This window comes from Alligator mississippiensis, chromosome 4 (genome assembly GCF_030867095.1).
Source record: "Alligator mississippiensis isolate rAllMis1 chromosome 4, rAllMis1, whole genome shotgun sequence".
Classification (NCBI taxonomy): domain Eukaryota; kingdom Metazoa; phylum Chordata; order Crocodylia; family Alligatoridae; genus Alligator; species Alligator mississippiensis.
Window position 1 is genome coordinate 151,362,382 of NC_081827.1, and position 71,776 is coordinate 151,434,157.

General features: G+C 48.3%; 2 protein-coding genes across 2 annotated transcripts; both read right to left on the reverse strand.

Moving 5' to 3' along the window:
- Window positions 1–5,262: 5,262 nt before the first annotated feature.
- On the reverse strand, window positions 5,263–20,124 carry LOC132250076 (deleted in malignant brain tumors 1 protein-like). The gene is made up of 8 exons (XM_059726237.1): window positions 20,097–20,124; window positions 15,208–15,522; window positions 12,748–12,837; window positions 11,805–12,119; window positions 10,226–10,544; window positions 9,602–9,625; window positions 6,820–7,118; window positions 5,263–5,375 (listed from the first exon to the last, which is right to left on the reverse strand). Exons 1-8 carry the CDS (start codon window positions 20,122–20,124, stop codon window positions 5,263–5,265), a joined length of 1,503 nt encoding a protein of 500 aa, XP_059582220.1.
- Window positions 20,125–42,616: 22,492 nt separating this feature from the next.
- Window positions 42,617–56,562, reverse strand: LOC102562639 (antigen WC1.1). The gene is made up of 13 exons (XM_059726245.1): window positions 56,502–56,562; window positions 56,082–56,396; window positions 54,116–54,205; window positions 53,231–53,545; window positions 50,806–51,126; window positions 49,458–49,499; window positions 49,057–49,371; window positions 48,176–48,211; window positions 47,702–47,830; window positions 46,614–46,709; window positions 44,039–44,164; window positions 43,276–43,473; window positions 42,617–42,729 (listed from the first exon to the last, which is right to left on the reverse strand). The coding sequence occupies exons 1-13, from the start codon at window positions 56,560–56,562 to the stop codon at window positions 42,617–42,619; spliced, it is 2,157 nt and encodes a 718-aa protein (XP_059582228.1).
- Between the last annotated feature and the right edge of the window lie 15,214 nt (window positions 56,563–71,776).

Genomic DNA, 71,776 nt, shown 5'->3' on the forward strand with positions numbered 1-71,776 from the left:
AGCAGGGGCTCCATGGGCTGACACATGAGCACATCTGGGCCCTCCAAGGTTACTCCCCTCGCCATCCGTTCCTGTGGCCAAGGAATGGGGGACTGCTATGTGGTTAGGGAGGGGTATCCAACACCCCCCCACAGAAAGCTCCAAGCTTTCTAACTATCCTGTCACTCACTGTTACTGCTGCCAAGGTGCTGCCAGCTCTTACTGCATAATGGATTGAACAGAGATCCACAGTGCAAATAACTAGATTAGCTTTATTGACTATGCCCAGGTGATAAGGCTACCTGACAGTGGGATGGGTGCAAGGACAACAGATTCAAAGTTTTCCACCATTATGCATCTTATATACAAATACATATACACTATTAGGCTAATCATTAGCTAACACAGTTAGTTACATAGGTGAATTTCCTGAACAGGTAATATCTGCCACCTAAATTATTTTTGCTCCAAAAATCTCCATGAACTATAACTTAGTTTGTTATAATTCTGCTATCCCAGCTAATGGCTAGTCCACTCCTACCTGATCCTTCCCAGCCATATTTGGAGCCTCCTTAGGTAGTTCTAACAGTTGCCCATCCTCTGCAGGTTAGACCACCATCAAGCAAGCAGTCAGCCTGGAAATTGCTGTCACCTTTCTACCACTATCCAAATTTCCATATCAGCACAAAGTGCAAGCAAACAGTTGTCCATATTCTCTGTCACACCACAAATGCTGAAGTTTGTGGCATAACAGAAAGTAGTAATAGATCAGGTGGGTTTATAACAGCCCCGGTATGTTTGCTTATGGCAGAAGTGCTCAGGCAGCATAAACCTGCCCAGGCACTCCTGGCTCCCTGAGGCAGGTGCTCTTCAGGATGGAGGGGGCTGATCCTTCACACCCCAGGAATTCCCAGGCAGGATTGGCCCCTCAAGCCTTAGAAACACCAGCCTTGCTTTCCCAGCTTAACCAGATGCATCCCTCCAGGGACATCACTTGCAAACATGCACCCTGTGCAGGGTTCAGGAAAATCCCTCTGCAGGGGATTTCCCCAAATGCCCTGCAAGCATGGAGTCCTGGGGGAGGAGATTCCTGAGTGGGTGCACCTTCTACATTGTTAGCACCCCATTCCTGACAGCAGTGTGATACACAGGATGCAACATGGAGTAGGGACCTGTTTTGGGAGCTCCCCCTCACCATTGCACTTGCAGACACAGGTGAACAAGTGCCCTGCTAAAGGGTTTCCCCATGAAGGCCTGCAGGAGCAGAGGGGGAACCAGGCATATCGGTAGATGTCAATCAGTTGTGCCACAACCTATCACAGCACAGCCAATCACACTCCACTGACAATATCTTTTTCTAGCCTCACATACCATCTCTGCAGGAAACTTTCCTAACTGAATCTTTCCAACCTGTCGAGTGAGGCTTGTACTCACCAGAGCAATTCACAGCAGCATCTTCTTTATGGTGGCAGTTACCGTCCTCCCAGTGCTTCGCATGACAGTGCCACAGAGATGACTCTGTCCCTCAACAGTCCAACTTCTCCAGCCAGATGGGGCCAGACCCCTCCCTGAATGCCGCTTTGCCCAGGGCAGACACAGCAGGTCCACAGCCCAGTTGTTTACACACGACATCTGCATCTGCCATGTCCCAGGAGTCATCACACACCGTTCCCCAGGAGCCGTGGTGCCAAACCTCCACTCTCCCTAAGCATCCATCCTCTCCTCCCACAACACGGAGCTTTTCCTTGTCTGGGAAAGGCAGAAACCTCACATGTTACTGGGACAGCTGGGAAGGTCGTTAGAATTTGAGAAGAGATACAGAGAAGCATTGATACCTGTGCAGTTTGTAGAGGATGGGCATGCAGCAAATGAGTTTTGTGTACTGTTTTCTTTTCCTCCTACAGAAATAAATATTGTCGTGAGTGGACTAATTACTGGGTTTTACGAAAAATGATGTAGAATCTATAACCCCTCCACTGCAACACTGTGGACAAGCTTACATGTGTCGGTAAGTCGCCTTAGTGACGTGCTATACTGACGAAGAGATCATGTCCATCTACACATGACCAACAGCTATTTTGCTGCAGCAGTGCACTCCCTCACTGTAGCATGCAATATTTCTCTACCTCAGTGAACGTGAGCACATGTGTGCAGGTGCAGTTGTACATCTGAGGGTGTTGGTGTATCATCTGGGCATGTATGTGTGTTTAAAGATTCTTTTAGAGTTACCACTGCAAGCAATGTGGGTCTCTTCTATCCGGTCATCGCACGACTGAAGATCCCACGGCTCTGATGGGCACTGCCAAAGGGAACCGTGATGCTCACAGCACTCAGTGTGGTCCAGCCATGTGGGACCAGAACCTTCTCCATAGGCAAATGCTTTTGCAAGTGCCCCTCCAACTCCACAGCTGAGCTGCTTGCATATAATTTCAATGGTGATTTCAGTCATTTGACTGGAGCAAACTCTCCCCCATGTCCCATTGTAGAAAACCTCCAACCGTCCAGCACAGTCACCACCATCCACCAGCCTCAGATCCATGAACTCTAGAAGGAAATGCAAAAAAACAACTTGTACTGACCTGATCCTGATCAAACCTGCAGTATGCACACTGAAATCCCAGCGATCATGGCCAGCTCTATGCAGGGCAATTATGAGAAAAAGCAGCATTTTAATAATGACTTTCATAAATGGGAAGACAAGAAAAAGAAATAAGCATCAAGGGAAGACCTCTATCATTCTTATTTCTCCCCTCAAAAATTTGACTCCTCTTCAGCAGCACTCTAATAATGACTTTCATGTGATGGTAAGTGAGAAAGAAAGATAGACAATCAAAGAGGATCTCTATCATTCTCATCTCTCCACTCCAGTATACCCCTGGTAACCAGGCTCATGTGAGCAGTTACAGAACAGATCTGAACAGAGCACTCCTGCATCCTCTTTGTGTCGGCAGTTGTGCTGGCCCCAGCTCCTGGAAGGACATGCCCAGAGCTCCGACTCATTCCCAGCGCATTTCACATCATCCAGCCAGATCTGCCCTGAGCTTTCCCCATAGCGAGCAGAGGCAGATGCCACAATGGTGTGTCCACATCCCAGCTGTTGGCAAACTACACTGGCATCAGTCAAATCCCAGGAATCGTCACAGACAGTCCCCCAGGTGCCCTGGTAATAAATCTCCACTCTCCCAGCACAGTGACCTGCCCCATTCACCAGTCTGATCCTCCTGTTTCCTGTAAGGAGAAATCCCAGCAATTAATGGGCAAATTAGTGATACCTGAATAGTTTTCATGTAAATCATTCTGCTTTAAAAAGGTTCATACATTGAAATGACTTAAAAACCTGTACTTACAAGTAAAAATAAAGGAAACACCTGCAAAGTTACAACACAAGAAGATACTGGACAGGAAATAATTCAGGCTCATAAATAGTGTGTGCCTCCCTCTACCCCCATCAGAGGTATAAGAAGCAGAATAATTGCATCCATGCTTTGGAACTTGCCATATTGTTATCCTGCCAACCAAAAAAATTACTGATTTGACCCTTGTGTTAACATCTCTATGCATCCGAGTGAGATCACTTCAAAGTAGGCTGGTGGCAAGTTCTACAATGGTCATATTTCTGCTCAACTGTGGATTTCAGGAGTTAGGACAGCAAGCAGGCCAAACAGCCCCCAGCTCAACAGGGGTAAGTGTCTGACTGCCTACTGATTAGCACCACGTCTTTCAGAGCACACAAGACTGGTCAATATGACAGTTGCCTCCCTGTTAGTCCTGGGCCTCTGACTGCTTGGGTAGCAGCGGCCTTTGTCTGCTCGGCCCTCTGGCAGGATGGCAGGTAGGAGCTGACCCTGAACCAATGGTAATAATGGCTATGGCAACATCGCAGGAGACAGTGACTGTGGCTGTGACACTGATGACAACAATGGAGGCACTTCCTGCCCTTCCTGGTGGGAGAGGGGAAGGGGAAGAAAACATGGAGGGACCTGCAGGAATCAACAATGCTCACTTGTGAGGATAAGTGTCACAGCAGAGCTTCTCTCTGGTACTGGGAAATTGGAGATGAAAAGTCTGGAAATCAGTCAAACTGTGCTTCAGAAGATACTGAAAGTCTGCCCATCAGACCTAAACAGCTTCATTTCTATATCTCTGGGACTAGACTAGGATCTGAGTTTTAGGAGCCAAAAAGGCTATCAGAAATTTCTAGGCAGCTTTCAAAAAGCCAAGGGCAACCCAGTACTGATGTACACTGTTTTTAGTGTGGCGCAAATAATCGAGAGAGAATGGTAGAAATTAAAATACATTCACTGAAACAGACTTATCAATATAGGTAAAGATGCACTCTGAGGAAATAAGAAAGATCAGTAAAATAGGGGCTAAAAACAGGATATGAACAGGCACTTGGATGGCCCAAGCCCTTCTAAAGCAGACCCCACATCCCCTCAAGTCCAGGAGGAGTATACAGTCTCCTCACATTGGTAGAAGCAGGTGCTAACTGCAGTGTTACATATTACTATGGAAAGCCAACATTTTGTCCTAAATGTGGCAAACAGGGACTCCTAGCAGCAGCCCACACTTGGCTAATTTCTTCAATGTGCAGGTAAGTGGGGCACATGGCAAAGCAAAGGGAAGGTTTATGGCAATATAATCTGTGTGCAGAGAAAGGGTACCTCTTTAAGATACTTTTGAACCTCAAAATAAAAAGGAAAGGAAAAAACAATCAGGAACATCAAGTCAAGATCCCTTGGGAGATCTCCTACAGGAAAGGGCCCACAGAGTAGGCTTAACATAAGAGGAGGAGGAGGAAGGAAAGAAAATGGAAAGAAAACAATCTGATCTCCCAGCCTGTCTTGCTGACACCCTGACCCACCATGATCCTGGTTCCAAGCCAGACCCCTGTCCTCTGACAGCCAGCTCCCACCTTGTAGTAATCCCCAATATCCCAATCCCATAAACTAGAACTGCTGCTCCAGGCCTCCTGGCTGGTCACTCTGGATAGATCCCTGCTTACTGATCCTGACCCCTGGTCTCATGTTTCAACACTGCCAACATCGGGCACATTAGACCCCTCTCTTTCTGTTCCTGACCCATGACAACTGCAGTCCTTTGCTCCCTGACCTGTCTGTTCCTGATCCCCTGGGTTGTGACCCTGACCGCTTACATCCTGGCTGTACCCATGACAGAAGAAGGTGTTTGTAGGATTTTCACTGGAGTCACCTGAGCAAACAACACTGACGTCTTCTGCTATGCCAGCCTGCATTGCCTCAGACAGGGAGTTGTTACAGAGCATCAGATTAAACTCATGTCCAGCACACTGGACACTTCTGAACCCCACAGGACCTGTCCCACGCTCAGACTTTGCAGGTTGATAGGCTTTCTCAGCAGCTCCACATTGGAGCTGACTGCACACCACAATGGCATCATTCGTGTCCCACTGATCATCCAGGACTCTGCTCCATGTTCCACCGAGGGAAATCTCAACTTGCCCATCACACCGACTCTCTCCATTCAACAGTATAAGTGATTCAGAGCGACCTGGCCTCAGGAGAGAGAGAAAATGAATTCAACATCACTTCCTACATTCCATTACATAACATGCAGAACGTATGCATGAAATTACATTGGTTATCAAATACTCAGAGAACTACAGTGATAAGAAGAACAACTGCTGTTACGAGGATTACAGGAAAATCCTTCATCAGAATTTTTATACTCAAGGCTAGAGCCCTGGCAGGGAGTTGTTAGCCAGGACCTCCGATTAAGTGCATTCCTTGAGGCCAAGGAACAACACTGGACTTTTGCTTGTCAGCCATCAGAGCTCTCTTGGCAGGGAGTGTGGAAAGATCAGACCCTATACCTGAAGTAGCTCTACTGGCAAAACCCCTGGAATGGATGCAGCTTCTGCTTTCTCCTTGCAGAGCTTCTGTTGTCAGGGGTGAAGGTGTAGCCTGAGGAAGGTAGAGAGAAGATACCATAGCTTTGACTTCTGCTGGGAGACATCCCAACTGGTGATTGAAGGTGTCTCGGTGTCTAAAAATATGCTTCACTCCTCTGCATCTGCTGCCAGAAATTCTAGCAGCAAACAGTAGCTATGGCCACCAAGATGCTAAAGGATATGTTCACCTGCATGCTTCTAGTAGCTCTGAGCAGTCCAGTCAGCTGCCATGTGCCACATTACGAAGTATAATTTAAGATACCACCTGCTGAATGAACCATGGCAAGTGCCTGAAGGAGTGAGGGTGTCTTGACTCTCATTGGGGTAGTGGGTGGTAGCAGGAGTTTTCAGTGAAGATAAAGTAATTCTTGTGGCAGAGGGGAAGGTTCTTCTACTAAAGGGCTATGCATCAGCTTTCCCCATTCAGTACATTCCTTGCCCTCTCTGCAGAGAATGGAGAAGTGGTCTCACAGAGGAGGGTGATGCTAGTGGCCAAGACAACAGAGCTATGACATAGCAGTAGTGATCATAAGGTCCAATATACACAGTGAATGACAAGAACTACACAACACGTTATATTCTGGAACAACAAGCAATCCCTGTAGACTATGTCTCTCTCTGAGTAACTGAACTGGCTAGCTATTTCACTAAGAAACCTTGCCCCAATTACCAAATCATCTAAATTAGGGAGCATCTCTAAGTAATAACTATCACTGTAATAGGCTCTTGCTCCATTGCACTAAGAAAGCATAACAGAAGTGACTATATAAAAGCAGTGACTATATAAATAAAAGCAGTGTCCTCTTAGATATTCCTCCCCTACGAAGCAGAGGAGGGAAGTGGAAACCGGCTTTGTGGAACATTCTTGTACCAGTGTTATTTGGGGCCAGAGCCATTGTTTCTCTGCTCACCTGAGCAAATCACACTGACATCACGGTCATGGAAACACTGAGAGACTCCCAGGGCAGTAACCGGGCAGTGCCATAAATGGGGTTCAGTCCCATTACAGTGGAATGTGTCTCTCCAGAACGGCCCCGTTCCTCTCCCAAAATGCCCTCCTCCTGGAGCTGACACTGCAAATCCACAATCAAGCTGACGACAGAGAACGTGGGCATCTGATAAATCCCAGCGCGAGTCACACATGGTGCCCCAGGCACCGAGCACCTGGACCTCCACTCTCCCCAAGCACTGTGTGCTGCCGTTCACCAGCCTGAACCCTGTGAACCCTGAGGAGAAGAGAAGATGGACAGTGATTAGAGAGGAGCACAACAGTCCATGTCCCCATTTTATACCAAATAGTCAAAGAATGGGAAAACGGAAAGTGACAACCCCTTTCTGATTATCTTGGCTTTTCAGGGATTTTACCACACATGGATTCCAATTCTGCTGTCCTTCCTTCCAACAAAGGAATATTTCTTTGTTGGTCTACCCAAGCTCAAGATTCATATCAATGCTGTCTTGGTGTTGTGTATGTAGGCTTGAAAGGGTGAGCCTTTGTTGGGAAGGTCAGCTTATTAATAAACAAACAAACAAACAAAAAAATCAATTCTAATAAAATAAAAGCTGTATCTGTGTCTCTTTCTGTCCATAACGCTCTGGGCCAACTGCACATGTGCCACCCAGAGGGCGGGTGCTGATTGGCTGGCCCAGGGGGCCCGGGCACAACTGTGCAGCGGGGCTCAGGGGAGCGATCAGATGTGGTCAAAGGCCAGGGAGCCTGCACAGAGCTAGTGTTTGCAGCATTTCATCCCTCTGGGGGTTGAAAACTACAGGAAATTAGGACTAGTTCATGATCTCAGGATGACAAGTGAATTAGACAGTGACTCTGTGTTAGGAATGCAATGCACACACCTGAATGAGCAAATGATTGCCCCTTCTCCTTCATTGAGCTGTAGTCAATCTCTTCATACACAGCCTCAGAGAAGGGCTGCATGAATTTTCTGGATGCTGAAAGCAAAGAGTATGTGGTTAGTAGAACACAAGGTGGGAAATACTATTAAACCTTTCTGCCACAGGTCAGTGAGGGACTGTCAGCAGTTCTTCTTTTTTAGCCCAGAAAATATCCCAGTCCAGACAATAAATGTGACCCTTTCAAAATTTCTTTGGAGATGCTTCTTTTATCTTTTGCACCAGCACAACATCTCTCCTCTTAAAATGTCTGTTTTCTTTTCATTTCATTACTGCATATTATTGCCCATGCAGCAGCTTCAATAATTCCTCTCCCAACATGAAGTTTACATTCCAGGAATAACAACACTTATTCCTCTGCTTTCCAAAGTTCTCATACCTACAGATGTATTTGTCTGTAGGACTGAATCCTACAGATGCAACTAGTGAGGATAATCACTATCCAATATTGCTCAGAGCTGTTGTTCACTCACCTATATTCTCACATATTTCCACAGGATTTCCAATTGTTCTAGGTCATTGGTGCTCGCATTTTTTTGCCCCATTGGCCATAAGAATGGTGCAAGACCAGTTTGCAGGCTGAATAAAGCCCCGTGCCAGCCCTGTATACCAATTTCTGGCCCTGGCCTCCATGCTCTCTCCACCCAGCAAAACCCTCATCCTAGCCAGGCAGGGGCAGTGGGAGAAGCACTGGAGCTCAAACCTGGCAGGATGGAGATGGTGCAGAGCTCTGTGCCATGCTGTCCATCTAAAATCAGGATGCGGAGCTCCCTGCTCCCCGCACCTAGGCCCCACGAACTGGAATCGGACCCCGTGCTGCTCTGCATGTTCAATCTAGCACTTGGGGCCACATTCGGCAAGTCTTCCCACAGGATCCATTGGGATACCATGGGTTTGAATTGCATGGTGCTGAGGGAAGGATCTGGCCCACAGGCTGGGGGTTGAGCACCCCAGTCTAGGTTCTTTTCCACTATCTCCCTCTTCCTTATGATACCCTAAAACTCTCCTTGCAACTTCAAAGAGGTATTTCTAATATCATTTAGACACACTGGGACACACCTTTCTGCTGCACTCTGCCTTTTTGCACCAGCCCAGCCAGAATGATAAGGACCAAGCAGAGAAGGACCCCCAGAATAATGCAGATGACAATGGGCACCATGTCTCCCCCACTGTCTGTTGGAGGTGGATCTGAAAAGAAACAAACATAGAAGCAGTAGAGACAATTCTTTGAAAGACAAATGAATCTCAAGGGAATGTCGCCAGTTACTAATTGGACTATAAATAGTCAAAGGTCAAATACTGAGAGACAGGAGAGTAACCCACATGCTAAAGTAAGAGTCAGGAGCCCAGGCACATCAGTGGAAAGCCACTGAGTAGCAATGCCTATCAATCAGCATGCCCTGCAGGACACAGCCCAGGTGCCATTGCCTCATAGGTATCAGACTTTCGGTCAAGAAGCTCCTTCTCTGAGAGCAGATTTACAACTCATTTCTCAGGAAAATGCAGCACTTATTGGAAGGGGGTTCTTTACCTGTTCCCTTCGGGGAAGTTGTCATTCCTGTTGCATCTGCAAAGGGAAATAGAAGAAGGGTTGGAGTCTGAAAGAAGGGAAACGTAAAGCGTTATCTACCGAAGGGATGGTCCCCCTGTGCGGCTGCAGGTGGAACTGGCACATCACATATATGTTCTCCCTTCAAGTGGGGCAGGGACAGCTCTGGGCTAACTGAGAAAGAAGTCCCCATGTGCTTTAGGAGCAGTGGGGACAATACTAATAAACTAGAACACCGGAGCCTCAGATGAGAGCAGGGGCTCCATGAGCTGACACACGAGCCCTCCTGGGCCCTCCAAAGTTACACCCCTCACCATCCATTCCTGTGGCCAAGGAACAGGGGTCTGATACATGGCTGGGCAGGGGGATTCAGAACCGCGCCACAGAAAGTTGCATACTTTATCAAAAACCTGTCAGTCACTGTTACTGCTATTAAGGGGTGGCCTGCTCTTACTGCATAATGGTTTGAACACAGATCCACAGTGCAAATAACTAGATTAGCTTTATTCATTATGCCCAGGTGATAAGGCTGCCTGGCAGAGGGATGGGTGCAAGGACAAGAGATTCAAAGTTTTCCACCATTCTGCATCTTATATGCTAATACATATACACTATTCGGACAATCGTTAGCTAACACAGTTAGGAAAGCTGGTTTTCCCTCACTCAGACACACTCCAAGTTAGGGCTCAGCAACCAGGTGTATCTGTAGATGCCCATGGTGCACAATCAGTTGTGCCACAACCAATCACAGCACAGCCACTCATGCTCCACTGACATCATCTCTTTCTAGCCTCACATACCATCTCTGCAGGAAGTTTTCCTTATTGAATCCTGCCAAGCCTGTCCACGGAAGCTTGTACTCACCAGAGCAATTCACAGCAGCATCTTCTTTATGGTGGCAGTTACCGTCCTCCCAGTGCTTCGCAGGACAGTGCCACAGAGATGACTCTGTCCCTCGACAGTCCAACTTCTCCAACCAGATGGGGCCATCCCCTTCCCCGAATGCTGCTCCACTCAAGGCAGACACAGCAGGTCCACAGCCCAGTTGTTTACACACAACATCCACATCCGCCATGTCCCAGGAGTCATCACATACTGTTCCCCAGGAGCCACGGTGCCAAACTTCCACTCTCCCTGAACAGCCGTCCTCTCCTCCCACAACACGGATCTTTTCTGTGTCTGGGAAAGGCAGAAACTTTACACATTACTGAGAGAGCTGGTAATGTCCTTAGGGACTGAGAAGATATAAAGAGAAGCATTCATACCTGTGCAGTTTGTAGAGCCTGGGAATGCAGCGAATGGGTTTTGTGGTCTTTTCCCTTTTCCTCCTACGGAAACAAATACTACCGTGAGTGGACTAATTACTGTGTTTCATGCAAAATAAAGTAGAATTAATACATGAAAACTTAAGTAGAATCTATAACCTCTCCACTGCTACACTGTGGGCATGGTTACATGTGATGCTACGTCACTGTAGTGATGCACTCAGCTGACATGGAAATCATGTGCATCTATACATGACCAGCAGCTACTTCGCTGCAGTACTGCACTCCTTCACTATAGCGTGCTGCAATGGCCATATAGCAGCTAAAAATAACCAGGCACCCAACGTACAACACAGTACAAGCTGCTCTTGCGCTGTGCTTTAGTACTTCCAAAAGGAAGTACTACAGCACCTGCCCTCCCCAGATGAGCCACCCACGGCCCCATGCTGCTCCCAGCTCGGACCCTGCAGCTGTGCATTGCAGCCCTGGGCCCCAAGCCCCACCCAGATGGACAGCAGCCTCAGCCTGCACCTGCCCTGGGTACACATCTGGGGGCACGGGTCCCCCCTGTCCCCTGGGAGTGCATGTAGTGGCAGGGAACAGCCCCGTCCAAGCCCACAACAGGGAGGCAGCAGGGGCAACGGGCTACAGACCTGGGTCCATACCCCTGGCAGCTGGGGGCCCCTTCCAGCAGGGCTGGGGGAGCAGGGGGAACCAGCGAGGCTGTGGGGGCTGTGGCTGGGGAGTGAGTGCCATCAGCAGGGCTGGGGATGGGGGCGGGGAGGATGTGGGGTGGCCTTTAATTTTAATCACAGATTTTAGTTTTTTTAGCAGAGTTGTGATTTTGTATGACAGAAAACTGGGATCCCTGGTCATTAGGCATAAAATGGAAACCTGTGCAAAGTCATCGGTTACCAAGAGTTACAAAATACCTAAGATACTGCAGTGTCTCTCCCAGTCCATATTGTGTAATAGGTTTGATATCTTTCATAACCCAGGTGGACAGTTATGGAAAACTGCAGCATTTTAATAATGACTGACATAAATGGGAAGGCAAGAAAGAGAAATAAACAGCCAGGGTGGATCTCTATCATTCTTATCTCTCCCCTCAAAGATTTGCCCCCTCTAGTATATCACTTCTTACCAGGTTCATGAGAGCAGCTATACAACAGACCTGAACAGAGCACTCCTGCATCCTCTTTGTGTCGGCAGTTGTGCTGGCCCCAGCCCCCGGAAGGACATGTCCAGAGCTCGGACTCATCCCCTGAGCATTTCACATCGTCCAGCCGGATCTGCCCTGAGCCTTGCCCGTATCGAGCAGAAGGACATGCCTCAATGGCGTATCCACATCTCAGCTGTCTGCAAATCACATTGGCATCAGACAAGTCCCAGGAATCATCACAGATGGTCCCCCAGGTGCCCTGGTAATACACCTCCTCTCTCCCAGCGCAGAGACCTGCCCCATTCAATAGTCTGATCCTCCTGCTTCCTGTAAGGAGCATATTATTTGCTCCTGTAAGGAGAAATCCCAGCAATTAAAGGGCAAATTAATGATAACTAAATAGTTGCCATGGAAATCATTCTGATATTTAAGGGAAGTGGGGGGAACAGAACAGGGCATACCCAGGCCCACCAGCATGTGCAGGTGGAAGCACACCATGGGCTGCTCTGACACAAGTGGGCTTGGCTGGGCCCCATGTGGGGTGCACCACCCAGGTGAGCTCTCCTCCACATGCCCCCCACTCCCCTACCCCTCACCCCTGGCAGGTTCCCAGGACCTAGCATCTAGGCAGCCACCCCCACCCCCAACACACACACACATGCACACCCTGCACCAACACACCACTCCCCACCCCAGAGGAGCTCTCACTGCCCCATGACCCAGTCCCATGTTCCTAGCCTCGCCCACCCCTCCTGCTGCCTAACACTGCTCACTGCGTGCCCACAGCCCCATAGAGGGTTTGGTGAGTTGCTGGCGGGGGGTTCTGAATCGGCCAGTAACAGCTCATCAAAACTCCATGTTCGCTGCAGACCTAAATAATTGCCCCCTCCTAGCGTACATCCTGGCTGTACCCCTAACAGAAGAGGGTGTTTGTAGGATTTTCAGGGGAAGTCACCTGAGCAAACAACACTGACGTCTTCAGCTATACCAGGCTGCATTGTCTCAGACAGGGAGGTGTTACACAGGGTCAGATTAGACTCGTGTCCTGCACACTGAACACTTCTAAACCCCACAGGACCTGTCCCACGCTCAGACTTCGCAGGGTGATAGGCTTTCTCAGCAGCTCCACACTGGAGCTGCCTGCACACCACGCTGGCATCATTCATGTCCCACTGATCATCCAGGACTCTGCTCCATGTGCCACCAAAGGAAACCTCAACTCGCCCATCGCACCGGCTCTCTCCATTCAACAGTATGACTGATTCAGAGTGACCTGCCCTCAGGGAAGACGGAAAATGCATTGAACACCACTCTTTGTTCTGAATTACATAAAATGAAGAATGCATGCATGAAATTACCATAAATTGTCAAACATTCAGAGAACTGCAGTGATAAGATGAACAACTGCCATTACAAGGATTTTAGGAAAATCCTTCATTAGAATTTTAATACTCAAGGCTAGAGCCCTGGCAGAGAGAGTTGCTGGCTAGGATGTCTGATTAAGTGTATTCCTTGAAGCCAAGGAATAACACTGACCTTTTGATCCTGTCAGCCAGCAGAGCTCTCTTGGCAAAGGGTATGACAAAATAAGACCCTATGGCTAATGTAGCTCTGCTGCAAAACCCCTGATATGGATGCAGCTTCTGCTTTCTCCTTGCAGAGCTTGTGTTGTCAGGGATGAGGGTGTAGCTCCAGCAAAAGGAAAACCCCTGCCATCAAATGGCCCCAGCAGCTTTGTAATGATGCCATCATTAAAATATTAGCAGGCTCCTCTCCCCACACCACTGTAGCAATGTAGCCTGAGGAAGGCAGACAGAAGAGCCTACAGCTTTGCCTTCTGCTGTGAGGCATTCAGATAGCACTAAGCTGATCGAAGGTGTCTCGGTATCTAAAAACATGATTCACACAGCTGCATCTAATGCCAGAAATTCTAGAAGCAAACAGTAGACATGACCACCGCGATGCTAGAGGGCATGTTCACTTCCATTCAGCTACTATGACCAAGAATAGAGAGGTATGGCACAAATCTAGTAATCATCAGATTCAGTACACATGAACAAGTGTAAATGAGAATTACACAAGTTTTATTCTTCAACAATAAGCAGTCCCTATAGACTCTATATCTATCTCTGACTGACTGACTAGCTATTTAACTGAGAGACCATCTCCCAGTTACCAAATCAACTAAATTAGGGAGCATCTCCAAATAATAACTATTACTTTAATAGGTTTTTGCTGCATTGCACTAAGAAAGCATACCAGAAATGGCAACATATGAAAGCCGTGTCTTCTGAAATAGGTCTCCACTATGAAGTGGGGGAGGAAAGTGAAAAGGGTTGAGTTGAAAATGTCTGTACCAGTGGCATTTGCAGCCTGAATCATAGTTCCTAATGGGCAAGGAAAAGAAAGGAAATGCAAGGAGAAGAACTCAGAATATGCACATTGATATGATAAAGTATTCTGGGCACTGGCACAAAGCTACCAAATACATCCCTTGCTGGTCTTGTGGGTCAACATCCTTAATGCTATGTCACTAGCAGGAAGTACATCTAGAGAACTGAATATTAATGCATAGGCCTCTACAGCTGAGCTAAAAAACCCGCTACTTGAGCCAAAGCTGTAGGAAGCTCACCCTTTCTGTGGGTGTGTCTACATGTGTGCTTTACTGTGCATTGGATTAATATAATGCTCAGTAAAGCATCACCATCTACACGTACATGGCAATTACTATGCAGTAGGTTAATGTAAAGCACCGTTTGCTAGTACTGACAGATACAGGTATCAGCCAACAGTTCTTTACATTAACATGTCTGAATGCATGTATAGATACTGACCCAGGAGAATATTGCTCCTGGTGAGCTCAGGCAGCAGGGGGCCACAACTGCTGCTCAGCTCTGGAGGCAGTTCCAAGTGGCACAGAGATGCCCCTGGAGCCAGGTAAAGCTCCTGCCCTGCCCTCTAGATCTAGAGGCTAGCCCTGAGCTCCATGCTGCTCAGAGCTGCCACCAGAGCTGGGGCCAGATCACCCCACAACCCCCTGGAGCCTAGGTCTGAACCCCCATTGCCCCTGCCAACCCAAGGCTGCCCCTGAAGTCCCCTCCCAGCTTACGGTTGACTCCCTGTACCTCCTGCCAGCCCACAGCTGATCCCCAGTACACTTTACAAGGCCAGGGCTACCCCGATTCCTCCTGCCAGCCTGGTACATGGAGCTCCCCCTGGATGCAGGAGTCGTGCAGAGCAGGGGTGGACCAGTCCTGGACTAAGCTGCTCCTCTCGGTCTCAGTCTGCTCCCAACTCAGGCGCATGAGAGGACATGAGCCTGGTCACAGTTTAATGCACCTGAATTTTCTATGCAGAAAATTCAGGCTTGTCCTGTATTGCCTATCTACTAATCCTTTGTTGTTTCTACACTCACCTGAGCAAATCACACTAACATCATGGTCATGTGAGCATTGAGAGGCCCCCAAGGCAATAACTGGGCAGTGCCACAAATGGAGTTCAGTCCCATTACAATAGAATGCGTCTTTCCAGACAGGCCCGGTTCCTTTCCCAAAACGCCCTCCTCGTGGAGTGGACACAGCAAATCCACAATCAAGCTGACGACAGAGAATGTGGGCATCAGATAAATCCCAGCATGAGTCACACATGGTGCCCCAGACACCGAGCACTTGGACCTCCACTCTCCCCGAGCACTGTGTGCTGCTGTTCACCAGCCTGAACCCTGTGAACCCTGGGGGGAAGAAAAGGGAGAAACTGATTAGATAGGAACACACCAGCCTGTGTCCCATTTTATACCAAATAGTCAAAAATAAGGAAGTCCGGAAGAGGCAATCGCTTTCTGACTATCTTGGATTTGAAGGATTTTGCCAGATATGGATTCTACTTTTACTGTCATTGCTTCCAACAAAGTGATATCACTTTGTTACTAAACCCAAGCCCTGGTCTTTTAGGTGACGGTTTGAAGGGTTGATTTGAGGAATTCCTAAGCCTTTGTTGGAAAGGGTAGGATATATATAACTACATAAATACATGCATACATACATAAATGGCTTCCTGCAAATGCAGGGGATTGGATTCAGTGTCTCAGATGGCCCCTGTTGGTCCTATATTTCTATTTTTAACATATCACTCTGAATACTTACATGAACATATGAGGCCAATATCATTTGCATGTGAACCTGTCTGATTCATGGGTGGTGCTCGGGGGCAGTATGCGAGATAAGACTCAGTTCCCACACACTGAAACTCTTCAGTCCAGATTGGCCCTTGTCCTTCTCCAAAGTGAGCTCCTTCTGTGATGGATACAACTGCTCCACACTGTAGCTCATTACAAATCACACTGGCAGCTTTAGGATCAAGGTAGGAATCACTGACAGTAGCCCAAGTGTGTCCATGTCTTATCTCCAGACATCCTGAGCAGGCATTGTCACCTCCAATCAGCCGGGGCTGTTTGTCACCTAGAGTCAATCAATCCATCAATGAATGTAACATTGAAACTCCTTGCCCTCCATTACATCTTTTAGTAGATACAGATGGGTTTTTTAAACATTTTGCATACAAAAATAGTTTTTAAAACAGGGAATTAACTCTCCATACAAGCATTAATTAGCTACCTACCAAATTATTGAATTTTTAACTAATCATGAAGGATAAGGCATATGCATATTTTATGCCATTTCCCTCTATTTTCTGACTTTTTTCTGATATTCTGTTCTACATTGTTACTAAATATTAACACAAATCTGTGGTTTCAATTTCTAGAAGAACAGGCAACAGCTTTAGATAATCCTTCCACTTATACTCAAGAGAAAATACAGGTAAGTAAGGCAGGAGAAGGAATAAGCAAAGCAAAGAGAGCAAGGAAGACAAGAAGTACTAGCCACAAACTGCAAGCTAAGGATCTGTTCCTTGACTCTCTTGCAACGTGCATGATTTGTAGTTGTGAAAATTTATCTGCACCCTCTTTCAAACTCTAATAGCTGTGTGAGCAAAAGAGTTATGGTTTGGTGACACTTCTCATTCATTCTGCACAGCTGAAAAAAACTACATAAGTCTCCAAGTGAAGAAAAGTCTGAGTCTCAAAACTCAGTCTCTGTATTGGAAGGCACATTCTAACAGCCAGACTGATTGTGGAGATGACCACTCACATTGGGAGGTGGCAGTAGCACCATTAGATTTCATCAATTTTCAGGGTGGGAAAGGAACTCAGTAGATCATCGAGTCCAACCACCTGCCCTGGGCAGGAAAGAGTGCTGGGGTCAGATGACCCAGCCAAGTGTTTGTTCAGTCTCTTCATAAAGACCTCCAAGGTAGGGAAGAGCACCACCTCACTTGGAAGCCCGTTCCAGATTCCAGTAACCCTTACCATAAGGAAGTTCTTCCTAAGGTCTAGTCTAAATCTGCTCTCTGTCAGTCTGTGGCTGTTGTTTCTAGTTGCTCCAAAGGGTGCCTTGGTAAAAAGAATATCTGCTATTCCTTGCTGCCCATCCCTGACAAATTTGTAGACAACCACCAAACCTCCTCTCAGCCTTCTCTTACGGAGGCTGAAGAGAACCAGGTCCCTCAGCCTTTCCTCATAGGACCTATCTTGCAGGACCCTAATCATATGAGTGGCCCTCCTCTGGACCCTCTCAAGGCTATCTACAGCCCTTTTCAATTGTGGCGCCCAAGACTGAACACAGTACTCAGGATGCAGTGTCCCCCATAGAGGGAAAGTGTTACCTCCCAAGACCTGTTCATGGTGCACCTATGAATGCATGACAGAGTGCGGTTAGCTCTATCGATCACTTTGTCTCATTGTTGACTCATATTCATCTTTGATTCAACTATGACTCCAAGATCCCTTTCTGCTGCTGTGTGGCTTAGAAAGCCATCCCCCTATCTGTATGTGTGTTGGTGATTCCCTCTCCAAAGGTGCAGTACTCTGCACTTATCCTTTATGAACTATATCCTATTTTGTTCTGCCCACTTTTCCAGCTTGTCCAAATCTACTGAATCCACTCCTTGTCCTCCAGTGTGTCTGCTTTGCACCATAATTTGGTGTCATCCGCAAATTTGGACAGCGTGCTTGCTAAGGCCTTGTCCAAATCACTGATGAAGATGTTGAACAGCACTGGCCCAAGGACCAAGCCCTGGGGAACACCTCTGCTCATGTCCTCCAAGGTTGATACCAATTCATCCACCACCACTCTGGGCGCATCCCATTAGCCAATTTGCCACCCAACTGACTGTATAATCATCTAAGTCACAGCCACTCAGTTTTTTTTATGTAAATGGGATGTGATACTGTATCAAAAACTTTTTAAAAATCCAAGTATCTGACATCCACCTGGACTCCTGCATCTAAGCAGTTTGTGACCTGGTTGTAAATAGAAACACAGTTTGTCAGGCATGATCGACCTGCTATAAATCAATGCTGGTTTCCCTTCTGCATTGCTTTTCCTGCTGGGCTCACACAAGTGTGTTCCATAGTAATTTTTTCACAGGTTTTTTCAAGGATAGAGGTGAGATTAACTGGTCTATAGTTATCCAGATCCTCCTTCTTCCACCTTTTGGAAAATAGGGACCACACTTGCCCTTTTCCAGTCCCCTTGGACATTCTGAGCACCATGAGTGCTCAAACAGTGTTGTCAGTGGTTCTGCTATGACATCAGCCAATTCCTTCAGCACCCTTGGATGAAGATCATGTGGGCCTGCTGACTTGAACATGTCAAGCCCTTCCAAGTACCCCTTCAGTAGGTCAACAGTAACTGTACCTGGGCGGGTATCCCTTTTGTGCCTGTCTATAGTCCAGTTAGGTCATATGTCTTTCTCTGTGTTCAGGAATACTGATGCAAAAAAGTCATTGAAGAGCTCAGCTTTGTCCCTTCTATCTGTCACTAGTTGCCCTAGTCTGTCTTGTAGGGGTCCTATGTTACCCTGAACCCTCTTTTTGCTCCCTATATTCCTGAAAAAGGACTTCTTGTTGTCCTTAATTTGTGTTGCCAGCCTGAGTTCCATTACTGCTTTGGACTTCCTTACTAACTTCCTGCAAGTGCGAGCCAAATAGGTATATTCCTCCTTTCTATCCCCTGCTTCCACAGTTTGTATGCCTCCTTTTTCATACCTAGATGAAAGACTTCAGATTATATAAGGCTCTTGCGTAAAAATGACCTTCAGGATGTTGTAGCTGAAATAACTCTCTATGCTGCTACCAAAGACATCTCTATGCTACTATTACTATGCTCAATTATCTGCTTCCTTGAGTTTCCCCAGACAGCAATGTGGAAAACCTACATCAGATTCACACATTATCCATATAACAGGTTTATACAGCATTCCAGTACAGGTTCTTGGATACTATATATCAGGGGTTGTCAAACTTTTTTATTCCAAGTATCCCCAGTCGTCGGATGTGTGGGGAAGCGGGGTGGCGCGTAGCCAGACACAGAGCAGGGAGGCAGAGACAGACCACCACAATCTCCCAGGAGCAGGGGCAGGGTGGGGCAGAGAAGCTCACCAAGCTGGTGGGTAGTGGCAGCGGCCACCGTGTGCAAGCTTCCCCGCCCCGCAGAGGGGCACTGCTGCCCTCACCATGCCCCAGCCCTACTCCTGGGAGGCAGCAGTGCTCCATCCCTTCCTGCCCACACATACCCCCTAGGACCGTGTCAAGTAACCCTGGCAGGTACTTGGAACTCCCTACTATATATAGGTTAATATAATTTAAGTACACAAATACAACAGCTTATTAAATGCAAAAAACTTTTGAAATTTGAAAATAAAGTAAATCCTACAAACAGTAAATAGGGAAAATGATATTGGGAGAAGTGGATTTAGGTTAATCAAGGGATTCTAAAGATACCGGAATTGGGAATTACACTTGGATTTGTTCGCTCTCAGTGAGCACAACAGTTATAGGAGTTGAAGATATTTCCTCATTTTCATGTTGTTTCACAAGGATGTGAGACATTCTTTTTGAGTCTCTTTTCTTCCGGGACAATTTCCTGACAGGTGGAGGCATGGCTAGTTTGTTACCTGAGCACGTCACTCCAGCATAGAAAGAAGGAGGGCATGTTGACTCCAGAGTGTAGGGAGTTTTCTCGCAAGCCCAAACTGATGCTTCATTACCATGACAAAGAACTCCTGTAACCATGTAGATTCTGGAATCCTCCACAAAATGGCTGGCATCATGGATACTCATTGCAGAGCCACACCCAAGTTGTTTGCAAAGTATCGTAAACTGTTTCATATACGCAGCAGCAGAACATATTTTCATCCAGTGATCTCCAAATTTTACCTCTGTTCTGCCAACACATGGACTGCTACCATTCATCAGCTTCACGTCATTGATCATGCCTTGAAATAGAGAAGCAAGACAGAATTACTGAAGAGCACACTGAGTCATGTACCCCGGCTATTACTACCCAAGCTCAATAAACAGCAGTTGCCCAATATTATGTGAGATAAATACCGGTGGTGTATGGCTTGGTCGTTCACCTCGAAATGTTACCTGTTTTTTTAGCATAGTCACTATCTCTAATTTTGACTACTGGCTAGAAAGCATAGAAACTGGAAGCCAAGAAGTCATGTTATTCAGACTAGGTGCATTTACACATGCATTTATGTTGCATTAAACTGAGCACTCAGTAATTTACTGTGCAGTAAACTGGAATAGGGTCAGCATCTACATGTGCAGGTGACCTGGGACTAGATTAAGTTCCAGGTAAGAGTAGCCTGCCATGTGCCTCTGTGATCACTAGGGGAAGCTCTGGCCTCTGATCACATGTCTGCTAGCACATGGCAGCCATTCTGAGGCCAGAGGCAGCTGCCAGAACTTGGCAGTTATCTTAAAAGCACAATCTCACCCTCTGATCCCTGCTCAGCCTCCAGGTGGGGAGGGAAGGGGGCTGAGCAGGGATCAGAGGGTGAGACTGTGCTTTTAAGATGTGCTGCCAGAGGGATGCTGTATGGCGGCAGGCAGGATCCAAGGTTCCTCTGGGGCTGGAGCTGGAGTTGGGGGCCAGATGCGGGGAGGCATGGTCACAGACTCCCCTGCATGGCCCTGGGCATCCAGTTACTGCTCCAGCCTCTCCATGTACCACCACTCCAGGATCACCAGCACTCCTACAGCTGCGCCTCCTCCTGGGGAGCCTCCCGGGTGAGGTCCTCCTCCCACCAAACCCTATAGTCAGCCACCCAGCCCCCCACTGCAACTATCAGCCACCAGAGCAGGCAAATGGCTCCAACAGCAAATAGCAAAACTGCTGAAGTGGTGCTGCAGGCCCCTGTGCCCTCTCCCTTGTGTCCTGATGTTGGCCTGCTGAGGCAAGAGACAGAAGGCTTTTGTGAGGGTTTGCAACATTTCAAAGATAAGATGCCCTGGTCCAGGGGCCCTGCACTGCCTGGCCTCATATTGGAGGTTGGCTGCGTGTGGGTGCCCAGGGACCATGCTAAGCTACACGGGCAGGCCTGGGCCCAGGCAGCTGCTGCCTGAGCCCCCTATCCTTGCTTACTCACAGGGGGTTGGCTTCACGCCACCTGTCTCCCCTGCCTCCACCCAGCACAGGCCAGATCAGGATGCTGACAGCACCAGCTGCTGCACCACCAGCCCCAACTGACCCCTGACCCACACCTGCAGACCCACTGCTATGCCATACTGATGCCCAGGACCTGGAAAAAGCCTAACTGCACACAGAACTTTGGAGAACTGTGGTGAGGGGCTGGCCACACCCCTGCCCTCCGCATTTCAGACCTCTCCAGGGAGGCTCCCAGGGTTCAGCCCTCAGCCAAAATGCTGCTGTGCCATGAGCATGCCCCTACTATGTGTGCTGTGGTTGGTGGTTCACAATGGGCTTTTTGTGCAGGCAGAGGGCAGTCCAGGCCACTACACCCTGCTGCTGATGATCCTGCTAGTGCCCCAGGCACACCTGCACTCCTGGATCAGGACCCTGAGCTACAAAGGTATAGAGGGCAAGCCCAGACTGCTCTGCAACCTCTGCCACTGCCTACAGGGCTATCTATCACAGCACGTTCCTGATCCCAGCTGCCAAGGAGGAAATTGCCACTGGGACTGACACCTTTTTCAGTATGTGAGAGGCCTGTTCTCACCCAGCTACAGAGACACAGCCCACTCAATAAAGTTCTGAGCTGTGTCTCACCTCTCTGTGTGCTGTGGGGAGGAACCTGCGACCAAGGTAGGTGGATTGGGGAAGTATGGGGGGACGGGGCTGGGCCTAGGGCCAGGGCAAGGTGTAGGGGCAGGGACAGGGATGGGAACTGGAACTGGGAGGGCCCTTCCCCCAGTGTGAGACTTACCACAGATCCGGGGCAGGCAAGGCTGGCAGCTTGGTGTAGGGCTCCCCATGTCAGGCAGCATTTGGCTCCACCTGGTGTCTATGGCCTCTGCTGGGCTGAGGGCCAAAGCCAAGCCAAAGTCCCACTTCTCCCCCCAGGAGAAGTTGGTGCTGCTGCCAACCAGCAGTGGTGTGGCTGGCCACTTTTCATCAGCAGTTTCAGGGTAGGGCAAAAGCCAAGCCAGCTGCTGGCCAGGGCTCCCTCAGGGAAGCCAAGGCAGGAGTTCAGGATGGAGAACTGATGGCCTGAGGTCCCCTCTTCCAGAGATATTAAGGTGGGGCATAGGCACAAGTGCCCAGGGCACCAGAATATGGGTCATCTCCCACATGAGAGGCATGGTCCTGAGGGCCTGTAACAGGGAACCCTATCCCTGTTACCAAGAGACAGGGTGGCAGTGTTCCCTATAAGGCGGGCGCGTGCATGGCCGCACACAATGAAAAATCTTGCCATGCATGAAGTTTTACAGGCCGCGCACCCGCCCAGAGAAGAGCTTGATGTTGAGTGCGGCAGAGACACCAGAGCCAGCATGGGACACTTAAGTAAGCTCCTCACTGCAGGGCAGGCAGCAGCTCCTGCCCAAGACAGGGACGGGGACAGGGACAGGGACAGGGACGGGGGCTGGTGCAGGCTCCTCTGACTCCAGGGAACAGCTCCTCCCTCCAAGGGCAAAATCGGCCCCAAGAAGGCCTCCCTGTTACAGTGTAGCAAAACCCGGAGTTTTTCTTTTTTAATACAAATATATATTATAGATATGCAGTCCCTTCCCTTCGCCAATTATTTCTGGCTTTTCTTTCTCTCCCTCTCTATTCCCTATAGACAAGCATAAGCAAGCTCAGACTTAGGATAAGCTTTAACATTTTTATTTTGGTAGCAAGTTTTTGATTTTGGATATCCACTGTTTTATATTGTATTATTATTAGGTTTGTATTGATTCTTACTGTTGTATATTGTATTATTATCATTTTCGTATTGATTTTTATTGTTTCATATGGATATTGTACGGTTTAGGCCTGTGAATGTAAGTGAACCAAAGTAATATCAAGTTTCCATTTTGTATGTCAAGTCTCCATCTTCTGTCGTCTGCCCGGGCATCCCCTGTGTTGCAACTGTATAAGTCACATACCCCTCCCATGTAAATTGGTTCCCGGATGAATGAGAGTGTTTGGGAATGATTGAAATAAAATGGTAGCAGGCCTCTACTGAATGGCCTGTAATGACTAGGCCATCACCTCGCATTGATTCATCCAGGAACCACAGACCTCACCCAGGAACAGAGACAAGAACCCAGCATTTGAAAGACAAAAGACCCTGCAGAACCAGCAACTCTACCATTGTACCCCACCATTACAGACACCCGAAACTGCATATCCCTGCATGGACCACACATGCTCAGTACACCAGGGGCTGATCCTTGCCTGGGCATGCCTCCTGTCACTAGGGTCACACAAGGTCTGCCACTATAAAAAGGGGCAGTGAAGACAGACCCAGTGGGATGCCCTCTCCATCTGAACCAGCACCATGCCACACCACCTATCCACCAAGAGGCCTTGCCAGTAACCCCCCTTCTGGACAACACCTACTGGACAAGGACCCCTTTCCAGCATGGATAGGTAGTTATCACCCCTCCCCCCCCACTCCCCAACCCCCTCTTCAACCAAGGACTTGGACTCTGCTTCTCTTCCCTACCTGGACTCCAGCCCTTCCACTGAGTCTCTTTCTCCTGCTGCCATTGTGAATACGTGTGTGTGTGTGTGTGTGTGTGTGTGTGTGTGTGTGTGTGTGTGTGTGTGTGAACCAATAACTTCCTGGGGCTGTGTAGTGTGTTGTCTGTGTAATAAAACTGTTATTTGGACCCCTAAGTTGGGTTTTGCTTTACTATGGTTTGGCCCTGCTCCAATCTCTGCTCCTCACCCCTCTAACATCTATCTCATTTCTTCTTCTCCTGCTTCTGGCTCACTGCCACCTCCAACACCTGTCCTGAGCTCCTCTCTGCCTCTAAACCCCCTGTTTCTTCCCCACTGTCTTTTCCTTTTCCCTTGTGCAAGCAGGTTTCTGCCTCAGTTTCTTTCCTGGCTGTCTCCTCCTTGCCACCACTTATCTGCCCCCCCTCCCAATATCTCACCTGTCTGCCTCAGTTTCCTACCCCAGTCTACCTTAAGTAAACTCAGGCCTCAGGTCTTCAGCCTGCTCCTCTGTAGTCCACCAGTTCTAATCCTGGTTCTGGCAACTTTAACTCTCTATCTTACCTGAACCTTCCTGCAAGTCTCCCAGGTAACCCAAGCACACACATACACACTGTACCATCCAAGTTAGGAACTTACCTGTGTGTATGTGTTGGTGGGTTGTATGTGTGTGTGTGTGTGTGTGTATATATATATATATATATATATGGCATTGTGTGCATGATATATGAATTAGTGATCTGTGTCTAACTTGTAGGGTGTATAGTGTATGTGCTTAGGTATGGTGATAGGTATGCATGTGCCTAGGCAGGTTTGGATGTGTAAGTGCCTGAGCTGGTAGTGTGCATGTGTATGCACCTAATTGATTTGTGTGTTTGTATATGTACATTTGTGTCACACCCTCCTGTCTAACAGCACAATATTGACATCCTGGGAGTTGGCCTGACCCCACAGGGCTACAACAGGGCCCCAACAAACTGATGATTATAGCCAGTCACAGCCACCCACTGGGCCTGCAGGTCCTTGGCCTTCAAACAGCACTGGCTCCATGCATGCATCCCAGCATCCAGGGCTTCATAAACGTGGACATTCTGGTAATCACCCTGGACAAGCTGCCTCCTTGCCCCACAGCACCAGAAGGGTGTACACCTCCTTCCAGATCCATTTGGTACCCCTGGGGCTCCAGAGAGAAAGGTACACATGGATGGGGCCAGAGCTGAACATAGGGAAAGACAAGGATATCATGCTCCATGCTGGCTGACTCAGGCCCCACATGGCTGGCCCTGTGATGCCAGCCCTGGAGGCCTGGAAGCAGCACCCCAAACAGGAGTACAGCCAGGGAGTCGCAAAGCTGGAAGTGCCACCTTTGTCACAGCACAATGTTTTAATGCCAGACAAAAGTGTATAGATGTCCTCATCACTTGTCATGAGATAAAGCCCCAAAATATTTGTGCAACAAGACCTACTAATAGTTTGTTCCACAGTATCATTGGATTCTCTGGTGATATCTCATAGAACTAATGGACCCATTGCTCCATGCACTTCTTCGCCCCAATCCTGGCCCCTCTCTAACTGTGTCTGGCCAATCTCATCCTGATCACAGAATTTGACTACCCAAAGGTAGCTGATCTCATTGCCATCTGGGTCAAGCTGAAGAATCAGTCAAGCCAACAAAACAAGATGGTATATCACTGGATCCCCAAGGAAATGGCATTCCAGGATCATGACCATGACTGAACCAAGCTGTGCTCCAAGTGCAAGGTACTGAGATAACAGTTCATGAAGACATGAGAAAGCAACTGCATGTCAGGTACATGCAAGGTCATGTGCACCTGCTACAAGATACTCTCCCACATCGTTGTAGTAAATGACATTGTCAGGTCTTAAAACATGTTGGGTCCAGCAGCCCCTAGCACCACTGAAGAGCATAGTAAGAGCTCCAATCCAGCTGTGACTGAACACACGCAGCCCTCCTAGGCCAGCACAACAACCTGGACAATGAGAGAGATAAGAGATTCGCCACAAGAGCTGCACAGACACTGAAGTGGACCTGTCCCCAATTTCCAGAAGATCAATAACTTTAGATTCTTGCCTTGTTCCTCCCAACCCCCACCCCACCTGAGAAGGCAGCGGATTGACATAGGCAGTCCTGCAAACAACAAATTTGGGCTAGATAAAGCCGCTTATTACAGGCAGAGTGATGGAGTGAGTGAGAGAGCAAGGGAATGAGAAACAAAGCAGCTGTTAAAGAATCACATCTCCCATTTGGATCTGTTAAGGCATCAGATCTCCCACAATCAGAGCAGACTACCATGGCAGTTCAGGTTCCCCTGTAAGTAGCCACAGATCAGGGCTGTATTGTTTCAGACTTCTTAAATGATTATTAATCACACTGTCCCAGGCTCTAAATGCTGAAATTATACCCAAAGGGCAATTTTGTACTCCCTCTGGTCCCTAGTACTGATAATCTCAGTTCATGCAATCAAGGGTTGGTTAACTATGGGGAACAGATGTGTTACAGGGTGGGTTGATGGTCCTGAGTCAATGCAGGATGTCGGGGGAGGATTGCAGGTGGCAGCATTTGTTATAGTGGAGGTCTCTTCACAGCAGCAGTCTGCCAATCTCATTATGCAGCAGGAGGGGGTACTTGCTCCCTCTAAGCCATGTAATGTCAGCCATTCTTAAGCAGTGAAGCAGCTACTTGTCTAAAGCCTTTTTGAGTTATTCGCTAAAAGCTAAGCTGGGGTCAGATCGATAGCACCTCTTATCTTGTCCCAGTCTCAACACACAGATACTACTTCAGATCCTTCCAAATGTTCTTCCTTCAGAAATATTCCAGTAATTTCCCAGGTACTGAGGTTAGGCTACCCAGTCTGTAGTTCCTTGGGTCCTCCTTTTGGCCTTTTTATAAAAAAGGGGCACTTCCTTGAGCCTTTTCTGTCCTCTGGTATCTTGCCCATCTCCCAATCATGATGATCATTGCCAAGGGCTCCAAGATCTCTTTTGCCAGTTCCTTCAGTCCCCTGGGGTGAAGTGCATCTAGCCCTATTGACCTGAATTTATTCAGAACCATCCAAAGTTCTATGATTGTCTGTCTTGTCATCTCCTCCCTCAGCTTGTCCTCCTCCTTATCCAAATTATCCTCACTGGGTGTCTGGCTGAAGCTTAATTTTATTGTCAAGCCTGAGGCAAAGTAGCTGTCAGGTAGTTTTGCCTTCCTTGCATCTTCCATTAAGAGTTCCCCCTTGCCTAGTTACTAATGGACCTACCGTTTCCTTGATCCTTCTTTTCTGGCCAACACGCTTACAGAATCTCTTCTTTTTGTCTTTATCTCCTTTGCCAGGTGTAGCTCATTCCTTATCTTTGCATTCCTGATTTTGTACCAGCAGGTTTAGCTATTTCCTGGTATGCTTCCTTTGTCACCTGCTTATTTTTCCATTGCCTATATGCTTTCAACCTGCATTTGAGGCATCCTACAAGCATGAGCAATACACGCCCCCTGTGGCTGGTGGGGCATGGCAGCACTGGCAGTGGCAGGAGCATGGCAGCGGTGGCGGGAGCGCAGCAGAGGTAAGTGGGGAGTTCCCACAGCCACTGCCGGCGCTGTCAGTGGCAAGGGGGGAAAACAATGAATTGCAGTTGGCAACAACCCGCAGATGCTGCCAGTAGCATTGGTAGCAGCCAGCGGCCAGCAGCAATCTCTGACCACCAGCAGCGTCTGATGGTGGTAAGGGAGAGGGTGACAACCGGCAACTGCCCACAGACACCACCGACACAGTTGGTGGTGCCTCTTCATAGGGGGTGCACCTCCTACCTTTGCCATTTCCTACAAGATCCTTCTGCAGCCACATTGGGCTCCTGCTATTCTTTTTTGTGCTTCCAATCAGTTCCTAATTCTTTTCAAATGCTGAAGCTTCCAGGTCATCTTATTTATTCCCACACTTTTCCTATTTGTATAAATAAATTGGATGCATCTTGGACTCTGACCTACTTGCTTCTCTTTTGCACATCTTATTGTGACTGTGTGGCTCTCTAGCCCTTTCCCAGAGTTGACTTGCTTCTTCCAGTCTTTTCTTCTCTGGACTGTTTATGGCATGCACCAAAATACAGATGCCACCTCCATAGTGGGCTCAGGTGAATCAAGATGACACAGTCCAGGGCCCTGGCATCCTGTGCTTATAGACCAGGGGCACCAGGGTTCCAGTACAACAGACTACACACTGCAGACCTCCCCTACCATCTTCAATTGGCCTTCTGCCTTTCGTAGGACCCCACAGAGCATAGGGGTCCTGTCCATACTCCCTGGTTATACAATATGGCTGTTTCCCTAATGGCTGAACAAGCAAGATTCCCACTTCTCCAGGTCCCTAGGGAGCACAAGAGAGAGTGAATTTACCATACTTGATAGTCTGAAAAGTGAATGAGCCTGCTGGACGGCCTTGCAAGCTGCAACTTTCTAAGGGAGTTCTTCATACTATCAAGGCAACAGCAAGGAAGATAATGAACTTCTCTACATCCGCCTGTATTTTCTGGGAAAATACTTGAAAACAGTGGCAGTGGCATCCTAAGACTAAATGACAGGCGAAGGATATAGTCAGAGACTAATCTTTCAAGCAAAGGAAGATCCATGCCTGCACAAAGATGGATATTCTGGCTTCTATGGTGTAATGCAGCTTCTCCTGGATCACGGAGGCCAGATGATGGAGGGAGGAAGAGAGTATACCACTACCAGTTCTTGGACATGGGCAGGCATGCTCCATGGGCTTGGGAAAAGAAAACCAGAGGAGGAGAGATGCTCTGGCTGGCAGCCAGAGCATCTCCCTGGAGGATTAAGCCTCTATGTCTGCCAGTTCACACTTCTGGGCTGTTCATCACAACACATTGTTGTGCTACACTTTTTTTTTTACTACTGGGATTTTCTGGTAGCAAAATTTGCACCCAGCCTACAAATCTGAAGAACAGGTTATGTTTTAGTGTGCCAGGCATGCCACAGACAGGGCACCACACGCTACATGTACCTCCATGTCTGAAGCCAGCCCTATGTTTTAGAAAGGGACAGAAATTCCAACACACGCCTGTGTTCAGTGCTTCCTACTGGCTAGCTCTCGGTGCCCAGTGAGGAGGCTCTCCCCATCAGTCTCCAAAGAAAGTTAATTTCCTCTATTGACTCTAGAGGGAAGTTCGGTGTCCAGCCCTGCTTCCTTGAATCCCATCCCTGGGGCCAGAAGCGTTCTGCAGCTATAAGCTGAAGGAACCTTAGGGTGCATATAAATATAACATTTGAAACATGCCAAAGAAGAATAGTGCTCTTAACATTTGAAATGCAGGGTTTCAGCTGCAGATGGGCACGCATTCCCCTACCACAGCTTCCAGAGGGCATGATTTACAACTGTCACAGCTGCATGAGTAGCAATCAGAAGATCTCCCAAAGGAACTGCCAGTATGCTTCTATAGCCACCATCTCCCAGTGTGCGTCTACATGTGATATTAATTTGATGTCAGCTTACTGCACAATAAAATTCTGTGCAGTAAGCCCTCCTGGGAGGACATCTACACATGCTCTCTCTTGAGACCAGGTTTGCTCAGCCCTGCTCTGACCCCGTGCAGCAGCCAGGGGGAGTTCCAGGCTCCCCTCAGTACTAGCCTGGGGGCTGGCAAGAGGCATGGACCAATGCCAATGGCCATAGGGCCAAGAAAGCTTTGCTGTCTGGAATGGTTTAGACAGGGATGTTTAGGAGGGATGGCTTAGGCAAGGGTCTGGACTGGGTGACTTCCTAAGGTCCCTCCAGTCCTACTTTGCTATGATTCTATGATTGTACCTGCCTAGTGCTTTACCAGTCCCACAGTGCCACAAGCTATACCAAGTGACCAGGATGCAAAGAGCCCAATGCCTGCAGCACTGGGAGTGCCAAAAACCAGCAGTAGTGCTGGGAGGGGAGCAACAGCAGCCTGGGTGCAGGGAAACCATCAGAAACAAGGGAAAAGTGGGTAGTGTTTCATTGTGGGATGCCTGGAAGATAAACCTACTGTCTAGATGTAAGGCAGAATGAAATATCAGGGTACACAGTAGTATCTGCTCCCTCCAGAACATTTTTGTCCCATTTGTATCTTTGTACACTAGACTTTTGAAACATTTCAACTGTACTTTGAGGCAACTTGAATTTTTATTAATATTATGCCTGAAAGAAAGAAAATGCTTCTGAAAATATATTTCTTTCTTTCTTTTCTGACAATTCGCTGCGGACCGGCAAATATATTTCTTTCTTTCCTGGCAACTTGCTGCGGACCAGCAACCAGTGGCTCGCAACCGGCACCTGTCCGCGGCCCACCACTTTGAGAAGCACTGGGTTACAGGATTAACATGGGACGGAGTAGTGGGGCCAGGGGCGTCCCCCGGGGACACCTGAGCCCGTTGGGGTGCAAGACCCCGAAGGGGAGCAGTGGAGGCCAGGCTAGCCGTGGCAAGTGCCCGAGCCTTCCAGCACTCGGGCTGACGCTGGGTGCACAACCCCGAGCACCGAAACCACACCCAGGCGCTCAGAGTCTTTGGAGCAATGGCGGCCAATCCATCAATCAAATACGCTCAAGACAGGCCTGCGGTGCCTACGGCCCAAAAGCACAACTCGGGAAACCTGGAGCGGGAGGTATCGGCTCCTCGTCCCGCTCCCGTGCAGGGACGCACCTCGCGGGTCCCCCCGCAGGCCCCGGGCCCTGCAGCATCACGCACCCGCCCCGCTAGAGCAGCGCACAGGCGCTACACCTGGGCTGCGGGCCCCGTCGGTTCCAGCCCGCCGGAAGGGCCGGCCCGGGCCTCCCACCTCTTCAGCTCCAGCCCCTCACGCCCGGGACCTGCCACCCAGCAGAGGCTTCCAGAGCCCAGACAGAACACACCACCTCCGAGAAAAAAAAAATCCTTCTTATTGCTGCATGTGAACAGAAAAGCCTTGACCCTTGGGATTACCAGATACTTCTCACATTCAGATACTCAATATGAAGGTTAAAGTGACACCCAGTGAATTATGAGTTGCATATTCTAATTTAATATTCTACCCCTAAGAAAACAAGCCACCTATTCTCCAGTTGTGACTTCAATATCAAAACCTATTTTGGATGGATCTTAAACTTCCTTCTAACTTTTGCTTTACTCCTTTAAAATCAGTGGTTATTTCATTTTTTTCCTCCATGCAAGCAATTACTATAGATATATAAACCAAACAACCCTCTCTGTTTGAACAGCTCATCATGCAGAGTCCATAACTGGGAAGACAGACAAGTGAGAGAATAACTTCTTGTATTATTATGTCTCTCCTTTCTCAGTGCCTTGATTCCTAGCTAAAAAGAATTCAAAAAATATAAGAGTGAAATGTATACAATACTCACTGTTGGTTAGCTGAAGAACAAGTAGGACAAGAAGCCAAAGCAGCTGAGTGGAGAGGTGCCCCTTCACTGGCATCATGCCCCTCATCCCTGCTGGCACTGCCCTGCATGCACCTCACACTCTGCCAGGGCTTCTCTGTGTCTGACAAAGAATACAAAGCAGGGGGAGGAAATATAGAGATTCACAGGCTTGCATCTCTGCAGGGAGGAGCCAATAGAAACAACCTTCACCTTTTTAGACATTATCAGGGGGTTTATCTCCAATGTTTCATGGCTAAAACCTCCAATAAAATAGTAAAACACTGCCTGTGACCATATATGAGAGACAGCTCCGCTTCTGATGTCACATTCGCTACAGTTCCAGATCATCATGCAGCCGCTCTTTCTGGTTTGGTGCAGGAACATTGCATTTACAGTCATGCTTTTTCTAAACATCTCTAGAATATATCAAATATTTAAGCAGAGAAAGGTGGAAACCATACACCCAAATTAGTTTTATCTATGTCAAAAAAGAAACCCTCCATAATACTGAGTTAAAGACTGAGTTTAGAAAACTCCAACTTCTGAAAATCAGGAAATGAAATTTTAAAGTGTTTCACATTTTAAAACTTTGAAAATCAGGAAATACAGGAAGGTGTCAGGACATACCTAATGGATGATCAAGAGCGGTTTCCACCAACTCTGAATTAGCGTATTAAAATGCAGGAGCAATTCTCTAAATCTGTGTGGGGTATCTGCACTTAGCTGGAAGAGCAGTGAAGGATGAGACTTTAATGCTGCATAAGGGAAAGCACAGTCTTATATGTGCTTCAGGATGAAAAGTTTATAAAAGGGAGTAAATAGCATTATAAAATTTAGTAGCTGTGGTGTTCCTTCTGTGGAGCAAGTTAAGTGTTGGATCTTAGTATGGTTGGAAGCAGGTCCTATCCAGTGCAGGTCAAAGGCAGAGGGAGAATATACATACTTTGGACTTACTTGGCTACCAGTCAAAAAAGAGAAACTTAATGCTGTATTGGCATATATCTAGACATTTTATATCCTAATTTTCACAAGTTTGGTTTGCTTTTTTTCTGAACACAGCATTCGGTATGCACATCAAATACCACCGGACACATTTAATTCTGTGGACAACAACATTTTCTGTTTCCTATGTGTTTTCCTTTTCATTTCTTTGTTTTCTTCTCTTACAGGAGCACTCTTATCTACACAAGTTAGGGGCCATGTAGGCAGATGCATATATCACACAGATCTGCAGTTCTGTTGTATAGCAGATCCTTAATAGCATCAGGATACAATGTTATTCCTAGGGGCTTCTTCCCTCTCCTAGATATTTAATAATAGTGGATTAAGATGGTGCAATGACATGTTTGCGATGAGGACAGGTGACAGGGCTGGTAAGAAAAGCCACCTCATTTTTCCATGTCTCACACTCCTGACTGGTCTATAACTTAGAAAGCACAATAGTATTAAGTGGGTTGATGAACACCTTCTGGGACCATGTTTTCCTATCCCCCCAATCTTTTTCTCCCACAGTCCTCCAAACAATATATCCCTCGGGACACTGTTTGCAGGTCACCTTCTCCTTGCTTTCTCACTAAACAATTATCACTGTAGGAGACACTGAATTCTAAACGTTTCTCTATGTTCTCAGAAATGCTGTATACCGACTTGACAGGAAATGGCTTTCTTGCGTGTTACACACTTCCTTGGCCATGTAGCTCAAGCTTATATCAAACCAGGTTCTCTATTACAAAAGAGCCCCTACCTTTGTCTCCTTCACCTCAGCCTTCCCCAGCCATGCATCTGCCTGGTCAAGTCAAGTCTCTCTATATTATCAACCTTCACCCCTACCCCTGACTAATTCCTCTTTCTGCCAAACACTTACAATGATGATGTCTACCATAATCTTGTAATTCTTGGTTTTCAGAGATTTAACTTGGCTTACTAGCTGCGGCCAAATTTAAATTATGGCCCATATGAGCAGGTGTAGGGAGCAGAAAGAGGCCTTAAAACACATTAAGCAAGCATGGGCTCCTCACCTCCAGGAACATGCACAGGGGTCATGGAGGGATGAGGTTGCATCTCTCTATTTCCCTGACCAGCCAGTGTAGGACACAAGGAGAGGCATGGTGCCAGGTAGAAGGTGCTGGAGGGTGGAGCCTGCACACTGCCACTGCTGTCCACTGCCACTGCCATCCCCTGAGCATGGGGCAGGGGACTGCTGTCCTCTTAGCAACAGGCACAGCTCACTGCTAGAGCAGGGCCGGAACAGCCTTGGGGCTCCTCCTGCACCTGGATCAACCCGGAATGGTAGTGGAAGTCATGGAAGTGGGGAGTGTCCAAACCACTGCATCCCCTCTGGATCTACTCCTGTCTCTGATTTTACCTGGCTTTGTGGCTCAAAGACTTTCTGCTGCAGTACTGTGGGGTACTAAATGTTTTTATTTAAGGGTAAGGTTACACTGTAACAGGGTGATAGTCACCCTGTTCCTTGGTTCATTGTCACAGCTGAAATTATGTCTGTGTGATAAAGGTGCTTGCTGAAGTGAAGACTCTATGAAGATTAGACAAAGTGGTTTTTTTCTGTATTTGTTTAGATATTAAGCTATATGTTGTTGCTAAAAGCCTAATTAAAGTCTAAGATGTAGTGAGGCCTTGTATAAAGTAAGGCCTAGTAAATTTAGCAAAGCTTTGAAGTAGTAAGGCCCTGTGGTGTAGTTAAAATTACCTTATCAAAGGAATGCAAGGCTTGTACTGCTAATTGGTCAGTCTAAGGACAGCTGAAGTCAAAGGAATCTGAGTGGTTGTACATTATCAGAACCATTCAGAAGCTTTAAATTGGCCGGAATATCTAGAAACCATTCAGAAGGAAGTTACAGCTCTGTGAAAAGGATTAGTTAGCTGTTGCCTGCATCAGTGGGCCCGTGGACCTCGAGAAGCCCAAGGACTGCATTCTAGGGTCCTTCCCGGTACCCCTTTGGACAGTGTCGTTCAGGGATGCCTGACTTCACTGAACTTTGTGGAAAGAGAAGCTCGCTGTGTATCAGGCATCAGAGGGGACTGCTGATAAGTTGCTGATGCAAATTGCTTTTGTCTGTCATTGTTTGTTTTGTTACTACATGTAGTTGTGTTTTTGTTAAGTCAATAAACCTTTCTTACCTTTCTACCCCCATCATACTCACAATCCTGAACCCTCTGCAGGTGGCTGGGACAGTTCCTCTCACAAGAAGTGGGGGAGCCAGTTCATGGAAAAGGCAGTGACTGGGACATGAGGTGCAGCTGTGCCTCTTTCCATACCGGGTGAAAGAAATGGAGATGAGGGTTCGGGGTCTACAAAAGAGGGGACACGATGGGCAGAAGTTTGCCCCTTGGGGAACACAAAGAGATGTGAGAGAGCATGGCCAGCATGGTCAGAGATGGATCTGAATTGAGAGCCAATGCTGAGGAGTCTAACTCACCGGGTGAAGAAAACCATGGTGAGAGATTGGTGACAGAAAGGATGCTAAAACCATGAGCACTTATGTGGTTGTTCCAATGAGGGAAACTCCTTGTAGGGCTGAGGTAGGGAGTGGGGACCAGCAAAGAGAGGAAGAGAAAAGGGAGAGGTTATAACATAACTTCCCTGTTTTTCAACCAAGTGAGAGAGAGGGAGTTAAAGCCATGGACCCAGAGAAAAATGGCCACAAACTGCCATTATAATGAGAAATCTTAATAAAACTATTTTTTTGTTTTCTTTAATAGCAGGGTGATTGATTGTGTGATATCCCAGGGATTAACATCTCTTTTTTTTCTTCCAACAACAAAGGCGTGGCAGAAGAGTCCCTGAGGGGAAGAAGTAGTTGATCTCCTCTACCCCGGCTTCTCACACATTACACTTTGACCATACGAAATCTGTGGAATGGTAAGCAGTGTCAAAATTAGAACATGCTGTGAGCAGTCACACACATTAAGGGTTAATAAGAAGATAAAGATCTTTGAGCAAAAAAGCTGAAGCAGCATATATAAAGCAGTAGATCTAGAAACCTATCAAAGATGACTTCCTAATTGGCATAACTTCAGAAGCGGAGAGCAACCCATGGTAGCACAAAGCTGTAAGAACAACAGAAAAAGCAGCCAGAAAATGTGAAAAGGAACTGAGGAATCAGTTTAGTGTCTACATAAATGAAGAGGGAAGCTTGACACATTACAGAATGGCAGGACTGCCACTGGTAGAGGTATGGCAGAAGGAAGAAGGAAGAATCAAGCAAGACTGAAGATACTGTTAGAAGATGGAAGAAACTAAAAGAGAAAGATTAAACTGATCCAAATACCATACTGATCCAAATACCTCCCACAGTCTGTATCAATCTCACACAAAAACCCCAAATTAATTTATTCAGTTTATTTTAAATGTTAGGATGGACAATAATAGGTCTACAATAATAGTTTTGGACTCCAGAAGGGCTAACTTTGAAAAAACATGGCGGGAAAAAAGCAGGTCAGGGCACAGTCCCAGACCATGCCCTGAGGCAACCGGAGGCTCGCCGGCGAGCATTTCCCCAACTCCCCCTTTCTTCCCTCTGCCCTCCGTTCATTCCCCCAACTCCCCATTGTTTCTTCCACCCATGTTCATTCCCCACACCGCCCACTCATTCCCCCCGATCCCTGCTCACTCTATCACCCAGCTGTAGCCCTCTGTACTCACCAGCAGTAGCAGCAGTGGTCGGGGCCACTCAGAGCCTCATTGCACAGCTCCACTGCACAGGTGGCTGCAGGGCTCAGCCCCAGCCACCTGGAAACCATGCTGCAGTATCCTGAGGGTGCAACCTGGCTCAGCAGGGCACTGTGCACTGTCTCACAACTCTGGGCCACATGGGCTGAGTGGTGCTGAGCCACAGGTGACAGCTGCAGCACCCATGAGCTGCCAGACAGTGGAGAGCGACCTGCAAAGCCATGCTGCAACTAGTCCATGTGGGGGTTAAAGGTTCAAAATGTGAAAAGAAGTTCTCCAAAGGGGGACACCAAGCAAAGTCCCCTGGGCTGCACCCCCTGGTCCTCAAAGGCATCTAAGGAGACAGTGGATGCCGCCCACTTGTGCTATGCCAGGAAATGTGCCCAGACAAGTGAGAGTAAAGCAGCCCCACAGTCTCCAGGGACCTTCTTGGCTACAGCCTCCTTCCTGTTCAAGTACAGAGCCCACTTGGCCAGGGCCAGGAAAAGGTTAACCAGGAGGTCCCGGGACTTGGTGGGGCCATGGATGGGGTGACCAAAAATAAAAAGGTGGGAGTTGAAATTAATCCAGAACCATAGGAGAAGGCTTTGTAAGTGGAGGTGGAGGGGCTGCAGCCTGACACACTCGAGGGCTGTGTGTATCAGGGTCTTTCTCTGCCCACAAAAAGGACAAGAGACCAGGGTGTCTGTGAAGCTTGCCACATACACACCTGTGGCAATGGCTCCATGGAGGAGTCACAAGCTGAGGTCCCCAGTGGCTTGTGGGATGAGGGTGGAGTACAGACTCAGCCACTGGGTTGCCCCAGCCATGCCCTCACTGAGCAGGTCCCGCCACTTGATGTCTGGGTGGAACGTGAGGGCAGCATGATGGATCGTGCAACACACAAGCATGTAGAGGTGAAGGCGATAGACAGTGGAAAAGTGGACCAGTCTGGTGGCCTCCAGCAAGCTCACGTGGTGCACCAGGGAGCTGCAGAGCTCTCCCACTCCTAACTAGAGTCTGGGGTCTGAGCCCCAGGATCAGGAGGAAGATGCCTGAGAACAGGCAGGGGTGAACTACTTGTAATTCTTGACTGCAAGTACACCCAGTGGCACACCAGCAAGGTACAGCTCAACTTGGACTGCTTGGGAGATTTTGACTGCATCCTTGCCACTGCAAGGGCACTGGCAAGGGAAGGCAAGGTGACCAAAAGCTACAATTCCCAGATCTATAGGCGAACCCGCAATTTCCTAGATGTCCTCTATACTTATGGGAGGGCACTGTTAGAGCTGGCAAACCCCACACTGGGCATTGAGATGCACGAGGCCCATGCTAAACCATCCACTCCACCCCCTACCTGAGCCATGAGCTCATTTAAAATCATAACCCTCAATGTCCATGGCTGCAAAAAGGGTCTCCAGAGATGCTGGGTGCTCTCCTTCCTTCAGGAGGCGGAGTACCCTGTGGTATTCTTGAAGGAGACCCTAATGACTCTGGCCCACAAGCCTAACTGGTGACTGGAGTGGGGAGGCAGAGCCTTTATTAGTCACCTCTCGGCCACCTCTTGCAGAGTGGTCACCCTGTTCTCCCCAGGCCTGCAGCAGGAGGTTCTCCAGGACGTTGAGGTGGTGCCAGGCTGCCTGCTGCAGAGAGGCAGTAAGAGCTTCGTACACTGGACAACCACCTTGCCCACCGTGCGTTTGTCTGCTCACGTGTCCAGCTCCTTCGGGAGATGGACCATGGCTTCTGCTTCTTCTATGCCCTGGAGAGGAGGCAGGGAGCCAAGAAGCACATCACCTGCCTTCTGGTGGTTGATGGCATCCCCTCACAGGGCCAGGTGAGATGCAGTGGTGCGTTCAAGCCTTCTATGAAGAACTCTTCTCCCTGGATCTGACCAATGCCAAAACCTGTCAGACCCTGTGGGATGTACTTCTGCAGGTCAGCACAGGCAAATGGGACCAGCTGGAGGCTCCTCTCACCTTGGCCAAGTTTTCAGCTGTCTTCTGCCTGATGGCTGGAAACAAGGCGCCAGGCATCAACGGGCTGACCGTAGAGTTCTACTGGGCCTTCTGGGATGTCCTTGGCCCGCACTTTGCTGAGGTCTGGGCCAAACCCAAAGGAAGTGGGCAGCTCCTATAACACTAGAGGGCCATGCTGACCCTCCTGGAAATAAAGGAAGATCCCCATGACCTGAGGAACTGGCACCCGGTGTCCCTCGTTTGCATGGACTACAAGGTGGTAGCTAAGGCCATCACGCTGTGCCTGAAGTCCAAGCTAACAGACATAATTTATCCTAACCAGACGTACACGGTGCCCAGATGTTCCATCTTCAACAACCTGTACCTGGTTCAAGACCTCCTAGATCAGCGCACTGGAAGGACATGTCTTTCGCCCTCCTATCCATGGACCAGGAGAAGGCATTTGATAGAGTGGATCACGGGTACCTCAGAGGCACCCTGCAGGCCTTTGGCTTTGGGCCCCACTTCATGTGGGCTCCCCAGGTGCTGTATTCCTCTGCAGAGTGTTTGGTCAAGCTCAACTGGACCATGATGGAGCCCATCCCATTCAGGAGAGGAGTGCATTAAGGCTGCCCACTGTCAGGACAGCTGTACAGCTTGGCCCTAGAGCCCTTCCTCATCCACCTGCAGGGGCAGGTGGCAGGGTTAATGCCCCAGGAGCTGGCGGCGAATCTGGTCCTGTCAATGTATGATGATGACATACTCCCCACGGTGCAGGACTCATGTGACCTGGTGCACGTGGAGGCCTGCAGGGCATTGTACTCAGCAGCTTCCTCTGCCTGGGTCAACTGGGTCAAGAGCTTTGTCCTGGCAGTGTGTGACAGGTGGCAGATGGGCTCACTCCTACCCACACTGCACAGAATCTGCTGAAGAATGGTCTCACTGACCTACTTGGGGGTCTACCTGTCCCCCACAGACCCTTTCCTACTGGAGAACTGACACCAACTGGAGGAAAGGGTGGTGAAGTGGCTCCAGGAATAGTCAGAGCTCCTGAGGTGTCTCTCCCTGCGTGGGAGAGTGCTGGTGCTGAACCACCTGGTCTTGTCCATGCTCTGGCACGACTTACACACCCTGCCTGTGTCCCTTGATATCACAGCAGGGCTCCAGAGATAGGCACTCGAGTTTTTTTCTGGCCAGGACAGCACTGGTTCATTGCCAGGGTCTTGATTCTCCCTTTCTAGGATGGTGGCCAGGGACTGGTTTGCCTGCACAGCCAAGTCCTGATGTTCCATTTTCAGGCCCTGCAGCAACTGCTATACAGGCAGTCTCTGACTTACAATACTTCGAGTTACAACGTTTTGCACTTACAACATTTATAAATTAACAGCCTGTTTCAACTTTATGATGTCAGTTTCAACTTACAATGCTTGATCCGACATACGGCATGCCAGCAAACAAGTTCGCTGTGTCGCTCATCTCCCTGGAGAACGTCTGTCCCAACTTGCTTGGACACTTTCTTTAAGAAAGCAGACAAGACTCCAGAAAAACTTGCAGGCAAGACTCCTGAGAAGACTCCAGCCAAGAACCCTTCAAAAAGTCTAACCAACAGCCTTTCCAAAAGTCCAGCAAAGTCACCTCAAAGAAGTCCTTCCAAATCAATATGATTGCTATTTACAATTTAAATCCATTAATGTAGCTATATTACTCATCTCTAATTGATCGAGCACAAAATTCTGGGGTATTTTTGGTGAAAATAGGGTATCAGGCCTTGGTTCAGGAACAAATCCCCCATTTATAACATTGTTTCTTATGAGAAAATTCATTCCAAGTTTCAACTTTTTGACTTAAGTTGCAGTTTTCAGGAACCAATTGTGTCGTAAGTCTGAGGACAGCCTGTACAATGACAGTAGACAGGTGGCATAGGGCCACCTGGGCCGCACCTGCCTCTGCCACTTTCAGGGGCTCCAATATTACTGGCAACTCCTCGGCCTGTGGAGCTTTTCCTGCAGGACCTGCAGGGTTGCCAGAGTTCCACCACAACCTCCTCCAGGCCTGGTGCCATCCCACTCATCAAGCCCCTCCTCTGGAACCCCCAGCTTGAGATGCCAACACCAGAGGCACCCCAGTTGTGACAGAGGCTCATAGTGGCTGGTGTCACATGTATCAGAGACCTCCTAGACTACGATAGGTAGGAGTGTGTGGACCCCACTGCACTGGCCTGGCACATGGGTCTACACACAATACGTGTGACCTGCCATCTGGTCCAGGAGGTGAAATCTGCCCTACCTCCTGATGCCCTTGCCCTTGTTGACCAGTTTCTGCATGGTGGTGGTCCACCCCCCCCACCCCCACCATGTTCTTCAGCCCACCACAGTTTGTCATGGGGCTGGCGCCTCACCCAGCCTTCTGGCACTCCCTGATCCAACACCTATGCTGGGTGGAGGACACCAGACTGGTCCACTTTTCCACCATCCATCACCACCACCACTTCTACACTCTCAGGCACCACACTATCCATCATGCCACCCTCATGTCCTGCCCAGACACCAAGTGTTGGAACCTGCTCGACTAGGGTGTGGCTAGGGCACCCCAGTGCCTGACCCTGGACTCCACCTTCATTCCACAAGCCACTGGGGACTTCATCTGGCAGCATCTCCATGGAGCCATTGCCACAGGCATGTATGTGATGACCTTCACAGACACCCTGGTCTCTTGCGCTTTCTGTGGGCAGAGGGAGAACCTGGCGCACATGACACTCAAGTGCACCAGTCTGCAGGCCCTCCAGCTCCACCTCCAGAACCTCTTCCTGAGGTTCTCAATGCAATTCACCCCCACCTTTTTATTTTTGGTCATCCCATCTGTGGCCCCATCAAGTCCCAGGACCTCCTAGTCAACCTTCTCCTGGCCCTGGCCAAGTGGGCCCTCTACTTGACCAAGAAGGAGGCTCCAGCTAGGAAGATATCCAGGGACTGTGAGACTGCATTCCTTTCCCTCCTCTGTGCATGTCTCCGGGCAGAGCAAGAATGGGCGACGTCCACCAGCTCCTTAGATGCCTTTGAGGACCAGTGGGTGTGGCCCAGGGGGCTCTTCTAACTGTCCCCTTCTGGAGCACTTATTTTCACATTTTGATCCCCATGTCACTCCTAACCTGGTTTTTATTTCCCTTAGTTCCCCACCACCACCACCAGCACCACTAAAAAAAAAAATTATTAGTTTCATCATTCAACCTTTGGCCCCACACAGTGGGGGTGATTAGTTAACTGGGTGGGCCTTGAGGCCCATGTACACTGGAAGATACAAATAGACAGGAGCTTCATGGGAGAAGATGGCCAGGCCCCTTCCTGCCTCAGTCTACTGCTGCTGCTGCTGTTAGCTGCTTCTGCTGTTGCTTGCTCTCAGGAGCTTTTGGGGGGAAGTTAGCTGTGCCCCTTCCTGCCTTGGGCTGCTTCTGCTGCTGCTGCCACCCTCCTGTGCTGCCCATGGGCTCCTCCCCCACCATCACTGCCAGCAACTAAGGGTGCCTTCCCTGCCCAAGCTGCCTCTGTAGGCCACCCCCTGCCTTCACCTTCACTTTCACCTTTACCTGAATCATGCATTGAGTGGCTGACCTGGACGGCTGCTAGCACTGCTGCTTTTGGTGACTGCCTGTACTGCTGCTGCCCACTTTCAGGAGAGGGGTGGATTTCCTGCTGCACCACATTGCACTGCCCTACACTGCACCTGCACTGGATTACTTCCTTAATTGACTGCTCCTGCACTCCCTCACACCTGCATCACCACATCTGATCCTGCGCTTTGTTTCCCTGCCTGCTGCCCTGCTGCTAAATGAATGGCTGGAGGCCTGAGGGGCTCCTGGACTGAGCTTCCACACACATCGCCCCTCCACCATTCCAGCCATTTCTTCACACCTGCCTGAGCAACCTCCATTGTGTATTTTGCCCTTGTGGGATGAGTCCTGTGGTCCACTCCCCCTGCCCTGGTGTTGTGTGGCTGAGTAAGCCAGCTCAAGTCTGCCCAGCCCTTGTGGGTGTCCCCCCTACCACCTTTCCCAGGCATAGCTTGCTTGGTTTCCCATGGGGCTGTAGCTCAGTGATCTTCAGCCCCCTTTACCCTGACCTCCACTTCCCCCACAGCCCCAACCTGCCCCTATTGGATTCACTAGCCCCAAGGTATTTTTTGGATTTTGTTTATTGGTTTCTCTCTCCCCTATGTGGGGCAATGGCAGGGCAGGAGCCTTCTGGGTAAGGGCAGATGCCCCCACAGCATTTCTTGCTGCCCCCACTATGGATCAGATTCCAACCAGGCTCCCAAGGGGCTGCATGTCTCTACAATGCTGACCTTGGAGGCAGGGTCTAATTTACCCCCTCTGGAGGTAGACATGCCTATATTTGTTACCTTGTCTTGTGATGCATTTTCATTCTCACTCCATTACCATCCCCTTGGACTGACCCAATACATCAGGTTGAGAGAAATATAATTTCTGGAACAAGCTTACAAAAAGGGTTTAATAAGAAAATGCATTAAATTTGGATGAAGATTTTTTTTTTTTTTTGGAATACAAAAGCGCTAACTATTCATACAGCCTGATCAATGATAACTTAAAAATTGTCACTTAAACTAATACACTTGCAACTATATCACCCTCTATAAGAAGCTGGTCAGGCTACCAGCTATGCACGGACCGTCTCTAGTGACTCTTTGGCCCAGTCAGCATTTCTGAGAGGAGTAATCTAATTATATAGCATTTATGTCCTCACAAGGCATTTGTGCTAAACACAGACATTCTTACATCAATGTCTCAGCAAAACCATCTTCAACATCATCATATTCTGTGTCCCCAGGAGGCAGGGATGGGTCTTTTCTGTCAGCTCTACTTCTTCGGGAGTGCAGACTCCAACCTGAAAATATCAAGGGAAGCACATGATACTGACTTAGTTCTGAACCTGCCTTGCCTTTCAGGTGAGCCACCGCAACCATCTACTCCTTGGTGAACGAGGGCACCATGAAATACAAGTATATCTATTATTTCCAAGCATATAACTTCAGGATTCTTGAGGGAGGCCTCAAACTACTGTGGGAGTAACTTATATTTTTGAACTTTATAATAAAAAAAATATTTTGAACTCTCTGTTATTTCTGAACCTTTAGATTAAGCATGCTTTATTTTTTTGAAGCCTTTTAAATTTATAGCTGGAAAACTTGCTACACATTTTTTAAGGAAAACAAAGCCTTTTATGTAATGATGAGACTCCACTTTCTTCAGGGATTCCAATGACTTTCTCTTTATTCTGCCTAGGTGCAAGAACTTCTTCAGGGTGATAAACATCTTTGACATCATCATAGCCACGTCTTATGGAAATTCCAGACATGACAGGGGCTTTTTGAAAAATACTAAATACTATAAGACTAGAGATTGAATAGCAAGATATGGCATCTTCACTCACCTGTCTGTGAATACCTTGTCCCATCACTTTCCTCTGTGGCTTCACTGACTTCCTCATCATTCTGGTGAAAAGCAGAACTGTGTTCTGGATCAGAAATTTCTCCAGCATCATCATAACCATCTTTGTTGGCATCTCTGGGCAGTACAGAGGCCTCTGAAATACAGATGAGAATTAATAGTGATGAGGACAGGCCTGACACTGAAAAGAGAAAATAAGTAAAGGTCAGGGACAAAAGGCTGAGATGCCCATAAAGATCCTTGATATGCTCTCTCCGTCAAATACATTAATTCAGTCTGGGAAGCCTGTTAGAAAATTCTCTCCTTAGACCTAGATAAACTAAGTTCACAACATTAGCCTTATTCTAGAAACGCATTCCCTTTTCATAGAAAGATATCAGTATTATTGAACTGTATTTTGATTTAAAAAACGTTTTGTATCCTGTCCCAGTTTCTGTTTTCTTCCACATCTTTAATTCCTGTTTCTATCCATAAATTAATGTAATAATTTTGAGGCTTTTTAATTTAAATGTTTTCAGTGTATTCATTTATTTTTTAGTTTCTGCTTCCTTCCATATTCATATCACAGATTTATCCTGTGAGATGGTAAGCTGAAAGAGATCACAACAGGATGGAAGATACTTACAAGCTCACACAAGCTAGGGATCGTAAAATTATAACAGGTACCATGAGATTAGCAATAAAATTGTGAAACACGGTAAACTGTATTTGCTTCCCACTTTTCTTGAAATCCTGGTTTCTCTCACTTTTATCAGAGATCCCAGAGGCTTCCTCTTTATTCTGTCTAGATCCATGAACTTCTTCAGGGTCACGAACTTCTTTGGCATCATCATAGTCATTTCCTGTGGAATCTCCACACATGACAGGAACATCTGAAATAGATATGGTAATTAATAAGAATGAAGACCTTACACTTAAGACAGATATAAGTATGCACCTGGGACAAAAGATTTAGGTGCACACATTTTCAGGCAGGTAAGAAGTGAAAATCCCTTCCTATCAATCTCAGTATCAGTACAATCTCATATAGTTATGAAACACATTTGAAGAGATCAAATCTGTCTGCTAGATGCTGCAAAGAGCTGAAAACAGAAACCCATCTCAGTGAGCTGGGAGGCAAGGGAGGACTAGGATTGATAGGCAGAGGGAGCATCTACACGTCAACCTATGGCAACGTAGTTACCATATGGCCCGGTACAATGATGTAGTGATCATGTGGGTCTACATGTGATCATTGGCTATGTCGCCATAGCAGCATGCTCTCCACTTACAGCACACCGCTACAACAACATAGTGAGAAAAACAAAGTGCGCGCCACTCACATGGCGCAGTATGGACAATTACTGCGCCATGCTTTAGACCTTCCAAAAAGAATGGCAATGTGTAGACACACCCAGAATCTACAAATTCTAGCACTGGATAAATTGTTGTAATCTATTTCAGGCTTTTTACGTTAATTGTTTTCAGTGCTTTTATTCTTTATTTTTAAAATCATGAAAACTACTTGTTTTTTCGTTCTGTACTAACCAGAGTAGCACCTGTATGTAACAACTTCTTTGAAACTTTGACTAAGAAAATAGCTGTTACATTTTAACTAGTTCATAGTTAGCCACTGCAGTAATACTGCTCCTATCCTGAAGTTGACATCCCAGGACAAATAAGTGTAAAATTCTGTTTTCTTTTCAATAGTAGGTTTAATTACAACAGTAAACAGGAAAAAGTTTGAATGAGGAAATAAACCCTTTTATCAGGTATTAATGGCACTAGCACATGTTTTAAGTCAGTTGACTCTAGGCAATAAAATAACAAATACAATGTAATGCAAAAATAAAATATGGAAAGGTAGGGGAGTTTGTCACACACAAAGATAGATTTTTCTGCCTTTCTGCAAGGCAGGCAGCCTGGGGAGCTAGGCAACTAGCTTCCCATTTTCCTAGGATCCCTGAGATCCAAGACATGTTATTTCCCAAGTGTCCCAACTCTCTGCAGAGCTGACCCCTGCGGGAGTTTGGCAGCCTGGGCAGTCAGCCACCTCAAGAGTCCCAATGGCTCTGCAAGCCAGGAGCCTGAAATCCCTAGAAGCTCTTTCTCCAAAACAACCTAGAAAGAGCCAGAGAGCTGTAGTTTCATTTCAGGGTTCCCAGCAGAAAATCAAACTACTCCGGTAACATCCAGATTTCTGGAAACTGCAAAGCATCCAAACTGCCAAATACTTACTGCTTGGACAACATGCCTCTCTTCTGACATAGAGCACGGCATGAGTTTTCTGTTTCTTACGGTAGAAAATTCTGATGGAGGCACAAAAGCCAGGCAAACAGGAATTCATACTCCTTGTCACACCACAAATGCCCAAACCTTGTGGCTGCAATGAAGATGTTAATAGTTTCTGCCATTTTATTGCAGCAGACGTCTGATTGTTTTATGCACAAGACCACAGACAAGCCAGACCTACCCATGCTCTTCAGCTGCCCCAGGCTAGCACTCTTGGGACTTGAGAGGACTGATCCTGCAAGGCCTGGAAATTACTTTGCAGATTCAGGCCCCTCAAGCCCCCAGGAGTATACGCCCAGCTTTACCCTCTTACAGGAACTCATCCTGGGCAATCTCTGATGCACTTCTTTGTAAGTAGGGAACCTCAGCTTCCCCCTTTACATGGATGTGCCATGGGGAATCTCTAGGACACATCTTTGTAAGTGGGGAACACATCACCTGTTGTCCCAAAAGATTAGGCCATGATCAATTCATGACAACGGGCAACATGTGTTTTACCCAATGAAGCAGATCAGTTGTAGGGAGACATACTGCCACAGCCGGTCCACTTCAGTTGGTGATTTCTGTTTACACCCTTTTGTCGCTGCCCTCTGCCATACAACTAAATTAGTGCCACACTCTGTGGGAGAAAGGAGGAGGATGGAAGAAACAACAAAGGAAAGTGAACCTGCACAGCAGATCACTGACCACTGCAGCAAAGGGAAGGAGCTGGAGAATAGTTCTTATTCAAATGTTCCAAAGCCATTTTCAAATTATTTGACCCTAAAAATAGATGCTTTCCTGGGCCATACTTAGATATAATCCAAAAATGCAATATGGACAATGTTGCAGAAAGTGTCCCTACAGGTGGGACTAGCAAAGTCTGATTCGTAAGCAGGGTAGGGCGCTCATTGACGGAAGTCCAGTTACTGGCTGGTCTCATCACAGAGCTAGTGCTTGCAGCATTTCAGCCCTCTGGGGTTGAAAACTACAGGAAATTAGGACTAGTTCATGATCTCAGGATGACAAGTGAATTAGACAGTGACTCTGTTAGGAATGCAATGCACACACCTGAATGAGCAAATGATTGCCCCTTCTCCTTCATTGAGCTGTAGTCAATCTCTTCATACACAGCCTCAGAGAAGGGCTGTATGAATTTTCTGGATGCTGAAAGCAAAGAGTATGTGGTTAGTAGAACACGAGGTGGGAAATACTATTAAACCCTTCTGCCACAGGTCAGTGAGGCACTGTCAGCAGTTCTTCTATTTTAGCCCAGAAAATATCCCAGTCCAGACAACAAATGTGTCCCTTTTCAAAACTTCTCTTTGGAGATGTTTCCTTTAGCAGTTGCACCATCACAAGATCTCTCCTCTTAACATATCTGTTTATTTTCATTTCATTACTGCACATTATTGCCTATGCAGCAGCTTCAATAATCCCTGTCCCAACACTTATTTCTCTGCTTTCCAAATTTCTTGTACCTACAGATGTATTTGACTGTAGGACTGAATCCTACAGGTGCAACTAGTGAGGATAATCACTATCCAATATTGCTCAGAGCTGTAGTTCACTCACCTATATTCTCACACATTTCCACAGGATTTCCAATTCTTCTAGGTCATTGGTGCTCACATTTTTTTTCCATTAGCCAGATGACTGGTACGAGGCCAGTTTGCAGGCTGGATCAGGCCCTGTGCCAGCCCTGTATACCAATTTCTGGCCGTGGAGCTCTGTACTCCCTCCACCCAGCTAAAGCCTCATCCTAGCCAGGCAGGGGCAGTGGGAAAAGCACTGGAGCTCAAACCTGGCAGAATAGAGATGGTGCAGAGCTCTGTGCCATGATGTCCATCTGAAATCAGGATGCGGAGCTCCCCGCTCCCCGCACCTAGGCCCCGTGAACTGGAATTGGACCCCGTGCTGCTCTGCATGTTCAGTCTAGGGCTGGGGGCCACAGTTGGCAAGTCTTCCCACAGAATCCATTGGGACCCCATGTGTTGAATTGCATGGCGCTGTGGGAGGGATCTGGCCCACAGGCTGGGGGTTGAGCACCCCAGTCTAGGTTCTTTCCCCCTATCTCCCTCTTCCTTCTGATACCCTAAAACTCTCCTTGCAACTTCAAAGAGGTATTTCTAATATCATTTAGACACACTGGGACACACCTTTCTGCTGCACTCTGCCTTTTTGCACCAGCCCAGCCAGAATGATAAGGACCAAGCAGAGAAGGACCCCCAGAATAATGCAGATGACAATGGGCACCATGTCTCCCCCACTGTCTGTTGGAGGTGGATCTGAAAGGAAACAAACATAGGAGCAGTAGAGACTCTTCTCTGAAAGACAAATGAATCTCAAGGGAACATCCCCAGTTACTAATTCTACTGTATGTGGCCAAAAGGTCAAATACTGAGAGACAGGAAGGGAACTCTCATACTAGAGCGAAAGCCAGGAGCCCAGGCACATCAGCGGAAAGCCACTGAGCAGGAAAGCCTACTGGTCGGCGTGCCCTGCAGGACCCACCCCAGGTGCCATTGCCTCATCGATATCAGACTTTTTGTCAAGAAGCTCCTTCTCCCAGAGCACAGGTTACAGGTCATCTCTCAGGAAAATGCAGCACTTAATGAAAGGGGGTTCTTTACCTGTTCCCTTACGGGACGTTGTCATTCCTGTAGCATCTGAAAAAGGAAAAACGAGAAGGGTTGGAGTCTGAAAGATGGGAGAGGTAAAGCATTATCTACCAAAGGGATGGTCCCTCTGTGTGGCTGCAGGTGGAACTGGCACATCACATATATGTTCTCCCTTCAAGTGGGGCAGGGACAGTGCTGGGCCACCTGAGAAAGAAGTCCCCCAGTGCTTTAGGAGCAGTGAGGACAATACTAATAAACTAGAACACCGGAGCCTCAGATGAGAGCAGGGGCTCCATGGGCTGACACATGAGCACATCTGGGCCCTCCAAGGTTACACCCCTCACCATCCATTCCTGTGGCCAAGGAACAGGTGTCTGATACATGGCTGGGCAGGGGGATCCAGACCGCTCCACAGAAAGTTGCACACTTTATCAAAAACCTGTCAGTCACTGTTACTGCTACCAAGGGGTGGCCTGCTCTTACTGCATAATGGTTTGAACACAGATCCACAGTGCAAATAACTAGATTAGCTTTATTCATTATGCCCAGGTGATAAGGCTGCCTGGCAGAGGGATGGGTGCAAGGACAAGAGATTCAAAGTTTTCCACCATTCTGCATCTTATATACAAATACATATATACTATTAGGCCACTCATTAGCTAACACAGTTAGGAAACCTGGTTTTCCCTCACTCAGACACACTCCAAGTTAGGGCTCAGCAACCAGGTGTATCTGTAGATGCCCATGGTACACAATCAGTTGTGCCACAACCAATCACAGCACAGCCACTCATGCTCCACTGACATCATCTCTTTCTAGCCTCACATACCATCTCTGCAGGAAGTTTTCCTTATTGAATCCTGCCAAGCCTGTCCACAGAGGCTTGTACTCACCAGAGCAATTCACAGCAGCATCTTCTTTATGGTGGCAGTTAATGTCCCCCCAGTGCTTTGCAGGACAGTGCCACAGAGATGACTCTGTCCCTCGACAGTCCAACTTCTCCAGCCAGATGGGGCCATCCCCTTCCCCGAATGCTGCTCCACTCAGGGCAGACACAGCAGCTCCACAGCCCAGCTGTTTACACACAACATCCGCATCTGCCATGTCCCAGGAGTCATCACACACTGTTCCCCAGGAGCCACGCTGCCAAACTTCCACTCTCCCTGAACAGCCATCCTCTCCTCCCACAACACGGATCTTTTCTGTGTCTGAGAAAGGCAGAAACTTTACATGTTACTGGGAGAGCACGGAAGGTCCTTAGGGATTGAGAAGATATATAGAGAAGCATCCATACCTGTGCAGTTTGTAGAGCTTGGGCATGCAGCAAATGGGTTTTGTGTTCTGTTTTCTTTTCCTCCTACAGAAACAAATACTACCATGCATGAGTATCTTAAAGTTAATTACTGTGTTTCATGCGAAATAAAGTAGAATTTATACATGGAAAATTAAGTAGAATCTATAACCTCTCCACTGCTGCACTGTGGGCATGGTTACATGTGATGCTACATCACTGTAGCAATGCACTCAGCTGACATGGAAATCATGTGCATCTATACATGACCAGCAGCTACTTCGCTGCAGTGGTGCGCCCCCTCACTATATTGTGCTGCAATGGCCATGTAGCAGCTAAAAATAACTAGGCACCCAGCGTACAACACAGTACAGGCTGCTATTGCGCTGTGCTTTAGTACTTCCAAAAGGGAGTACTACAGCATGGCGCTGTAGCAACATTGCCATATGGGTACGTGTAGACACGCCATGTATGAATAAGATGTAAGTTCTAGTTTATGTAATACCCGAAGGATTTGTACTACAGTGATAATCATGATTTCTCAAATGTTTTGCAGCTCTCTGACAGCATGTGTGCTTGTGATTTCTCACTCCATGCTTTCTCTCTTTGAGTCTCTTCCCTATCATTTTATAAAGAACCTGATAGTGAACAGCTTTATTATCTGAAAAACACCTGGAGTAGTAGGGAATTCCAGTGAAGAGAAACAATTGTACTGCACCTGGAACCGAAATGAACCTATGGCTCAGATCCAGCATCTTCACACACGTATCCAAGCCACTAGCAGAAATAGACACGAATAGATTTTTGGAAAATTCTCACCCTGCGTCAAACTTCACAGCCTGAATCAACCATTGATTTTCATCCCCAAAATAGAAACAACAAAGCTGCACATATAATGTTCAAAAATGAATGCCTACTATGTAATATACATTTTATTTATAATGAATAATGTTCCTTTGTTTACCACAGGCCGTCTTCTCATTTTAATAGATAATTAAGATAAGTTTGTTATAATCTTAAGAATGAAAAAAGGTCTAATCAATTAAAAATGTCCAATGCTCTACTGTGACTACTTCTCTCCCAAAAACTGGAGGAAGGAGACTTTGGTACCTGCTATCTTATCTATGTCCTTCCCAAATAAACATTTGATCCAGTAAAAGAGATCACCCACAAAACTGGGTGCCTAATAAATATGCACCTCAAAAGCACCTTGCCTAAAAATGCAATATTTTTCTTCCTCAATGCCTCAGTGAATGTGGGCACACATGTGCAGGTGCAGGTTTACATCAGAGGCTGGTGGTGTATCCTCTGGGTGTGTATGTGTATGTGTGTTTTAAGATGGTTTTAAAATTACCACTGCAAGAAATGTGGGTCTCTTCTATCCGGGTATCACATGACTGAAGATCCCACGGCTCTGATGGGCACTGCCAAAGGGAACTGTGATGCTCACGATGACACTCAATGTTGTCCAGCCATGTGGGACCAGAACCTTCTCCATATGCAAACTCTCTTGCAAATGCCCCTCCAGCTCCACAGCTCAGCTGTTTGCATATAATTTCAACAGTGGCTTGAGTCATTCGATTGGAGCAAACACTCCCCCAGGTCCCATTGTAGAAAACCTCCAGCCGTCCAGCACATTCACCACCATTCACCAGCCTCAGATCCATGAACTCTAGAGGGAAATGCAAAAAATCAAATTGTACTGACCTGATTCTGGTATAACCTGAAGTATGCAGATTGAAATCCCGGAGATCACTGACAACTCTATGCAGGAACAAATGTAGCAACAATTTCCATCAAGAATCACTGAAAAAGTCAAAAAGTTTTCCAAAGATCCTAAGGTCATAAGCGGGGATCCGGGTTTTCCATTTCCCACAGAAAAATGGAGTAAACCGTGGATTTTGCCTTTTACCTGAGGCAAACACAGATTTCTAATTTTACCAGAGAAACCTGTGGATTTTGCCATTTTGCAACGCGCTCCCTGCACGCTGGCAGAGTTCCAGCCTGCAGGGAGCTGGGAGGGAGTGAGAAAAAGGTGGAGAAAAAGGGGCCGCCATGTACATAGACGTGCACGTGGCCCCAGGCAGCTGGAAGAGTAGATTCAGCAGGTACGTGTAGGGAAAAAGGGGGATTGAGGCCCCTGGAAGGAGGGAGGGAGCTGGGCAGGGCTGGGGCTGCTGTCCAGCTGGGTGGTGCTTGGAGCTTGGGTACAGGGTTGCAATTCACAGCTGAAGGGCCCAAGCTGGGAGCAGAATGAGGCTGTGGGTGGCTTGTCCAGGGGAAGGAGCAGCGGAGGACCTGGTCCCCGCTGCCATGTGCACTCATGGGAGGCAGGGGGTTCCCACACCACCCAGACCTGTACCCTCTGCAGGCACAGGCTGTAGGCTTAAGCTCCCACCCTGCTTCCCTCCCCCCGGACTGCTGGAGACCCCCAAGCTAGCGGGCATGACCCGCCACAGCTGGGGAGAGTGGGACCATGCAGGGATTTCTTGCTGCTGCAAGCTTCCCCCGACGCCCGCCCCCCGCTGCCCTGGAGATGTGCCTCCAGCACCTGCCACTGCTTTGAGGGGTGCAGCTCCATGCTGCTTCCCTCGTTGCAGCCCCGTGCACAAGAGGTGCATCATCAGACCAGCACGGGGTGGGGGCAAGAAGCAGCAAAGAGCTTTTCTGTGTACTTCCTCCTCTCCCTGCTGCACAGGGTCATGAGGGGGAGGGAAGCAGGGTGGCAAGGAGCAGCGGTGAGCAGGGGGCTTCACCCCTCAAAGCAGTGGCAGGCGCTAGAGGCGCACTGCCAAGGCAGCAGAGTGACAGCCTACAGCAGCAAGGAATCTCCCCATGCCCCACTGTCCCTGGCCACGCCAAGTTGCACCTGCTGCCTCTGGAGACTCCGGAGGCCCCGGGGGAGGGAAGCATCATGGAAACTAGAGCCCGCAGCCTACGTCTGCCCTGGATACAGACCTGGAGGTGCAAGTCTTCCCTGTCCCCTGGAACGTGTGAGGCAGTAGGAAACCTGCCCTCCCCAGATGAGCCACCCACGGCCCCATGCTGCTCCCAGCTCGGACCCTGCAGCTGTGCATTGCAGCCCTGGGCCCCAAGCCCCACCCAGATGGGCAGCAGCCTCAGCATACACCTGCCCTGGGTACACATCTGGGGGCACAGGTCCCCCCTGTCCCTTGGGAGTGCATGTAGTGGCAGGGAGCAGCCCCGTCCAAGCCCACAACAGGGAGGCAGTAGGGGCAAGGGGCTACAAACCTGGGTTTATACCCCCGGCAGCTGGGGGCCCCTTCCAGCAGGGCTGGGGGAGCAGGGGGAACCAGCGAGGCTGTGGGGGCTGTGGCTGGGGAGTGAGTGCCATCAGCAGGGCTAGGGATGGGGGCAGGGAGGATGTGGGGTGGCCTTTAATTTTAATCACAGATTTTAGGTTTTTTAGCAGAGAAGTTGTGATTTTGTATGAGGGAAAACCAGGATCCCTGGTCATTAGGCATAAAATGGAAACCTGTGCAAAGTCATTGGTTACCAAGAGTTACAAAATACCTAAGATACTGCAGTGTCTCTCCCGGTCCGTACTGTGTAATAGGTTTAGTATCTTTCATAATCTAGGTGGACAGTTATGGAAAACTGCAGCATTTTAATAATGACTGTCATAAATGGGAAGGCAAGAAAGAGAAATAAACAGCCAGGGAGGATCTCTATTATTCTTATCTCTCCCCTCAAAGATTTGCCCCCTCTAGTATATCACTTCTTACCAGGCTCATGAGAGCAGCTATACAACAGACCTGAACAGAGCACTCCTGCATCCTCTTTGTGTCGGCAGTTGTGCTGGCCCCAGCCCCTGGAAGGACATGTCCAGAGCTCGGACTCATCCCCGGAGCATTTCACATCGTCCAGCCAGATCTGCCCTGAGCCTTGCCCATATCGAGCAGAAGGAGATGCCTCAATGGCGTATCCACATCTCAGCTGTCTGCAAATCACATTGGCATCAGACAAGTCCCAGGAATCATCACATATGGTCCCCCAGGAGCCCTGGTAATACACCTCCACTCTCCCAGCACAGCGACCTGCCCCATTCACCAGTCTGATCCTCCTGCTTCCTGTAAGGAGAAATCCCAGCAATTAATGTGCAAATCAATGATAACTGAATAGTCTCCATGCAAATCATTCTGATGTTTAAGGGAAGCCGGGGGAACAGAACAGGGCATGCCCAGGCCCAGCTGCATGTGCAGATGGAAGCACACCATGGGCTGCTCTGACACAAGTGGGCTTGGCTGGGCCCCATGTGAGGCGCACCACCCACCTCCACTCCCCTCACCCCTGGCAAGCTCCCAGGACCTAGCACCTAGGCAGCCGCCCCAACACACACACACATGCACACCCTGCCCCAACACACCTCTCCCCACCCCAGAGGAGCTCTCACTGCCCCATGACCCAGTCCCATGTCCCCAGGCTCACCCACCCCTCCTGCTCCCTAACACTGCTCACTGCGTGCCCACAGCCCCATAGAGGGTTTGGTGAGTTGCTGGCGGGGGGTTCTGAATCGGCCAGTAACAGCTCATCAAAACTCCATGTTCGCTGCAGACCTAAATAATTGCCCACTCCTAGCTTACATCCTGGCTGTACCCCTGACAGAAGAGGGTGTTTGTAGGATTTTCAGGGGAAGTCACCTGAGCAAACAACACTGACGTCTTCAGCTATACCAGGCTGCATTGTCTCAGACAGGGAGGTGTTACACAGGGTCAGATTAGACTCGTGTCCTGCACACTGAACACTTCTAAACCCCACAGGACCTGTCCCACGCTCAGACTTTGCAGGGTGATAGGCTTTCTCAGCAGCTCCACACTGGAGCTGCCTGCACACCACGCTGGCATCATTCATGTCCCACTGATCATCCAGGACTCTGCTCCATGTGCCACCAAAGGAAACCTCAACTCGCCCATCGCACCGGCTCTCTCCATTCAACAGTATGACTGATTCAGAGTGACCTGCCCTCAGGGAAGACAGAAAATGCATTGAACACCACTCTTTGTTCTGAATTACATAAAATGAAGAATGCATTCATGATATTACCAAAAGTTATCAAACATTCAGAGAACTACAGTGAGAAGATGAAAAACTGCTGTTACAAGGATTTTAGGAAAATCCTTCATTAGAATTTTAATACTCAAGGCTAGAGCCCTGGCAGAGAGAGTTGCTGGCTAGGATGTCTGATTAAGTGTATTCCTTGAAGCCAAGGAATAACACTGACCTTTTGATCCTGTCAGCCAGCAGAGCTCTCTTGGCAAAGGGTATGACAAAATAAGACCCTATGGCTAATGTAGCTCTGCTGCAAAACCCCTGATATGGATGCAGCTTCTGCTTTCTCCTTGCAGAGCTTGTGTTGTCAGGGATGAGGGTGTAGCTCCAGCAAAAGGAAAACCCCTGCCATCAAATGGCCCCAGCAGCTTTGTAATGATGCCATCATTAAAATATTAGCAGGCTCCTCTCCCCACACCACTGTAGCAATGTAGCCTGAGGAAGGCAGACAGAAGAGCCTACAGCTTTGCCTTCTGCTGTGAGGCATTCAGATAGCACTAAGCTGATTGAAGGTGTCTCGGTATCTAAAAACATGATTCACGCAGCTGCATCTAATGCCAGAAATTCTAGAAGCAAACAGTAGACATGACCACCGCGATGCTAGAGGGCATGTTCACTTCCATTCAGCTACTATGACCAAGAATAGAGAGGTATGGCATAAATCTAGTAATCATCAGATTCAGTACACATGGGCAAGTGTAAATGAGAATTACACAAGTTTTATTCTTCAACAATAAGCAGTCCCTATAGACTCTATATCTATCTCTGACTGACTGACTAGCTATTTAACTGAGAGACCATCTCCCAGTTACCAAATCAACTAAATTAGGGAGCATCTCCAAATAATAACTATTACTTTAATAGGTTTTTGCTGCATTGCACTAAGAAAGCATACCAGAAATGGCAACATATGAAAGCCGTGTCTTCTGAAATAGGTCTCCACTATGAAGCGGGGAAGGAAAGTGAAAAGGGTTGAGTTGAAAATGTCTGTACCAGTGGCATTTGCAGCCTGAATCATAGTTTCTAATGGGCAAGGAAAAGAAAGGAAATGCAAGGAGAAGAACTCAGAATATGCACATTGATATGATAAAGTTTTCTGGGCACTGGCACAAAGCTACCAAACACATCCCTTGCTGGTCTTGTGGGTCAACATCCTTAATGCTATGTCACTAGCATTAGCTCTAGCCTAGGTCTGAACCCCCATTGCCCCTGCCAACCCAAGGCTGCCCCTGAAGTCCCCTCCCAGCTTACGGTTGACTCCCTGTACCTCCTGCCAGCCCACAGCTGATCCCCAGTACACTTTACAAGGCCAGGGCTACCCCGATTCCTCCTGCCAGCCTGGTACATGGAGCTCCCCCTGGATGCAGGAGTCGTGCAGAGCAGGGGTGGACCAGTCCTGGACTAAGCTGCTCCTCTCGGTCTCAGTCTGCTCCCAACTCAGGTGCATGAGAGGACATGAGCCTGGTCACAGTTTAATGCACCTGAATTTTCTGTGCAGAAAATTCAGGCATGTCCTGTATTGCCTATCTACTAATCCTTTGTTGTTTCTACACTCACCTGAGCAAATCACACTAACATCATGGTCATGTGAGCATTGAGAGGCCCCCAAGGCAATAACTGGGCAGTGCCACAAATGGAGTTCAGTCCCATTACAATAGAATGCGTCTTTCCAGACAGGCCCGGTTCCTTTCCCAAAACGCCCTCCTCGTGGAGTGGACACAGCAAATCCACAATCAAGCTGACGACAGAGAACGTGGGCATCAGATAAATCCCAGCATGAGTCACACATGGTGCCCCAGACACCGAGCACTTGGACCTCCACTCTCCCCGAGCACTGTGTGCTGCCGTTCACCAGCCTGAACCCTGTGAACCCTGGGGGGAAAAAAAGGGAGACATTGATTAGATAGGAACACACCAGCCCATGTCCCGTTTTATACCAAATAGTCAAAAAATAAGGAAGTCCGGAAGAGTCATTACCTTTCTGACTATCTTGACTTTGAAGGATTTTGCCAGATATGGATTCTAGTTTTACTGTCATTGCTTCCAGTGAAGTGATATCACTTTGTTACTAAACCCAAGCCCTGGTCTTTTAGGTGACGGTTTGAAGGGTTGATTTGAGGAATTCCTAAGCCTTTGTTGGAAAGGGTAGGATATATATAACTACATAAATACATGGATACATACATAAATGGCTTCCTGCAAATGCAGGGGATTGGATTCAGTGTCTCAGATGGCCCCTGTTGGTCCTATATTTCTATTTTTAACATATCACTCTGAATACTTACGTGAACATATGAGGCCAATATCATTTGCATGTGAGCCTGTCTGATTCATGGGTGGTGCTCGGGGGCAGTATGCGAGATAAGACTCAGTTCCCACACACTGAAACTCTTCAGTCGAGATTGGCCCTTGTCCTTCTCCAAAGTGAGCTCCTTCTGTGATGGATACAACTGCTCCACACTGTAGCTCATTACAAATCACACTGGCAGCTTTAGGATCAAGGTGGGAATCACTGACAGTAGCCCAAGTGTGTCCATGTCTTATCTCCAGACGTCCTGAGCAGGCATTGTCACCTTCAATCAGCCGGGGCTGTTTGTCACCTAGAGTCAATCAATCCATCAATGAATGTAACATTGAAACTCCTTGCCCTCCATTACATCTTTTAGTAGATACAGATGGGTTTTTTAAACATTTTGCATACAAAAATAGTTTTTAAAACAGGGAATTAACTCTCCATACAAGCATTAATTAGCTACCTACCAAATTATTGAATTTTTAACTAATCATGAAGGATAAGGCATATGCATATTTTATGACTCCCCTCTATTTTCTGACTTTTTTCTGATATTCTGTTCTACATTGTTACTAAATATTAACACAAATCTGTGGTTTCAATTTCTAGAAGAACAGGCAACAGCTTTAGATAATCCTTCTACTTATACTCAAGAGAAAATACAGGTAAGTAAGGCAAGAGAAGGAATAAGCAAAGCAAAGAGAGCAAGGAAGACAAGAAGTACTAGCCACAAACTGCAAGCTGAGGATCTGTTCCTTGACTCTCTTGCAAAGTGCATGATTTGTATTTGTGAAAATTTATCTGCACCCTCTTTCAAACTCTAATAGCTGTGTGAGCAAAAGAGTTATGGATTGGTGACACTTCTCATTCATTCTGCACAGCTGAAAAAAACTACATAAGTCTCCAAGTGAAGAAAAGTCTGAGTCTCAAAACTCAGTCTCTGTATTGGAAAGCACATTCTAACAGCCAGAGTGATTGTGGAGATGACCACCCACATTGGGAGGTGGCAGTAGCACCATTAGATTTCATCAATTTTCAGGGTAGGAAAGGAACTCAGTAGATCATCGAGTCCAACCCCCTGCCCTGGGCAGGAAAGAGTGCTGGGGTCAGATGACCCCAGCCAAGTGTTTGTCCAGTCTCTTCCTAAAGACCTCCAAGGTAGGGAAGAGCACCACCTCACTTGGAAGCCCGTTCCAGATTCTGGTAACCCTTACCATAAGGAAGTTCTTCCTAAGGTCTAGTCTAAATCTGCTCTCTATCAGTCTGTGGCTGTTGTTTCTAGTTGCTCCAAAGGGTGCCTTGGTAAAAAGAATATCTGCTATTCCTTGCTGCCCATCCCTGACAAATTTGTAGACAACCATCAAACCTCCTCTCAGCCTTCTCTTACAGAGGTGAAGAGAACCCGGTCCCTCAGCCTTTCCTCATAGGACCTATCCTGCAGGACCCTAATCATATGAGTGGCCCTCCTCTGGACCCTCTCAAGGCTATCCACATCCCTTTTCAATTGTGGCACCCAAGACTGAACACAGTACTCCAGATGCAGTCTTATCAGTGCCCCCCATAGAGGGAAAGTGTTACCTCCCAAGACCTGTTCATGGTGCACCTATGAATGCATGACAGAGTGCTGTTAGCTCTATCGATCACTTTGTCGCATTGTTGACTCATATTCATCTTTGATTCAACTATGACTCCAAGATCCCTTTCTGCTGCTGTGCGGCTTAGAAAGCCATCCCCCTATCTGTATGTGTGTTGGTGATTCCTTCTCCATAGGTGCAGTACTCTGCACTTATCCTTTATGAACTATATCCTATTTTGTTCTGCCCACTTTTCCAGCTTGTCCAAATCTACTGAATCCACTCCTTGTCCTCCAGTGTGTCTGCTTTGCACCACAATTTGTTGTCATTCGCAAATTTGGACAGCGTGCTCGCTAAGGCCTTGTCCAAATCACTGATGAAGATGGTGAACAGCACTAGCCCGAGGACCAAGCCCTGGGAAACACCTCTGCTCATGTCCTTCAAGGTTGATACCAATCCATCCACCACCACTCTGGGCGTATCCCATTAGCCAGTTTGCCACCCAACTGACTGTGTAATCATCTAAGTCACAGCCACTCAGTTTTTTTTTATGAAAATAGGATGTGATACTGTATCAAAAACTTTTTAAAAATCCAAGTATCTGACATCCACCTGGACTCCTGCATCTAAGCAGTTTGTGACCTGGTTGTAAAAAGAAACAAGGTTTGTCAGGCAGGATTGACCTGCTATAAATCCATGCTGGTTTCCCTTCAGCATTGCTTTTGTGCTGGACTCACACAAACATGTTCCATGATAATTTTTTCAAAGGTTTTTTCAAGGATAGAGGTGAGATTAACTGGTCTATAGTTATCCAGATCCTCCTCCTTCCACCTTTTGGAAAATAGGGACCACACTTGCCTTTTTCCAGTCCCCTTAGACGTTCTGAGCACCATGAGTGCTCAAACAGTGTTGTCAGTGGTTCTGCTATGACATCAGCCAATTCCTTCAGCACCCTTGGATCAAGATCATGTGGGCCTGCTGACTTGAACATGTCAAGCCCTTCCAAGTGCCCCTTCAGTAGGTCAACAGTAACTGTACCTGGGCGGGTTTCCCTTTTGTGCCTGTCTATAGTCCAGTTAGGTCATATGTCTTTCTCTATGTTCAGGAATACTGATGCAAAAAAGTCATTGAAGAGCTCAGCTTTGTCCCTTCTATCTGTCACTAATTGCCCTAGTCTGTCCTGTAGGGGTCCTATGTTACCCTGAACCCTCTTTTTGCTCCCTATATTCCTGAAAAAGGACTTCTTGTTGTCCTTAATTTGTGTTGCCAGCCTGAGTTCCATTACTGCTTTGGACTTCCTTACTAACTTCCTGCAAGTGTGAGCCAAATAGGTATATTCCTCCTTTCTATCCCCTGCTTCCACAGTTTGTATGCCTCTTTTTTCATCCCTAGATGAAAGACTTCAAATTATATAAGGCTCTTGCATGAAAATGACCTTCAGGATGTTGTAGCTGAAATAACTCTCTATGCTACTACCAAAGAAATCTCTATGCTACTATTACTATGCTCAATTATCTGCTTCCTTGAGTTCCCCCAAACTGCAATGTGGAAAACCTACATCAGTCTCACACATTATCCATATTGTGGCAGTGCACTGTGTGTGCCTGCCACTTTAAGGGCCTGGAGCTGGCAGCCTCCAGGTGCCTGATTAGGGCAGCCATTTTAGACACAAGGGATGCCTATATAAGCAGGGCAGTTTGGCTGCTGGAGGGCAGGCAGTAATATTGCCTGGCTGAAGGGCTGCTGTGAATGAGCTGGAGGCAAGGGGGAGCTGTAAGGGGATGGCAAGGAGGCTCCTGGTCCTGGGCATGACCTGAAACTGCACCCTGCCAGGAGTGGGTGGTCTGGTGGGGCTCTTAGTGGCGCGGGAGCCCCCAGGAAATGCCAGGCCAGTGATCCCGGTGAAAGGTGGGTTGGGGTGTCTTAAGCCCTAGCTCCCACCACTGGGTGGGTAACCCTGTTTGTGGAAGGGCCCAGAGGGTGGACCCTGAAAGAGAGAGAGAGGGGGGCTTGAGACCCAACCCAAGAAGATAGTACCCTCAACTGGCCCATGCTGGGGCCAGGACCAGAGAGGGTCAAAAGGGCCAGGGGCCCACTGTGAGGGATGCCCAAGAGCCAGGGGCCTGGGGTCCTGACTGGCCTGGGGGTGGGCCAGGGCCAGTTAGCCGAAGGTCCCAGGGGGACCACACCCGAGAGGGGAAAATGGCTTTGGGGGGGTTAGTAGCCCGGATGAAGGCGGAGAGGCTGATCAGGAGGGATCATAGAGGGGTCCTGTTTGGCCGAGTCTGGGGGCCAGCGTGAGGGCCGGAAGAGATGAAAACCTAGATGCCATCTGTGAGGCTTGGGCTGCAGTATTAGGGGAGGTTGGAGCTGCAGACCGCCCCCTGGCATTGGGTCATTACAATGGGTAGCCTCTCGCTGTATTGACATCTTAATTGAACTAATTATCATCAAAGGCGTGGTGGGCGAGACAAGCGGGTGGCTGCCCACCAGGCAGGGGGCGGGCCGTGAAGATCGGCCCTGGGAGGCCCCCTGTCACACACATAACAGGATTATACAGTATTACAGTACAGGTTCTTGGATACTATATATCAGGGGTTGTCAATCTTTTTTATTCCAAGTATCCCCAGTGGTCAGATGTGGGGGGAAATGGGGTGGCACGTAGCCAGACACAGAGCAGGGAGGTGGAGACAGACCACCACAATCTCCTAGGAGCAGGGGCGGGGTGGGGCAGAGAAGCTCACCAAGCTGGTGGGTAGTGGCAGCGGCCACCGCGTGCAAGCTTCCCCACCCCACAGAGGGGCACTGCTGCCCTCACCATGCCCCAGCCCTGTTCCTGGGAGGCGGCAGCGCTCCATCCCTTCCTGCCCACACATCCCCTAGGACCGTGTCAAGTACCCCTGGGGGGTACTTGGAACCCCCTGCTATATATAGATTAATATAATTTAAGTACCCAAATACAACACCTTATTAAATACAAACAACTTTTGAAATTTGAAAATAAAGTAAATCCTACAAAGAGTAAATAAGGAATATGATATTGGGAGAAGTGGACTTAGGCTAATCAAGGGATTCTAAAGATACCGGAATTGGGAATTACACTTGGATTTGTTTGCTCTCAGTGAGCACAACAGTTATAGGAGTTGAAGATATTTCCCCATTTTCATGTTGTTTCACAAGGATGAGAGACATTCTTTTTGAGTCGCTTTTCTTCTGGGGCAATTTCCTGACAGGTGGAGGCATGGCTAGTTTCTTACCTGAGCACGTCACTCCAGCATAGAAAGAAGGAGGGCATGTTGACTCCATAATGTACGGAGTTCTCTTGCAATCCCAGACTGATGCCTCGTTACCATGACAAAGAACTCCTGTAACCATGTAGATTCTGGAATCCTCCACAAAATGGCTGGCATCATGGATACTCATTGCAGAGCCACACCCAAGTTGTCTACAAAGTATCGTAAACTGTTTCATATACGCAGCAGCAGAACATATTTTCATCCAGTGATCTCCAAATTTTACCTCTGTTCTGCCAGCACATGGACTGCTACCATTCATCAGCTTCACGCCATTGATTATGCCTTGAAATAGAGAAGCAAGACAAAATTACTGAAGAGCACACTGAGTCACGTACCATGGCTATTATTACCCAAGCTCATTAATCAGCAGTTGCCCAATATTATGTGAGATAAATACCGGTGGTGTATGGCTTTCTCGTTCACCACGAAATGTCGCCTGGTTTTTTAGCATAGTCACTATCTCTAATTTTGACTACTGGCTAGAAAGCATAGAAACTGGAAGCCAAGAAGTCATGTTATTCAGACTAGGTGCATCTACACATGCATTTACGTTGCATTAAATTGAGCACTCAGTAATTTACTCTGTAGTAAACTGGAATAGGGTCAGCATCTACATGTGCAGGTGACCTGGGACTAGATTAAGTTCCAGGTAAGAGTAGCCTGCCATGTGCCTCTGTGATCACTAGTGGGAGCTCTGGCCTCTGATCACATGTATGCTAGCACATGGCAACCATTCTGAGGCCAGAGGCAGCTGCCAGAACTTGGCAGTCATCTTAAAAGCACAATCTCACCCTCTGATCCCTGCTCAGCCTCCAGGTGGGGAGGGAAGGGGGCTGAGCAGGGATCAGAGGGTGAGATTGTGCTTTTAAGATGTGCTGCCAGGGAGCTGCTATATGGTGGCAGGCAGGATCCAGGGTTCCTCTGGGGCTGTGGTTGGAGTTGGGGGCCAGGTGTGGGGAGGCATGGTCACAGACTCCCCTGCATGGCCCTGGGCATCCAGTTACTGCTCCAGCCGCTCCATGTACCACCACTCTAGGATCACCAGCTGAAGGGTCCAGGGATGCCACCACTCCAGGATCACCACCACTCCTGCAGCTGCACCTCCTCCTGGGGAGCCTCCCGGGTGAGGTCCTCCTCCCACCAAACCCTATAGTCAGCCACCCAGCCCCCCACTGCAACTATCAGCCACCAGAGCAGGCAAATGGCTCCAACAGCAAATAGCAAAACTGCTGAAGTGGTGCTGCAGGCCCCTGTGCCCTCTCCCTTGTGTCCTGATGTTGGCCTGCTGAGGCAAGAGACAGAAGGCTTTTGTGAGAGTTTGCAACATTTCAAAGATAAGATGCCCTGGTCCAGGGGCCCTCCACTGCCTGGCCTCGTATTGGAGGTTGGCTGCGTGTGGGTGCCCAGGGACCATGCTAAGCTACACGGGCAGGCCTGGGCCCAGGCGGCTGCTGCCTGAGCCCCCTATCCTTGCTTACTCACAGGGGGTTGGCTTCACGCCACCTGTCTCCCCTGCCTCCTCCCAGCACAGGCCAGATCAGGATGCTGGCAGCACCAGCTGCTGCACCACCAGCCCCAACTGACTCCTGACCCACCCCTGAAGGCCCACTGCTATGCCATGCTGATGCCCAGCCCCTGGAAACAAGCCTAACTGCACACAGAACTCTTGGAGAACTGTGGTGAGGGGCTGGCCACACCCCTGCCCTCCGCATTTCAGACCTCTCCAGGGAGGCTCCCAGGGTTCAGCCCTCAGCCAAAATGCTGCTGTGCCATGAGCATGCCCCTACTATGTGTGCTGTGGTTGGTGGTTCACAATGGGCTTTTTGTGCAGGCAGAGGGCAGTCCAGGCCACTACACCCTGCTGCTGATGATCCTGCTAGTGCCCCAGGCACACCTGCACTCCTGGATCAGGACCCTGAGCTACAATGGTATGGAGGGCAAGCCCAGACTGCTCTGCAACCTCTGCCACTGCCTACAGGGCTATCTATCACAGCATGTTCCTGATCCCAGCTGCCAAGGAGGAAATTGCCACTGGGACTGACACCTTTTTCAGTATGTGAGAGGCCTGTTCTCACCCAGCTACAGAGACACAGCCCACTCAATAAAGTTCTGAGCTGTGTCTCACCTCTCTGTGCGCTGTGGGGAGGAACCTGCGACCAAGGTAGGTGGATTGGGGAAGTATGGGGGGACGGGGCTGGGCCTAGGGCCAGGGCAAGGTGTAGGGGCAGGGGCAGGGATGGGAACTGGAACTGGGAGGGCCCTTCCCCCAGTGTGAGACTTACCACAGATCCGGGGCAGGCAAGGCTGGCAGCTTGGTGTAGGGCTCCCCATGTCAGGCAGCATTTGGCTCCACCTGGTGTCTATGGCCTCTGCTAGGCTGAGGGCCAAAGCCAAGCCAAAGTCCCACTTCTCCCCCCAGGAGAAGTTGGTGCTGCTGCCAACCAGCAGTGGTGTGGCCGGCCACTTTTCATCAGCAGTTTCAGGGTAGGGCAAAAGCCAAGCCAGCTGCTGGCCAGGGCTCCCTCAGGGAAGCCAAGGCAGGAGTTCAGGATGGAGAACTGATGGCCTGAGGTCCCCTCTTCCAGAGATATTAAGGTGGGGCATAGGCACAAGTGCCCAGGGCACCAGAATATGGGTCATCTCCCACATGAGAGGCATGGTCCTGCGGGCCTGTAACAGGGAACCCTATCCCTGTTACCAAGAGACAGGGTGGCAGTGTTCCCTATAAGGCGGGCGCGTGCATGGCCGCACACAATGAAAAATCTTGCCATGCATGAAGTTTTACAGGCTGCGCACCCGCCCAGAGAAGAGCTTGATGTTGAGTGCAGCAGAGACACCAGAGCCAGCATGGGACACTTAAGTAAGCTCCTCACTGCAGGGCAGGCAGCAGCTTCTGCCCAAGACAGGGACGGGGACAGGGACAGGGACGGGGGCTGGTGCAGGCTCCTCTGACTCCAGGGAACAGCTCCTCCCTCCAAGGACAAAATCGGCCCCAAGAAGGCCTCCCTGTTACAGTGTAGCAAAACCCGGAGTTTTTCTTTTTTAATACAAATATATATTATAGATATGCAGTCCCTTCCCTTCGCCAATTATTTCTGGCTTTTCTTTCTCTCCCTCTCTCTTCCCTACAGACAAGCATAAGCAAGCTCAGACTTAGGATAAGCTTTAACATTTTTATTTTGGCAGCAAGTTTTTGATTTTGGATATCCAATGTTTTATATTGTATCATTATTAGGTTTGTATTGATTCTTACTGTTGTATGTTGTATTATCATCATTTTCGTATTAATTTTTATTGTTTCATATGGATATTGTACGGTTTAGGCCTGTGTATGTAGGTTACAAAATGGAAACTTGATATTACTTTGGTTATGTCAAGTCTCCATCTTCTGTCCTCTGCCCGGGCATCCCCTGTGTTGCAACTGTATAAGTCACATACCCCTCCCATGTAAATTGGTTCCCGGATGAATGAGAGTGATTGGGAATGATTGAAATAAAATGGTAGCAAGCCTCTACTGAATGGCCTGTAATGACTAGGCCATCACCTCGCATTGATTCATCCAGGAACTGCAGACCTCACCCAGGAACAGAGACAAGAACCCAGCATTTGAAAGACAAAAGACCCTGCAGAACCAGCAACTCTACCATTGTACCCCACCATTACAGACACCCGAAACTGCATATCCCTGCATGGATCACACATGCTCAGTACACCAGGGGCTGACCCTTCCCTGGGCATGCCTCCTGTCACTAGGGTCACACAAGGTCTGCCACTATAAAAAGGGGCAGTGAAGACGGACCCAGTGGGATGCCCCCTCCATCTGAACCAGCACCATGCCACACCACCTATTCACCAAGAGGCCTTGCCGGTAACCCCCCTCTGGACAACACCTACTAGACAAGGACCTTCCTGCAAGTCTCCCAGGTACCCCAAGCACACACATACACATTGTACCATCCAAGTTAGGAACTTACCTGTGTGTATGTGTTGGTGGGTTGTATGTGTGTGTGTGTGTGTGTATGTATATATATATATATATATATATATATATATATATATATATATATGGCATTGTGTGCATGATATATGAATTAGTGATCTGTGTCTAACTTGTAGGGTGTATAGTGTATGTGCTTAGGTATGGTGATAGGTATGCATGTGCCTAGGCAGGTTTGGATGTGTAAGTGCCTGAGCTGGTAGTGTGCATGTGTATGCACCTAATTGATTTGTGTGTTTGTATATGTGCATTTGTGTCACACCGTCCTGTCTAACAGCACGATATTGACATCCTGGGAGTTGGCCTGACCCCACAGGGCTACAACAGGGCCCCAACAAACTGATGATTATAGCCAGTCACAGCCACCCACTGGGCCTGCAGGTCCTTGGCCTTCACACAGCACTGGCTCCATGCATGCATCCCAGCATCCAGGGCTTCATAAACATGGACATTCAGGTACTCACCCTGGGCAAGCTGCCTCCTTGCCCCACAGCACCAGGAGGGTGTACACCTCCTTCCAGATCCATTTGGTACCCCTGGGGCTCCAGAGAGAACGGTACACATGGATGGGGCCAGAGCTGAACATAGGGGAAGACAAGGATATCATGCTCCATGCTGGCTGACTCAGGCCCCACATGGCTGGCCCTGTGATGCCAGCCCTGGAGGCCTGGAAGCAGCACCCCAAACAGGAGTACAGCCAGGGAGTCGCAAAGCTGGAAGTGCCACCTTTGTCACAGCACAATGTTTTAATGCCAGACAAAAGTGTATAGATGTCCTCATCACTTGTCATGAGATAAAGCCCCAAAATATTTGTGCAACAAGACCTACTAATAGTTTGTTCCACAGTATCATGGGATTCTCTGGTGATATCTCATAGAACTAATGGACCCATTGCTCCATGCACTTCTTCGCCCCAATCCTGGCCCCTCTCTAACTGTGTCTGGCCAATCTCATCCTGATCACAGAATTTGACTACCCAAAGGTAGCTGATCTCATTGCCATCTGGGTCAAGCTGAAGAATCAGTCAAGCCAACAAAACAAGATGGTATATCACTGGATCCCCAAGGAAATGGCATTCCAGGATCATGACCATGACTGAACCAAGTTGTGCTCCAAGTGCAAGGTACTGAGATAACAGTTCATGAAGACATGAGAAAGCAACTGCATGTCAGGTACATGCAAGGTCATGTGCACCTGCTACAAGATACTCTCCCACATCTTTGTAGTAAATGACATTGTCAGGTCTTAAAACATGTTGGGTCCAGCAGCCCCTAGCACCACTGAAGAGCATAGTAAGAGCTCCAATCCAGCTGTGACTGAACACACGCAGCCCTCCTAGGCCAGCACAACAACCTGGACAATGAGAGAGATAAGAGATTCGCCACAAGAGCTGCACAGACACTGAAGTGGACCTGTCCCCAATTTCCAGAAGATCAATAACTTTAGATTCTTGCCTTGTTCCTCCCAACCCCCACCCCACCTGAGAAGGCAGCGGATTGACATAGGCAGTCCTGCAAACAACAAATTTGGGCTAGATAAAGCCGCTTATTACAGGCAGAGTGATGGAGTGAGTGAGAGAGCAAGGGAATGAGAAACAAAGCAGCTGTTAAAGAATCACATCTCCCATTTGGATCTGTTAAGGCATCAGATCTCCCACAATCAGAGCAGACTACCATGGCAGTTCAGGTTCCCCTGTAAGTAGCCACAGATCAGGGCTGTATTGTTTCAGACTTCTTAAATGATTATTAATCACACTGTCCCAGGCTCTAAATGCTGAAATTATACCCAAAGGGCAATTTTGTACTCCCTCTGGTCCCTAGTACTGATAATCTCAGTTCATGCAATCAAGGGTTGGTTAACTATGGGGAACAGATGTATTACAGGGTGGGTTGATGGTCCTGAGTCAATGCAGGATGTCGGGGGAGGATTGCAGGTGGCAGCATTTGTTATAGTGGAGGTCTCTTCACAGCAGCAGTCTGCCAATCTCATTATGCAGCAGGAGGGGGTACTTGCTCCCTCTAAGCCATGTAATGTCAGCCATTCTTAAGCAGTTCAGCAGCTACTTGTCTAAAGCCTTTTTGAGTTATTCGCTAAAAGCTAAGCTGGGGTCAGATCGATAGCACCTCTTATCTTGTCCCAGTCTCAACACACAGATACTACTTCAGATCCTTCCAAATGTTCTTCCTTCAGAAATATTCCAGTAATTTCCCAGGTACTGAGGTTAGGCTACCCAGTCTGTAGTTCCTTGGGTCCTCCTTTTGGCCTTTTTATAAAAAAGGGGCACTTCCTTGAGCCTTTTCTGTCCTCTGGTATCTTGCCCATCTCCCAATCATGATGATCATTGCCAAGGGCTCCAAGATCTCTTTTGCCAGTTCCTTCAGTCCCCTGGGGTGAAGTGCATCTAGCCCTATTGACCTGAATTTATTCAGAACCATCCAAAGTTCTATGATTGTCTGTCTTGTCATCTCCTCCCTCAGCTTGTCCTCCTCCTTATCCAAATTATCCTCACTGGGTGTCTGGCTGAAGCTTAATTTTATTGTCAAGCCTGAGGCAAAGTAGCTGTCAGGTAGTTCTGCCTTCCTTGCATCTTCCATTAAGAGTTCCCCCTTGCCTAGTTACTAGTGGACCTACCGTTTCCTTGATTCTTCTTTTCTGGCCAACACACTTACAGAATCTCTTCTTTTTGTCTTGATCTCCTTTGCCAGGTGTAGCTCATTCTTTATCTTTGCATTCCTGATTTTGTACCAGCAGGTTTAGCTACTTCCTGGTATGCTTCCTTTGTCACCTGCTTATTTTTCCATTGCCTATATGCTTTCAATCTGCATTTGAGGCATCCTACAAACATGAACAATGCACGCCCCCTGTGACTGGCAGGGCACGGCAGCACTGGCAGTGGTAGGAGCATGGCAGCAGTGGCAGGAGTGCAGCAGCAGTAAGCGAGGAGTTCCCACAGCCACTGCCAGCACTGGCAGTGGCGAGGGGGGAAAGCACTGACCAGCAGTCAGCAACAACCCACAGAGACTGCCAGTAGCATTGGTAGCAGCCAGCGGCCAGCAGCAATCTCTGACCACCGGCAGCATCTGCTGATGGTAAGGGAGAGGGTGACAAGCGGCGACTGCCCACAGGCACCACCGACACTGTTGGTGGTGCCGATTGATAGGAGGTGCACCCCCTACATTTGCCAATTCCTACAAGATCGTTCTGCAGCCACATTGGGCTCCTGCCATTCTTTTTGTGCTTCCAATCAGTTCCTAATTCTTTTAAAATGCTGAAGCTTCCAGGTCATCTTATTTATTCCCACACTTTTCCTATTTGTATAAATAAATTGGATGCATCTTGGACTCTGACCTACTTGCTTCTCTTTTGCACATCTTATTGTGACTGTGTGGCTCTCTAGCCCTTTCCCAGAGTTGACTTGCTTCTTCCAGTCCTTTCTCCTCTGGACTGTTTATGGCATGCACCAAAATACAGATGCCACCTCCATAGTGGGCTCAGGTGAATCAAGATGACACAGTCCAGGGCCCCAGCATCCTGTGCTTATAGACCAGGGGCACCAGGGTTCCAGTGCAACACACTACACACTGCAGACCTCCCCTACCATCTTCAATTGGCCTTCTGCATTTCATAGGACCCCCACAGAGCACAGGGTTCCTGTGCATACTCCCTGGCTATACAATATGGCTGTTTCCCTAATGGCTGCACAAGCATGATTCCCACTTCTCCAGGTCCCTAGGGAGCACAGGAGAGAGTGAACTTACCATACTTGAGAGTCTGAAAAGTAAATGAGCCTGCCCACTGGCTGGACAGCCTTGCAAGCTGCAACTTTCTAAGGGAGTTCTTCATGCTATCAAGGCAACAGCAAGGAAGATAATGAACTCCTCTACGTACTCCTGTATTTTCTGGGAAAATACTTGAAAAAGTGGCAGTGGCATCCTAAGACTAAATGACAGGCCAAGGATACAGTCAGAGACTAAGCTTTCAAGCAAAGGAAAATCCATGCCTGCACAAAGATGGATATTCTGGCTTCTATAGTGTAATGCAGCTTCTCCTGGTTCATGGAGGCCAGATGATGGAGGGAGGAAGAGAGTGTACCACTACCAGTTCTTGGACATGGGCAGGAATGGAATAAGTGCAGTTGTGATGCCCCATTACGTGGTTTGCCAAGCAGCATGCAGAGAGCAAAGTGTGGCCATAGATGAACAAACACAGAAAACATTCAGGGCATCCATTAGGACCAAACCAGAGTCCATGGATCACCTCATGTTTGCCTTAAGCCTGCAGACACGAGGCATCCTTGCTCCTGTGTCACCCAGTAATTCAAGCTCCAAGTAGGACTGCTCAGGGACTCCTGGGCACACATGCTGCCGTAGGACTATCATGTCCCACAGGGCCCACCATAACAGGAGCTGGAATAAACAGCTCAGTAAGGTAACCCATGGCATAAACAGTCCTCTTACAGTGGCCATCACCACCTGGGGACATACTGTGTATTCTATGTTGCATGTGCAAACTGAGCCCACATAGGGCCTGCAGCACTCTCACATTCATGGGGTAATAACAGTTTTCCAAATTCATGCCTCAGCCATCCCCACAGACAAGTGTCCAATAGATTCATAGATTCATAGATGTTAGGGTCAGAAGGGACCTCAATAGATCATCGAGTCCGACCCCCTGCATAAGCAGGAAAGAGTGCTGGGTCTAGATGACCCCAGCTAGATACTCATCTAACCTCCTCTTGAAGACCACCAGGGTAGGGGAGAGCACCACCTCCCTTGGGAGCCCGTTCCAGACCTTGGCCACTCGAACTGTGAAGAAGTTCTTCCTAATGTCCAGTCTAAATCTGCTCTCTACTAGCTTGTGGCCATTATTTCTTGTAACCCCCGGGGGCGCCTTGGTGAATAAATACTCACCAATTCCCTTCTGTGCCCCCGTGATGAACTTATAGGCAGCCACAAGGTCGCCTCTCAGCCTTCTCTTGCGGAGGCTGAAAAGATCCAGTTTCTCTAGTCTCTCTCGTAAGGCTTGGTCTGCAGGCCCTTGACCATACGAGTTGCCCTTCTCTGGACCCTCTCCAGGTTATCCGCATCCTTCTTGAAGTGTGGCGCCCAGAATTGCACGCAGTACTCCAACTGCGGTCTGACCAGCGCCTGATAGAGGGGAAGTATCACCTCCTTGGACCTATTCGTCATGCATCTGCTGATGCACGATAAAGTGCCATTGGCTTTTCTGATGGCTTCGTCACACTGCCGGCTCATGTTCATCTTGGAGTCCACTAGGACTCCAAGATCCCTTTCCACCTCTGTGCCACCCAGCAGGTCATTCCCTAGGCTGTAGTTGTGCTGGACATTTTTCCTCCCTAGGTGCAGCACTTTGCATTTCTCCTTGTTGAACTGCATTCTGTTGTTTTCTGCCCACTTGTCCAACCTATCCAGGTCTGCCTGCAGCTGTTCCCTGCCCTCCGGCGTGTCCACTTCTCCCCATAGCTTTGTGTCATCTGCAAACTTAGACAGAGTACATTTGACTCCCTCGTCCAAGTCGCTGATGAAGACATTAAAGAGTATCGGTCCAAGGACCGAGCCCTGCGGGACCCCACTGCCCACACCCTTCCAGGTCGAGACCGACCCATCCACCACGACTCTTTGGGTGCGACCCTCTAGCCAATTTGCCACCCACCGGACTGTGTAGTCATCCACATCACAGCCTCTATAGCAGGACCACAAAGGGATAAATATCCAGCATGTCTAGCCTCACACCCAGGGCACAAAATACATAATTTAACCAACTCCTCCTCGTGCAGCCACTGCTATTTGAGTAGGGCTCATCACCTTGCTGGACCATTACCCACTCAGCTGAAGGTCACATACCCAAGCTACTGCCCTGGGACTAGGGCCTGGCACCCAAATAAATATTTATCACACCCTCTAGTATGTCCCCACCCAGAGGATGCAAAAGTGGTGACCCATCTCCATTTGCAAAGTCACAAGTATGGTTCTTGCAAGAGCTGGGGGCACTCCACCTCCTGTGGCAGGGGCAGGACTTTAGACTTTCTCAGACGGCCGAAGCCGACTTGAGGAGGATCACTGATTACCCGG

Bases quoted from the DNA above. Each gene is read 5' to 3' on its own strand.
- LOC102562639 (XM_059726245.1), bottom strand. From the start codon at position 56,562: ATGACAGTAAAACTAGAATCCATATCTGGCAAAATCCTTCAAAGTCAA. The intron at 49,500-50,805 runs ATTTTAAAACCA...AAAACAGAACAC, and splicing joins CCACATTTCTTGCAGTGGTA to AAAACCCATTTGCTGCATGC. The intron at 43,474-44,038 runs GTGAGAGAAACC...TTCTCTTTTCAG, and splicing joins CTCTGGGATCTCTGATAAAA to TGTCAGGCCTGTCCTCATCA.
- LOC132250076 (XM_059726237.1), bottom strand. From the start codon at position 20,124: ATGATCAATGACGTGAAGCTGATGAATG. The intron at 15,523-20,096 runs GTAGCAGTCCAT...TCTTCCCCCCAG, and splicing joins TGACGTGAAGCTGATGAATG to GGTTCACAGGGTTCAGGCTG. The intron at 10,545-11,804 runs GTCTGTTGTATA...TGCCTTTCCCAG, and splicing joins TGCAGGAGTGCTCTGTTCAG to ACACAGAAAAGATCCGTGTT.